The sequence below is a fragment of the Notamacropus eugenii genome, chromosome 5 (assembly GCF_028372415.1).
Source record: "Notamacropus eugenii isolate mMacEug1 chromosome 5, mMacEug1.pri_v2, whole genome shotgun sequence".
Classification (NCBI taxonomy): domain Eukaryota; kingdom Metazoa; phylum Chordata; class Mammalia; order Diprotodontia; family Macropodidae; genus Notamacropus; species Notamacropus eugenii.
Genome location: NC_092876.1, coordinates 408,420,318 through 408,492,406, shown reverse-complemented (window position 1 = coordinate 408,492,406; position 72,089 = coordinate 408,420,318). Strand labels below are relative to the sequence as shown.

General features: G+C 37.8%; 1 protein-coding gene and 1 long non-coding RNA gene across 3 annotated transcripts; both read right to left on the bottom strand.

The window, feature by feature from the left end:
- Positions 1-32,680: 32,680 nt before the first annotated feature.
- Positions 32,681-35,419, bottom strand: LOC140506951 (uncharacterized). The gene is made up of 2 exons (XR_011968167.1): positions 35,340-35,419; positions 32,681-33,215 (listed from the first exon to the last, which is right to left on the bottom strand). It is a non-coding gene; the product is annotated as an uncharacterized lncRNA (long non-coding RNA).
- Positions 35,420-52,788: 17,369 nt separating this feature from the next.
- On the bottom strand, positions 52,789-67,924 carry PDCL3 (phosducin like 3). Of its 2 annotated transcripts, XM_072614674.1 has the most exons (7): positions 67,690-67,891; positions 62,717-62,849; positions 61,055-61,124; positions 59,352-59,442; positions 58,296-58,439; positions 57,067-57,275; positions 52,789-53,176 (listed from the first exon to the last, which is right to left on the bottom strand). In XM_072614674.1, coding segments are annotated over exons 3-7 (588 nt in total). In that variant the 5' UTR covers positions 61,056-61,124; positions 62,717-62,849; positions 67,690-67,891; the 3' UTR covers positions 52,789-53,033. The 2 variants fall into 2 exon arrangements, with proteins under 2 accessions (XP_072470775.1, XP_072470774.1); XM_072614673.1 differs by lacking the exon at positions 61,055-61,124 and having other exon boundaries at positions 67,690-67,924.
- Positions 67,925-72,089: the final 4,165 nt, after the last annotated feature.

Below are 72,089 nucleotides of genomic sequence, written 5' to 3'. Positions count from 1 at the left end.
TATCATGTTGTTAGGGTAGGTAGATGGCTCAGCGTATAAAGTACCAGGCCTGAAATCAGGAAGACCTGAGTTCAAATCTGACCTCAGACACTTACTAGCTCTGTGTGTTTGAGCAAGTCACTTAACCTTGTTTACCTTAATTTTCTCATCTGTAAAATGAGCTAGAGAAAGAAATGGCAAAACACTCCAGTATCTTTGCCAAGAGAACCCCCAAAAAGGTCACAAAGACTCAGACATGACTGAAAAACAACTGAACAGCAATAGGTCACATTATTGACTCATATTGACCTGGCATTCCACAAAATCTTGCTGGTCATTTTAATACAAACTGCTTTCTAACAATGCCTCCCCTATCATGGACTTGTAAAGCTGAATTTTTGGACCCAAATGTAACACTTTACATTTATCCCTATTAAATTTAAACTTGTTAGATTAAGCCTAATGTTCTAGCCTGTAAAGATATTTTTGGATCCTGACTATCATCCAATGTGTCATATATTCCTGCTTTTTGTCATTTGCAAATTTGATGAGCCTGCCTCCTCTGCTTTACTTAAATCATTGATAAAAATGGTAAATAGCTCAGGTTCCTTGGGCGTTCCACTGAGACTTCCCACCACCAAGTTGACATCAAACCATTCACAACTATTCTTTGAGTTTAGCTTTTCATCCAGTTCTGAATCTTTCTAGTAATAATATCATATAGTTCATATCTTCCCCATAAAACTAGTATAACAACCTTTATCAAACACTTTGCTAAAATCTAAGTAAACAATATTTACAGTATTTCCCTGATCTACCAATTAGTAACCTTATCAAAAAAAAAAAAAAGAAATAAGTTTAGCCAGTCTTAACATGCTCCTGATGAAGCTAGGTTGACTTTTTGTAACTACTATTTCATTTTTTAGATTTTTACCAACAGTATTTTTTTCATGATCTACTCTAGAATTTTGCCAGAAATTGAAGCAAAGCTTCCTGAACTAGAGTATTGACAGTGAAGTGTGTCCAAACTTCTTGGAAGAAGAGACTATGGCTGAGTCTTCCTGACTCCAGGCGTAGCACTCTATCCATTGTGCCATCTAGCTCCCCTCATGGATGCAGAATGGGTATGCTTAATCTGAAATGTCCATGTTGATTTCTTCTGCTTATTTCTAATACAGAAGGGTTCTCCTGGATAGTGGTAGGAGAATATCACTAGGAAGTAGCAACAATGTAAAAAGAAAAAAAGAGCATAAATAAAACATTTATTTAAAATGTTTAAAAATAGTGGACCTCATTATTATCAAAGTCAATGGAGAAAACATCAGTAACTAACAATTTATATAATTAATTTCCAATCTATGCAAAATCTTTGAGAATAAACTATACACACATTGAGAATGTCTTTGATAATGCAATGAAAAGAGACTAGGCAGGCTTTTAAAAATAATATTCTATAGTAGGCTACATCTTTGTAACTAGCTGATTGGCTGAAAGGTTCAAAAATTACAAGATCCCACTGTGGTCATTGTTATGTCTTAAAAAGCGTTTGACTTGGTAGAACAAAATGCTTTCTTAAAGGCTCTCCTTCCACAAACTGTCTCCCAAATCATTTGCCAAAGTCATACAGGCTGACTTGAAAGATGTAACAACAGGATAATTTTATTCAGTGGCCCTTTGATTAATACCCAACAAGGTATAAAGCAAAGAGTGTGTTCACCAAAAGTGTTGGCCATCATCATAGGAACATCTAGTACAGAGTCCAAACAGAACAAAGATCTATAGATAATGAGATACTTCAGATGATCCTGTTTACAGATGATATTTGTGATTGCACTGAAATCATGTAGAGAGCCTCCTAAATTAGATGCATGATCAATGAAGACTTTAGCCTAACAACTTGCACATGAAAAAAACCAAACAGATCAAAAGTGCCTCTAATCTCTTCTCAAACAAGAGCTGAATTAGCCTAGTGTTGTGCCAGCATTCATGAGCAGTGTCTACTTCATCATCTGACCAGATGAACCAGCTACAGAGTTCCTTTCTGCTATTTATGGAGACCAATAGGTAAGGTTAGGATTAGAAATTAGGGTTAGGACTTCGCATTTTCCTAGAAATGCAAACAAGCCCCCACATCAGACAATTAATTAACATTTATAAAAAGCCTACTATATTGCCTGGAGAGGCAGCTAGATGGTTAATTGGATACAGCACTGTGCCTGAGGTCAGGAAGATGTGATCCAGCTTCAAACACTTACTAGCTGTGTGACCCTGGGCAAGTCACTTAACTTATTTGCCTGGAGAAGAAAATGGCAAATCACTCCAGTATCTTTGCCAAGAAAACCCATGAACAGTATGGTCGGTAGAATCACAAAGAATGAGTCAGATCTGAGCAACTGAGCCACAAGAACTATGTGCCAGGAACTATGCTAAGGACTGAGGTTCAAAGAAAGGCAAGATAGTCCTATTTCAAGAAACTTACAATCAAATGAGAGAATCAACATGCAAGCTATTTACAAACAAGGATATATTGAATAATCAACAGGGGTAAGGCACTAATATTAACAGGGAATGCTAATGATAAGGCATCTTGCAGAAAGTGAGACCAGAAGGAAGTCATAGAAGCTAGGGAGTAAAGAAAAGGAGGGGAGTTCTATTGGGGGATTGTATCAGCAAACACCCCAACATACATAGGAGGGCTGCTATCACAGGTTCTTAGATCTATGCCTCTAAAAGAAAAGGCAACTTTTGAGGGGTTATCAATCACTTTAATTAAACACATGTATCATTCCTGTAACCAAGCACATATACCATTCACTTATTTCAAAGGAGTCAGTACCCTGAACTTCAAAGAAAACACAGAGAAATCAGAGAAATCAGATATCAAGATATCAAGATATTCCTCTTCCAGACCACCAACAGACAGGTACAACTGTCTGACCATAGTTATCAGAGAGGGAAGCACCATCTCTGGGTTTTCCAAGCAGGGTAGGAGGGGTTGGGGGGGAGTTCCTTAGCTGCTTCCCAGAATCCTCATCTGGACAAACAAATACTTCCAATAAGTCCCAAAGTAAAACCTCACCCTCAGAGTATTTGTATCTTTTTTAGAGTCAGAGGTCATCCCAACCCTTGAGAACCTGTGCCTCATTAACAAAAGGTGTGGACCCTCCTACAAATCTTCCCTAATCAAACTTCCCTTAATGGGCAGACCCATTAGTGGGTGGGGAAGATCTTTAATGCATTAACAATTCAAATACATATACTGTTTCTAGTTAAAGAAACTCTTGTTTCTGTACTTTACTCCTAGTAAAGGCTCTTGATTGATAAAGGCAAGATTCAATCAGAGGCATTTGATTATACTAAAACAAAAACAGCAAAAGATCCCACTTTACTTGCTAGCACAGGCATGACCAGTGAAAAGTCAGAGTTGGGAAAGAGACTGAGTGACCTGAACAGGCAGATTCCAAAAGATATCTTCTAAACTACATAGCTGTATAACAGATAACATCTCAATAACGCAAGTGAGTTAGTTAGAAGCCCAATAATGATCATGTACTTCCATGAGGATCAGCAAACAACCAGATTTTCTCACCAGAGTGAATGATCGCTACAGGTGTTTTATTTTAACTAGGTTGTTGTTGTTGTTGTTTAGTTGTGTCCAATGCTCCATGATCCCATTTGGGGTTTTCTTGGCAAAGAAACTGGAATGGTTTTTCATTTCCTTCTCCAGCTCATTTTACAGATGAGGAAACTGAGGCAAATGAGGTTAAGTGACTTGTCCAGGGTCACATAGATAGGAAGCATCAGAGGCCAGATTTGAACTCAGGAAGATGAGTCATCCTGACTCCGGGATCAGTGCTCTATCCATTGTGCCACCTTGTTGCCCTAGGTTGACTCTTATCAATACAAAAAAGGCAACTTTTGATGGGTATGGGGACCCACATAAGTTGAAACAGCTGCTATCCAACTTCTGGTGCAGATCTATGTGTTTAGCATCAATTCCAGAATCCTTAGGATTCTTCTCTGTAGGTTCATACATTGAGAGTTAAAACGGACCACTCAGGTCATTGGATTCAACATCCTAATTTTATGGTTAATGAAACTGAGACCAGAGGGGTTGAACGAATTGCCCAAAATCACACGACTATTAAATGTCTGAGGTAGGCTTCAAACTCAGGTCTTCCAGATCTCAAGCCCAGTGTTCTATCTAGTACACCACATTTCTCCTTCTGCCATTTACATTTCTGGAGTTATTCTTTGTTGAGAGACAGTGAGAGTTGTGCCACCCTCTTATACCTTCTGCATGACATACAAGGATGGGGAACCTGTAGCCTCAAGGTCACATGTGGCCCACTGGGTCCTCAAGTGCAGCCCTTTGACTCAAATCCTTTTATTAAGGGGATTTGTTCTGTGAAGTTTGGATTGAGTCAAAGGGCTGCACTTGAGGACCTACAGGGCCATATGTGGCCTCAAGGCTGCAGGTTCCCCACCTCCAAATTCTGTTTTCCTCATCTTCAAAATGGATGTGAAAGTGAAGAATCATTAGTTAACCTGAAGCTGTTTCCTGAGATGAGCATTAGCAACCCGCCCACAGGACTGTTGAGTTGATATCTTTGGTGGTTATTTTTCACAATGGTGGAAAAGTTTATAGAAATGTGATAAATAAGTTGGGATGGTTCCTGGGTACTCTCATTGATCATACTTGTTTTTGTGTTTTTAGATTTACATCAGTTTGTCTCACAAATTTCTCAAAGTCTATCTTTGATTTCTCTGAATCTGTGTTAAAAATATCAGGCTTTTCTGCTGTGTTCTTCGCCTTTCAGACATCTCTGAAGGTGAGAGCTTTCCCAAGGAAGAGTTTGTATTTCTTTGAAAGGTATTTTAACATTCCTTTGATCCAGGACCTGGAGCCTTCAGTGATTAAAGGAAGCAGACTGAGTGCACAAAATCCACAGAATCTAAATGTCTTTCATTTTTAATGCGCCCAAGGAAGAAATATGCATTTGAAATTCAGTCATTATTATATCCTGACCTATCAATAGATCCTTTGTACTGGGTGGAGGGAGGAGAGAAAGGAAGAAGGAGAAGAACCAATGAATCCTGGGTGAACAGACTAGTGAAACCAGGCTATATAATAAATTAAACATCGGAAGCTAACTAGGATGAAGCACTTAGCATACTGCTTTGTGTTGCTGAGTCTACTGTATTCTGAATCAATCCAGTCGACATGATTCATTTGCCCCTACTTTCCTGACTAGAGTCGAGTGAAGGTGAATTATTCTGCCCCCTCCGCATTTCAAATGACTAGAAGAATGACTTGTCTAATTCATAATGCTGGCAGAGATAGCCAAAGCAGACAGGCTTCTTACCTTACCCCACTGGGGACATCAGTAAGCATTCACCACTGGAGAACTTACACAGGGTAAGCATTTACATGATCATCAGAAGAAGCAATACAAGGACACTGTAAAAGGTCCTTGGAACCTTGGAGCTGATTGTGTGATAAGGAAGGCACTGGCACAGGATGGCCCAGCATGGTGGGCCCACATCAGAGAAGGTTCTGTGCTCTATGAGCAAAGCAGAATTGAAGTAGCTCAAAAGAAATGTGAGATGTGTGAAATTAGAGAATCCACTCCAAATGTTCACATGAAGTATTTTGCCCAACCTGTGGTAGAACATTCCGAGCTTGTGCTGGTCTGAACAGTCACAGTCAAATGCATTGTAACTTGACTCTAACACGGTGATGTTATTTTGGTCCTCTTAGAGAGCAAAGGATAACAACCAACTAATCATTGTTCTAAACTTTCCAGTGACTGTGACCAGGAAAAAGTAAATACAGGGACTCTCTGTACACAGTATCTGACCCTGAATTGCATGAGTGGGTGGACTAGCTGGCACTCATTCAACTGTAAGAGTCTGAGTTAAGTGGGATACTGGGAGTTGATAGTGGGGATACTGAGGCTGATACTGGGGAAACTAGCCATGAAAAGTAAACTTCCATCCCAAGAGGCATTCCTAGGATACTATCCTATTATAGTTTCCATGAGGACATGCCCCAGAATCTTATCTGTCTTTCTCTACCCTAAATTTAATGACTTGGAATCAAGTTCCTTGAGGTTACCTCCTGCTAGTCACTTTGCTCCTCAGGCAACCAATGAGAAGAACAGATATTGATGTGGTCCTTGAATATGATGGAAGATGTGAATATGATGGAGATGAAGAGTGGGACAAAAAGAGGTTTGGAGTCTCCAAAGGGTCTCCAAGGAGTCCATTGTTGTCTTTTACCCTCTGTTCTAAAACCGTATTCTGTAGCCTGTGTCCTCTAAGCCATCTTAACCAAATATTTTGTAATATGGACATTTCCTAATTGCCATATGTCATCTATCTCCACTCAATTCACCTCAACTATCCTTAAATACAGAACTATCTTCTATCCTTTCAGACTTCCCCCCACCCAGCAATCTAGTCCAAAGGAAAATGTGCCTCAATCAAATCTTGAGTTGGGCTAAATCCAAGGTGTAAAGTGGCTTTCATCAAGAGCAAAGCATGTTTCTGAATAAAGTAACATGAAACTTCTGTTGAATCATAGACCCTCTTTCCTTACCCTAGCCCTCATAGAAGCAATAAGTTGGCATGTGGAAGAATATCCTTCCTTGTTTGTTTGCCCTTAGAGTCCTCTTGTATGATGACAGCAATCCTCCACTGTCCCTTGAGATTGGGTCAGCAATCTCTGGTATTTCTAGCAGATAAACTCCATTCCCAAATATCCCTTCAAAAATTAGTAATTGCTAATGCTTTAAGGTTTACAAAGTGATTTACCAGCATTATCTATCCCTTTGCCTTCACGACAAGACTTTAAAGTAGCTGCTATTAATAACCTCACTTAGATGAGGAAACAGATTTAAATAAGTTGGGTGATTTTCCCTGTGTCATACAACTAGTCAGAATCTGAGGGTAGATTCAAACCTAAATTCATTTATTTTACATATAACACATGGCCCAAGGTCATTAGTAGTCATTATTTTCCCCAGAAGTATTCTTAAACTTTCGGTTTCAAAATTTCTCAGAAGTTACCAGCTTGGATTCACCAACCCCAATACCTCCAGCACCTTTGGGGTTGATTATCATCCCTATATTATGAGAATCATTTGTTTCCATTATATCTAAGTCAGGGGGCTCTTAACATGTAGTACATAGACCCCCAAGGGATCCATTGATAGGTTTCAAGGGATCTGGGAACTTGGACAGAAAAAAATTACATCTTTATTGTCATTAACTGCTCACTGAAATTAGCATTTCATTATGACTGTATTTTTTTTCTAAGAAGGGATCCACAGGCTTCATAAACAAAGGGGTCCATGATATACACCAAAAAAAGGTCATAAGAACTCTTGACCTAGGGCAAGGCTTAATATGAAAATGAGTATGAGTTATGACCTCTCTATTCTCCTCCTACTCTGCACAGGTAATGAGATATTTCCATTTTGGTTAAGATAAACAAGCTTTCCTCATCTAGTAATCACCACAGTGAGGTTGCCATGGTAAAGGGTGGAAATGGTTCAGTCCATCAGAAATGACTGTAAGCTGACAAAATGACTAATGCTAATGCCAGAATGAGACACAGAGAAAATTATTTTGTCCTAATAGCATAATATAAGAATGGTTCACTTTATACCTACAATTATTTAACTTTTAAAATCTACTGAGTTAATGAAAACTGGTTGAGATTTGTTTCCTACCTATAGGAGAATAGAAAGTATCACAGACTCGAAGAAAGGAAATAGTGTTATTTCATCAACTAACAAAATCATTCAGTATGTGAGTGTCTACCATGTACAATTGGGCTGAAACTCTTGGAATAAAAATAGGTGTGAAGATAACATGTAGTTGTCCTATAAGATCTTACAATTGATTCAGTGGTGAATAGGGATTACACATTACATAAAGGGTATGTAATGCTGAACAGAGAGAGATCACTTTGAACTTTAATGGAAGCCTTCCCTGAGGTAGTAAAATTTAAACTAAGTCTTAAAGGTTGGGCAGGATTTAGATAGAAGAGAGAGGAAAAGGCTTTTCCATTAGGAAGAACAAAGTGAGAAAATGTTTAACAACTTAAAGCAGTTCTTTTTTCTAGTTCTGGTTCTAGAACAAAACATGCTACAAGACCTCAGTCAAGTTACCTTAAATTGTTCATACTGCGTTTCCTCATCGGAAAATGAGAGTTAATGTTTCCTCTTGCGTTTCAGGGAAGCTATGAGAAAAGAAGCAAAAATCCTTGCAAAAAATAAAAATGTATTTCTAAAACAATTAATTTTTGTGCATGACTAAGCAGTTCATGGGAGACTTGGAGATCTTAGTGACCTTGTTCAATGTGAGACAACAGTATAATTCAGTTACTTAAAAAAGTAATGCACTCTAAAGCTATCGCAATTTTTTTGAAGGTGGAGTATGGATCTGTAATTATTCAGAACTCCCACTGAAGGTACTGTCTCTACCAATACAGATCGGCCCAGCTCTGCTACTGGACTCAGAGAGTTACCTGGAACATGACCAGTTAAGTGACTTATATGGGTCAAAAGCAGCTACAAACTGAGGTCCTTTAGGCTCTGAGGGTAGTTCTCACTCAATTTCATCCCTCTGTCTCTCCAAATTATTAATAAAAATGTAATATCCAGGTACAGAGAAGCAATAGCTTATACTCCATATCAAAATAATCACATCTGTAAATAATGTGCCTACTTCTGAATACTATGTGAAGTTGACAAATTAGACCAAATCCAGGTAGTTGAGGAGTTTGGAAACAGAATCACATATTAAATTGCTGAGGATCTATAGCCTAGAGAAGGTGATAGGGCAAAATACTATTTCAATTATTTTCAATCGGCTCTTCTATGAAATCATGACTCACATTTACATGGTACTTTTCAGTTTATTGAAGTTCATTCCTCCCCTGATGGAAACTGCAAAAATTATACTGCTTCTTATCTTGTATGCTCCTCATCCATATCCTCCATCCAGAATCTAGCCATTATTATATTAAAGTTCTTTCTGGGATGCTTTAATATTAATATTTTAATTAATTAAAACAAATATTTTATAATACAACACTCTGGCAGAGCATCAGCCATGGAGTCAAAGTACCCGGGTTCAAATCCTGCCTCTGGTGCTAATTACCTCTGTGACCTTTAGAAAGCCACATAAGTTCCTTGGGCCTTGGTGTTCTAATCTGTAAAAAGATGGGAATCGTTAAACTGGATGGCTCCTAAGGTCTTTGCTGCTCTAGATCTATGATATATTAATGATCTCTCTTGCTACATGTAACTACCTTAACCAGTCATACATAGCCTGAAAATCTTTTACCTACTCTAGGGTACAAAACATCACTGGCAATATGTTTATTTACACTCATCACACATCCTTCTTTTTCTTTTCTTTCTTTCTTTTTTAGAGGCAATCAGGGTTAAGTGACTTGCCCCAGGTCACATAGGTTCACAATCTGAACTCAGGTCCTCCTGACCACAGGACCAGTGCTCTATCCAGTGCACCATCTAGCTACCTCTCCTATATATCTTTCAATTGCTATTTGAGTGACTTGCAATTTTGATTATAATGTTCCATGATTCCTAGCCATGTATCATCTCCAGAATATTAATGTCAGTGTCTTTTAAAACTGCTTTGGCAAAACTAATCAGTTTGCAATCATTTTAAGTGCTATTTAATTTCCTAAATATGATCCAGGCCACTCTCTTCCTATTTAATTCTAGGCCCAGCTCATTTCCCATGACCACTGCAATGTTTGTCCAAGACTTATGTACTAATGCACTAAATCAATAGACTGCCCATCCAATTACACATCATAATCTATACAATATACATTTTTAATCTATTTATATTTTCTTATATGGGCTGCTAAGCCAGTTTCTTGAGTGGTCCAGGTTTTCATTAAGAAGGTGCAATATTGTTCTAAGGAATGCTAGGAGGTAAAATGGATAGAGAATCAGGAAGACCAATCTCCCTGAGTTCAAATCTGGCCTCAGACACTTACTAGCTATATGACCCTGGGCAAGTCACTTTGACCTTGTTTGCCTCAGTTTCCTCATCTAAATGAGCTGGAGAAGGAAATGGCAAGCCATCCAGTATTTTTGCCAAGAGAACACCAAAACTGGGTCACCAAAGTTGGATACAACTTAAATGAATGAATTACAACAATAAAATATTATTCTAAAGCATGGATTTGTGATTTTTTTTTTTTAGTGTGTGTCATAGACCCCTCCTCTGGCAATCTGCAAACCTATGGATCGTTTTCTGAATGATGTTCTTAAATGAACAAAATAAAATGGATATTATTGTAAGGGAAACCAATTATAGTGAAATAGCTATCAAAACATTAAAAACGAAAAGTCAGTGGATCCCAGGTTAAAAACCTCAAGGATGATAACATCTCCAAACAAGAACAGCTGGAGGATTTCACCATGATCATGTGTTATCCTTATTCACTTTGGACTTTGCACAGGCCATTCATCCTCCATAGCAATGGCAAACACCTTTATTTTTTTTTCTCTTTAATTATAGCATTTTATTTGGTATTTTATTTTCCCCTAGTTACACAAAAAAACCATTTTTAACATTCATTTTTAAAACTTTTAGTTCCAAATTCTCTCCCTTCCTCTCTTTCTACCCTCCTCATTGAGAAGGCAAGCAATTCAATATAGGTTATACATGTGTAGTCATGCAAAACATCATGTGAAAACAACATAAAGCAAAACTCAAGAAAAATAAAGTTAAAAAGCCATGTTTCAATCTGTATTCAGACACCATCAGTTCTTTGTCTGGAGATGGATAGCATTTTTCATCAGAAGTCCTTCAGAGTTGTCTCAGGTCATTGAATCGGTGCGATAGCTAAGTCATTCACAGCTGGTCATCTTACAATATTGCTGTTACTGTGTACATGGTACATTTCACTTTGGATCAGCTCATGTAAGTCTTTCCAGGTTTTTCTGAGAGCACTCTGCTTCATTATTTCTTATAGGACAATAGTATTCCATCATAATCACACAGCACAATTTGTTCAGGCATTCCCTGATTGATGGGCATCCCCTCAATTTCCAGTTCTTTTCCACTAGAAAAGAGTTCCTATAAATATTTTTGTTCATGTAGTTCCTTTTCCTTTCTGTTTTTTATACAGACTTAGTGGTGGTATTGCTAAGTCAAAGGGTTATGCATGGTTTTTATACGCCTTTGAGCATAGTTCCAAATTGCTCTACAAAATGGTTGAATCAGTTCACAGCTCTACCAACAGGACATTAATGTCTCATTTTCCCCATTCCCCTCCAACACTGGTCATTTTCCTGTTCTGTCCTATTAATCGATCTAATAGGTATGAGATAGTACCTCAGAATTATTTTAATTTACATTTCTCCAAAAAATAAAGAGTTAGAGCATTTTTTTCTTATGGCTACAGACAGCTTTGGTTACTTTATCTGAAAACTGTTCATATCTTTTAATCATTTATCAGTTGGAGAATGGCTCTTAATTTTATAAGTTGATAAACATTTTTAATAGGATGATCATCTGCATCAATGAAGTCACAGATCCATTTGAGTATTGACTGTAACTTCAAATGGGGTCACAAGAAGTCATTAATGACTGAAACAATTGAACAAACAAATGACTATAACCAGCAAGTTATAAATATGGTGGGAAATTTATATTCCCTACACCTCTCAGTTCAGTTGTGGAGAGATGGTTGGTGGTAGAGAAGAGCTTATGAATGCCTGCCTGTTTTCTTCTTGTATTTTTGTCAAGGATACCCTCAACATGTACAAAGACCAGATCATTCTCTTTAAGAGGGTATAAAGATGAGAAAGTGGGTGTGTGGGTTTGGTAGTTTAAATGGATGTCTTCTTGATGGTTTTTTGTTGGTAATAAGTGCTCTTATATTGAAAGTCTGCATTGTCCTTGGCTGCCCTGTCCCTATTCAGCATGAAATCCAAGAGTTTGTCTACTGAGGCAATTTCTGGACTCTTATTTGGATGATTATATCAGATAAACTTCTCTGAGAACATTCATAATCTGAGTAAACACCTTTATTTTGATCAATTCATATGTTTCTGATTTTATTTTTTAAAATTCATTTATTTATTTTGAGTTTTCAACATTCGTTTCCACAAGATTTTGAGTTCCAAATTTTCTCCCCACCTCTCCCCTCCCCCCACTCCAAAACACCATGCATTCTGATTACTCCTTCCCCCAATCTGCCCTCCCTTCTACCATATCCCTCCCTTCCCTTATCCCCATTTTCTCTCTTTCCTTGTAAGGCAAGATAGATTTCTATATCCCATTACCTGTATTTCTTATTTCCCACTTGCATGTAAAAGCAATTCTCAATATTTGTTCCTAAAACTATGAGTTCCAACTTCTCTCCCTTCCTCTAGCCCCACCCATCCCCACCGAGAAGGCAAGGAATTCAATATAGGCTATACATGTGTAGTTTTGCAAAAGACTTCCATAATAGTCATGTTGTGAAAGAGTAACTATATTTCCCTCCATCTTATCCTGTCCCCATTTATTCTATTCTCTCTTTTGACCTTGTCCCTCCCCTAGAGTGTTTACTTCTAATTACTCCCTTCTCTTATTTGCCCTCCCTTCTATCATCCCTCCACCCCACTTATCCCTTTCTCCCCTAATTTCCTGTAGTGTAAGAAAGATTTTCATACCAAATTGAGTGTGCATGTTGTTCCCTCCTTAAGCCAAATGTGATGAGAGTAAGCTTCACCTTTTCCCTCTTACCACCCTCCTTTTCCCCTCCATTGAAAAAACTTTTTCTTGCCTCTTTTGTGAAAGATAATTTGCCCCATTCCACTTCTCCCTTTCTCCTCCCAATATATTCCTTTCTCACCCTTTAATTTTTAGATATTATCCATCCCTATTCAACTCATCCTCTGCTCTCTGTCTATATGTATGTTTATAAACCTTCCAACTACCCAAATACTGAAAAAAGTTTCAAGAGTTACAAATATTATCTTTCCATGTAGAAATGTAAACAGTTCAACTTTAGTAAGTCTCTTATGATTTCTTTTTCCTGTTTACCTTGTCATGCTTCTCTTGATTCTTGTGTTTGAAAGTCAAATTTTCTATTCAGCTTTGGTCTTTTCATCAAGAATGCTTGACAGTCCTCTATTTCATTGAATGACTATTTTTTTCCCCTGAAGTATTAGCCTCAGTTTTTCTTGGGTAGGTGATTCTTGGTTGTAATCTTAGTTCCTTTGACTTCTGGAATATCATATTCCAAACCTTTCAATCCCTTAACGTAGAAGCTGTGAGATCTTGTGTTATCCTGACTGTATTTCCACAATACTTGAATTGTTTCTGTCCAGTAGGTTCCAATATTTTCTCCTTGACCTGGGAACTCTGGAATTTGGCTACAATATTCCTAGGAGTTTTTCTTTCCAGATCTCTTTCAGGAGGTGATCAGTGGATTCTTTCAATATTTATTTTACTCTCTGGTTCTGGAATAACAGGCAGTTTTCCTTGATAATTTCATGAAAGATGATATCTATGCTTTTATTTTGATCATCTGCTTTCAGGTGATCCCATAATTTTTAAATTGTCTCTCCTGGATCTATTTTCTAGGTTAGTTGTTTTTCCAATGAGATATTTCACATTGTCTTCTATTTTTTCATTCTTTTGGTTTTGTTTCATAATTTCTTAGTTTGTCATAAAGTCATTAGCTTCCATCTACTTCATTCTAATTTTTAAAGTACTATTTTCCTCAGTGAGCTTTTGAACTTCTTTTTTCATTTGGCTAATTCTGCTTTTTTAAAGCATTCTTCTCTTCACTGGCTTTTTGGACCTCTTTTGCCATTTGAGTTAGTCTGTTTTTAAAGGTATTATTTTCTTCAGCATTTTTGGGGGGTCTCCTTTAGCAAATTGTTGACTCGCTTTTCATGATTTTCTTGCATCTCTCTCATTTCTCTTCCCAATTTCTCCTCCACCTCTCTTACTTGATTTTCAAAATCCTTTTGGAGCTCTTCCATGACCTGAGACCATTGCATATTTATTTTGGAGATTTTGAATGCAGAAGCCTTGACTTTTATGTCTTCCTCTGATGGTAAGCATTGTTCTTCCTCATCTGAAAAGATGGAAAAAAATACTTGTTCACCAAGAAAATAACCTTCTATAGTCTTATTTTTCCCCCTTTTTTGGGCATTTTCCCAGCCAGTTACTTGACTTTTGCATCCTTTGTCAAGAGGAGGGTATACTTTGGGGATCTGTAAGTTCTCAGTTCCTCCAAGGTGGCACAATAAAGGGAAATGAGTGTACTCCTCTCCTGGCCTGCACTCTGGTCTGGGAGCATCCACAAGCTTTTCTGCCCAGGCTCTACAAGTAGAATTCCCTCTCTAGGATCTCTACTAGTTCCACCAGCCAGTGCTCCTCCTCATCCCAGAACTGCCACTCAGGGCTGAGGGCCAAATCAGCAGTTCAATTCCCCCAGGGTCTTTAGGCCAAGGGCTCCACAAATAGATGCTGCTACCTGCTTGAGGCCACCTGGGTCTGGGACTAGGGTAGGACTCTGCTCCCTTCTCACCCAGGTGAAAAGGCTTTCTCACTGACTTTTGAAGCTGTATTTGGCATTTGTGGGTTGAGTAATCTGGAAATTACAGCTGCTACCTGGGATTCTGTGCCCTGAAACCTGCTCCAGTCCTGTCTGAACCAAGTCACTCGGGTCAAGGCTGAGCCACACTCCACCCTGAGCCTGGTGTGATAGACCTTTCCTGTCAGCTTTCCAGGCTGTCTTGGGCTGAAAATCTCTTTCACTCTGTAGTTTTGTGGTTTCTGCTGCTCTAGAATTTGTTTAGAGTCATTTTTTATAGGTATTTTATGGGCTATGAGGGGGAGAGCTTCTATAGGTCCATCCTTCTACTCCACATCTTGGCTCTGCCCCCCAATTCATAATTTTGAAGAGTTAGTATGACTCCAACACAGTAGTTCAGACTTGGACTGTGTTTTGTGCCTTCTAATCACTGTTTATGGATTGATGTTGACTTTGAACTAGTGCACACAATTGAACTTGACATGACTTCTACATCTGTTGTAAGTTATTTCCTCTCCAACAATAGTCAATTTCATTTTTAGTGGTATTGTTTGGTACTCACAATCACACAGTTAATATAGGTTGAAGCCAAGAGCCCTTGCAATTATCAGACCTTGGCAGGTATCATTAAGGGGACAAATTTTTATGAAGAAGAGTCTTCAGATTCCTAGTCTTCTCTTTCAGCTCAGTCAGTAGACTCCCTCTTTGTTACCTACACAGGGACCCATTATATTTCTTATGTAATGGATCCCTTTGGCAGTCTGATGAAGCTCTCTCAGAAGAACAGTTTTAAATGTTTACAGTAAAATATATAGGGATACAAAGGAAACCAAAAGTTAGTGAAAATATATAAATTTCTCCCCATCTAGGTTCATAGGCTCCTGGAAAACAGTCTGTAGATCCTAATTTAAGGACTCTTGCTATAGAAACAGAAATAGGACCAAAGGTTGGAAATTAAAAAGATACATTTTTTCAGATCAATAGAAGGAAGAATTCCCTGACTACTTAAACTGTCTCAGGAAATGGATTGTTCCACAGATCAAGGTTTAGAATCCTGAGCCCCAGAAATAATAGTGTTCCCCAGACTGCCAGTCAATCAATAAATACTTATTTTTTATTCTGCATCATTTTCAATCATGCCTTACTCTTCATGACCCCATTTGGGGTTTTCTTAGCAAAGATACTGGAGTGGTTTGACATTTCCTTTTCCAGCTCATTTTACAGATGAGGGAACTAAGGCAAACAGGGTTAAGTCATTTGCCCCAGGTCATACAGTTAGTAAATATCTGAGGCCAAATTTGAACTCAGGAAGAGGAGTCTTCCTGACTCCAAGACTGGTACTCTATCCACTTGGAAGATCAAGCAAAGTGAAATCTTTTGGTGTTTTTGTTTTACTAAAAGTGCCTCTGATTGAATAATGTGATTAAAAAAAAATCTTCCCCACACATTGATGGGCCTGCTCATTGAGGGAAGCTTGATTAGGGGATTTGTTTTGTAGGAGGGTCCCAAGTACTTTTCATTTTTTCTATCGAGGCTCTGGGTCAGAGGGTCATGCCCTCTGGCTCTGAAAAGTGTATAAATACTCTGCGAGTGAGGTTTTACTTTGGGGCTTGATTTTTGGAAGAAGGTTTGTGTGCCAGATGAGAAACTCTGGGAAGCCATTAAGCAGCCCCACAGCTTAGAAGCACCAAATGTTGGTGCTTCCCTTTGTGGTTACTATGGTCAGAGAGTTGAACCTCTCCGTTGATTTGTGATATACATATTGATTATGGTTAGGCAGAGGAAGCCATGTCTATTGATGTTTGATTTCTCTGTATTTTCTCTGAAGTTCAGGGTGCTGATATTTTTCCCCTGAACTAACTGAATGATATATGCACTTGGTTAAAGGAATGATTCATGTGCTTGATTAAAGTGATTGTTAACCCCTCAAAAGTTTAGAGAAGCAGATCAAAGAACCCATGGTAGCAGGCCCTCCTGTGTATGTTGGGGTGCCTACTGTTATACCATTGTACCACTTAGCTGTTCCAGGCATTGTGACTTAGTTCTACAGATCCCAAAAGAGCAAAAGACAGTCCCTGCCCTCAAGGAGCATACAATCTAAAGCCCTGCTTCCATCTCAGTCCTTGCTGGAATCATCATGGGGACAAACCTATGTGAATAAGAGACCCACACTAATGCCAGCTGCTAACCAACTGCCACTGATGGATACATTCATCCAAGCATCCTAGGAACAGCAACACCCTCTATTGCTTCTGCTTTCAGTCAGGTCTCCTCATCCATAGTCCTGGAAAGCAATTCTTAAGGAGGTACAACCTTGACATTTCTTCTATGGATACTGAAGATCCTACCTTTTCAGTTACTAAAGATCCAGATAAGAAAGTTCTTGCCACAAAAGTTCTTGGCACTGCCAAACAGATAAACATCAGAAACCAATATGTTTTTATTAATGGAAATGACATTTAGAAAAATGTATTACCACCTGCCTTACTGGTGCGCCCTAAGAACCATCAAGCCTTGCCAACTGAGTTGGAGCTGCATTTTTCTTATAAATTGTTTTTATTAGAATGTGAGTTGCTTGAGAGTAGGAACAGTCTTGCTTTCTTCACCCTAGCCCCAGTGCTCAGCACAATATTTTGTCCATAGGAATTACTGCACAAATGTTTTTTCAATCATTTATTGAAAAGCAGTGAGCTTCCTACCACAAATGTTCAAGCAGAAACTGGTATGAGGCCATCTGAGTAACTAAAAGTCTTTGGTCTCTTTCATTTCTCAGTCTGGAACTATGTTTTCCAGGCTCTTTTTTCCCTTCTGTCAGCAACGTTGAAGCAATTCTCAAGCTGGGTGGGAGGCTGAGTTTGATAACCTTTAAAATCTCTTCCAACTCTAAGATTCTCATTCTGCCATAAGTCAGTGTTAAATTAAGACACAAATTGTATCAGTTACCAAAATAACATTTCTGGTAGAACATGAACAAATAGGGGAGTGACTGGTGGAGGTCTTTGTCAATTGATGTGATGGTCCAGAAAATTTCCAAGAAGACCCTTTAATCTTCTCCTCTGCTGCCCCTACTTCTGGTCCATTCCTCCCCCTCCCTCACCCCATTACCTCAGGAAGCAGTGACTCAGGAAAATATCACTTCCTCTTGCCAACTACTCTTGGTTTTGAGACAGAAAGTACAAGCTCTGTCTCCTGTAAATACTCCTGAGGACATCAAGCTTGCAGAATGAGCTGCAATTAACTTCTCTAGATGTACAAGCATTGATATTTTCTGTTGAACTTATAGAAAAAAATAAAGCTTGAGATAATTAACATTAGGAAATTGAAGGTCCAAGAAGTCAATTGATTTTCCCTGAAGTCACACAGCTCAGTAAGTGATTAGGGGTGAATTTGAATTCAAGTTTTTGTATCAGGATATGATCTTAACCTTTTTCTCTCATTGTCTTTCTAAAATGGAAGAGGCACTTGGTAATTCAATTCTCATTAGAATACAGGGATGCTAAGATGCTTCATGGATTTCCGAAATGAACTGCAATTTATCTTATGTTTAAGTGATGTCTCCCCCATCACAGTGTAAGCTCCTTTTGGGAAGGGGCTCTTTTTGTCTTTATCTCCCCAGTGCTTAGCACAGTAGAGCACTTGTAGACCCTTTATAAATTCTTGTTGACTTGACTTCTTGATTTGCAAAGAAAGGAAATGTAAATCCTCAGGAACAACAAAATCTTACTTGTATGACTATCCAACTCATTTTTGATCCCACAGTAAACTATACAAAACTATTAAAAACCTTTTTATTAAGCCTAATACATAGTAAGCACTTAATAAATGCTAGTTTATTGATTCAACAAAATGCCAAACTCATGAAATATGTGGAAGTTTTGCTATTATACTGAGGAGATTTTTAAAAAAAATTGCAACAATGAAAAATAGTCCTCTGATGCCATGAGAGAAGCCAATAGTGTCTCTCAAGATTTCTGCTAATTCATAGGTTCATAGACTTGTAGCAGAAATGGACTTTAATAGCCGTCCAGTCCTTTCCCCACCCTAATGTTGTTCATTTGTGTCTGACTCTTCATGACCCTATTTGGGGTTTTCTTGGCAAAGATACTAGAGTGGTTTGCCTTCTCCAGCTCATTTTACAGATAAGGAAACTGAGGCCAAAAGGGTTAATTCACTTGCCCAGCATCACACAACTAAGAAGTATCTGAAACTGGATTTGAACTCAGGTCTTTCAGACTCCAGATCCAGTGGTCTCTCCACTGTGCCACTTAGCTACTCAACCCCATTTTACAGATGAGGAAACTGAGGCCCAAAGAAGTTCTGTGTCATGCCCAAGGTTGTTCAGGTAATAAATGGCTGATCTAGAATTTGAACTTGGGTTCTCTGACCCAGTGAAGGATCTGGAGATCCTTCACTTTTCCCACAGTGCCCCTCATTTATGGTGAAGGGGATTTGTTTGTTTGTTTTTTCTTTTCTAAACAGATTTCTGAATAGTCAACTTGCTTTAATTTGAATTTAATTTGAAAATGCTGTCTTGTGAAGCGGGCTTGCAATTATCTAGTGCCCTTAAAACAGCCTAATCTTTTCTGAGATTTCCAAAATGAAAGTGCCATGTAATTTTCCATATTTGTATCAAATTGTAGTCAGGTTCCCACTAGTTTATGATGCAGCAGCTTCATTCTCATAAACTTAAAAGTCACAAATCACAGGAGTTCCTGTCACAATGGAATCTACAGCTGTATTCAGTCAGAGGCCTCCAGCGAATTTTGTCACCACCTCAGTACTGTGTTCTTGCCCCCAAGGATAAAACAAAACCCTATTACATACAGTATGGGGACTTTGTCATGGGGAACAGTGCCCTCTTGTGCCAGCCCCAGAGAGTTCATTAAGTCAATATGATAATGATTTTTCTATAAGGCACCTAAGAAAGTATGATCTCTACTAACAAGAGGGTGGTATTTCAATAATGTTTCATGGATGTAAATTTTACTCCCAGAATTAGACATGACAGAGGATGAGTAGAGATACCTACCTGCTCATAGAGAGTCATTGATTCCTTCTCTTCTACTATGTGGCAACCAGGTGGTACAGGTGGGTAGAATATTGGATCTGGAATGAGGAGGACCTGAATTCAAATCTAGCCTCAGAAACTTATTAGCTTTGTGTACCTGGGCAAGACACTTAATTTCTGTCTGCCTTAGTTTTGTGATCTGGAAAATGAAGGTAATAATAGAACCTGCCCCCCAGAGTTGTTTTTAGGATATAATATTTGTAAAGTACTTTATAAATCTTCAAGTGCTATATAAATGTTGCCTATTCTTATGATGATGAGGATGATGATGATAATGATAATTAAGCAAAGAAAAAAAGAACCTAAACATAGACAGCTTCTTTGATGTAAAAGAAAATCTGAGTTTATATTCAGAGGAAGATAGTGAAGTTAAAAAAAAAAAAGCCACTCCTACCCCATAGAATAACAGCAAATGGTCACAGACCCAAAAAAAGTTCTTGGAAGAAATTAAAAAGGAATGAAAAATCAAGATTCAAATAAGCTCATTTAGAGAAAGAATTGATAAATAGAAATATGTACATATATAGAAAAATTTTACATGTATGTATGTGTATATGTGTGTATGTACATATATAGATATAGATATATACCTGTTTTTGTCATGGTAGCCATGGGGGGAGAAGAAAACAAAATTTGCATGATAATTTTGTTGCATATTTAATAGTAGATTTACAGTTTCATCAATAATCATCTTTTTATTGTACTGTCATGGAAATGCCTGTTTTATTCCATAAATTAAAAATAAATTTTTTTAAAAATCAGACAAGAGATAGAGAAAAAATTAGGGAAAAATGAGCATAATCCAAGAAAATTATGAAACCAATTAGAAAAAGAGATGGCAACTACTATTACTACTCCAATGGCTGCCCCTTCAGTGCCTGATGTTGTATCTTCAGTATCAACCCCTTCATTTTCCCACTTCTACCACAAAAATCTTACCGCTGAAAAATGTGGCACCTTGACCCCAGATCATCATTAAGTGCAGGTTGCCTGACTTCCACAAAGAACCTCACAACACACTTCAGATAAAAATACTTATCAAGGTATATCTGTATTGCAAATTACAGTAAAATTCAGTTTCTGTGAATCAATCAACAAATATCCCCTCACTGAGCACCTACTCAGCACCCTACTAGGAGGGGTGGGGTTGTCTACAGAACATGGAAGTCTAAGGCATAGGTCTCGTCTTCACAGAGATTACCACGCAGTTGGGGTTTGCAAGACAAAAGCACCTTTGAAATAGGGACTAACAGTGAAGTAAGAATACAGTAAATGCCAAATTTTACAGCAGATTATAAGCGCTATTAGTTCAGAAGAGATCAATGGGGACTTTTGTGGTCAGAGAAGATTCCATAGAGGAGTTGGGACATGAGCTAGCTCTTGAAGTATTTGGATCTAGACAGAAGCGAGACGAAGGTTGGGAGAGAAAAACACCTAATTTCTTCACAGTGCCTAATATATAATGGGAGCTCAATAAACATGAACTGATTTCCCCTGTTTCCCTATTAAGCATTTCAAGACTCTCATCTCCCCTATCCTTAGTCTCACGCTGCACCTCCTTATTTTAAGCTATCCCATGAATTAATCTCTCTGAATTCAGTTGGTTCTCACTCATCAGGGAACTGATTATTTCATTTGTGTATTATTTAGGTACTTGACTTCTCCTCCCACTGCTGGCTAACTTTTAACCCTTCCTCTATCTGTCTGCAAATAAGGGGAAAAAAAGAGATAGAAATCAATCCATTCCAACTTACTCATTTTCATAAAGATGACAAAGGCTACAGCTAATTGCTGAAATGAGATTTTTAAAAATTTTTTCCATGTTTCTTTTTAGGTGGTTACTTCAGAGACATGGATGAGTTGCTTAATCTTTGTAAAACATCAATTTAATGAGTCCATCTCTGATTTTAGGAAAGGAAACTAGGTATTACAGTATTTTATTATTGAATTTAAACTGAACCTAGAAGTATTTATGTAATTTTGTGGAGGGGGGAGAGTGGTATTATTTTTTGGACAACCACAAATGCAAACATGGCAAATTTAGTGTTGATCACAACACTTTGAGGTTTCTAAGTATTCTTTAAAGTAAGAAACTAATTTGCCTAAAATGACTTGGAAGGATCAATGAAAAGAGCATTGAAAGAAAATGGAGAGAGTACTGGTTTGGAATCAGGAAGACTCATCTTCTGAGTTCAAATCTGGCTTTAGACACTTACTGTGTGACCCTGGGCAAGTCACTTAACCCTATTTGCCTCAATTTCCTCATCTGTAAAATGAGCTAGAGAAGGAAATGGCAAACCACTCTATTATCTTTGCCAAGAAAACCCCAAATAGAGTGACTGAGTCAGACACAACTGTAAAATGACTACCAAACAACAACAAAGATATTTAATGTGTAAAGGACAACTAATGAGCATCTGGTATACTTCTTAGCTCCACCATCACAAGAAAAAGAACAAATGTTTTTGTCTCTAGAATAAATGAATTTTTAAAAAGTATTTATTAAACAGCATTTATTAAAATGCATTTATTCTATGAGAAGCAGCATCACTAAGTGATGGTACAAACAGAAAAAACAAAACAGTCCCTGCCTTCAAAGAGTTGTCTGATTGGAGAAGACAACACATGACAGACAAACATACAGACAGACAGACAAGCAGGCAGGCAGGCAGATAGACAGATATATAGAAAGATAGATAGATGGAAAGATAGATAGATAAATAGATAGATAGATAGATAGATAGATAGAAAGTTAGATAGATAGAAAGATAGATAGATGATAGATAGATAGATAGATAGATAGAAAGTTAGATAGATAGAAAGATAGATAGATGATAGATAGATAGATAGAAAGTTAGATAGATAGATGATAGATAGATAGATAGAGTTAGATAGATATAGATAGATGATAAGTAGACATAGATATAGCATGTATTAAGCATGGACTCTGTAGTGCTAGGTAATATAATAAGTAATGGAGACACAGATACAAGACAAGCAAGACAGTCCTAGCTAGCCCATAGGATGTTTCAGTTTTAATGGAAGATGACAATGCATTCAGGGGAGAAAGAAGGGAGTAGGGGATGGAGAAGAAAGGTACCCAAGCTAAGGCCAGGTGACTGGTGAGAAGGAAGAAGTCTGCAGCAGGAGGTGAAACTTTGTTGGGGCTTCTCCTGAAACAGTGGCTTGGGAAGGCAGCAAATCAATCAGGATTGAGTGGGGCTGGGAGAAGGGGGGACAAGGAAGTTGGTAAGGAAAAGGAGGCAAAAAAGAAATCCTCTAAAGAATGTTCAACTGTAGGGACAATGCAAAGGCATGAGTCAGTTGGAAGGGTCCAGGGACAATGCCTGTCCTCTTAGGAAACCTCTATGAGTATACTCTCATGGCAGACAATTGGACCTAAAATAAGACTATTTAACACCAGCCAACTATTTTTTTAGTTTGTCTAGAACCCAAACGATATTAATTATTCAGTGCCTGCATAATAATCACACTATTAATGAGCGATTTTAAACATTCTGAATTTTTTAACTGAGATTTTATCAGATATATACAAAATGTTTTAAAAGGCTTAGAAAATTTGAAATTATCACAGTACTCAAGGAATTACTTATATATTGCTGCAATTACTAATTGTTGTGATTGGGCAGCTAGGTGGTACAATGGATAGAGCACCATGCCTGGATTCCAGGACAACTCATCTTCCTCAGTTCAAATCTAGCCTCAGACACTTCCTAGCTATGTGACCCTGGACAGGTGACTTAATTCTGTTTGCCTCAGTTTCCTCATCTGTAAAATGAACTGGAGAATGAAATGGCAAAACCACTCCAGAATCTTTGCCAAGAAAACCCCAAATGGAGTCATGATTGAAAAATGACTGAGCAGCAACTGTGATTAGTGAGTGTGAATGAAAGCAGCTCTGTTGGAAGCACTTGGAGAAAAGAATACCTCACAACAAACTAGTCCCTGCTGATTCTCATGCTTCAGTAGTGGATAACATCACTGACTAAGGCCAACCTCTGGCATTTGCCATATTTGTCACTACAGGAAAGTCGTTTAAACTCTCAGATGTTTAGTTCTTCATCTGTAAAATGGGAATAACACAATTTGCTATGAGGATCAAAATAGATTGTGCCTATAAAAACACTTTGGAAAATTATAAAGCATGATGTGAAATAAGTTACTATCATTCCCCCCAGAATAGACAGCTGGTTTTCGCCTTTCTTTGAATGTCAATGTTTATCATAGCATCTGGCTTGCCTTCAGTTGTGTCCAACAGTTCCTGACCCCAGTTGGAGTTTTCCTCGGAAAAATACTAGAGTGGTCCATCATTTGTTCTTCCAGAACATTTTACATATGAGGAAATCAAGGCAGACAGTGTGAGTTGCCCAGGGTCACACCTGTCTGAGGCCAGATTTGAACTGAGGTCTTCCTGACTCCAAGGCTAGAGCCCTATCCACAGAGCCACTTAGCTACCTACCTGGCACAGAGCATGTGCTTAATAAATGCCTGTCAACTGGCTCGTAGTTCAATCAATTGCACAGAAGAGCAATATTTTTTCTGCCAAGAGGATGAAAGGAAATTCACTGTTAATTCATTTTTTCCAAAAGTAGTTCACTAAAAGATATCTGACAGAATTTGTCATGCTCAGTAGACTACAAAGGTAATCAAAGGCTTAAGACTGAGCCATAGGGAACATGAAAAGGAAAAGGAGGGAACAGGGAGGCAAAGAAAGATTAGTCAAGAAGAGAAAAGAATGAGGATGGCTCAATTTTACATGGGCCAAGGGACACAGCCCTTAGAAGTCAGAGGTGTTCAGTGGTGTTGAACACACCACAGAAATCAAAGAGAATGAACTTACAGAGGAATACTGCATTTGAGGATCACATCATTGAGATAGCTAGAGCATTGGACTTGGAGTCAGAAAGACCTGAGTTCAAATCCTGCCCCAGATACTTACTAGCAATGTGACCCTGGACAAATCACGAAGCCTCAGTTTTCTCAACTGTAACATGGGAAGAATAATAGCACCTACTCCTCAGGTTTGTTGTGAGAATAAAATGAGATAATGCATGTGAAGTGCTTTACAAACCTTAAATCATAACATAAAAATGGTTTTTAATTATTATTATTTAGAGACTAACCCCCAAAACATTAATATTATATGCTACTGAGCCCTAATTTTATTTAATAAATCACCAAATATTTCATAGGTTGCCAGTGTTTATATTTGAATTTATAATTAAAATAGAGATTTTAAACATTCTCCCCATTTGATATAACTTACAAAGTCACTTATTATGTCCACACACATTTCCTCTGGGTTCATGAGTAACCTTGGGCAGCAACTACAGGTTTTTTAAATTAAAAATTAGAAGGGCTTTTCAAAAAAATGACCTAATGTATGCAGGCATCTTTTTATTCCATACTTCCCTATTTACAGAATTTTCTTTCAATGTCGTTTTATGGCTATTGTGAAAATTCAGAAACTAATATATGTTTAATTATTCAAAATTTTTGTTTTCTCTCTGTTGCCTTGCTGTTACCTTTGAGTCACTGAGAAGAGGTAAAACTCAACCAGTATATTTGGCTTCTTGCTGGTGATAATAATAGTAAATCTAAAATTAAAAAGAAAAACTAGACATTCCTAGAAGCAGAACTTTGCCATGGTTCCCTAACATAATGAAATGGAAAGAAGGAAGGAAAGAAGGAAGGAAGGAAGGAAGGAAGGAAGGAAGGAAGGAAGGAAGGAAGGAAGGAAGGAAGGAAGGAAGGAAGGAAATGACATATTATATATAAAGGAAGGAAAGAAGGGAAGGAGGGAGGGAGGAAGAGAGAGAAAAGGGAAGGGAAAGGAAGAAAATGGTGAAGGAAAAGAACAAGGAAAAGGTGAAGGAAAAGGAAAGGAAGGGATTTTATTTGACTTGTCTGCACCACCTAGTGGCTAAACTCTAGAGCGTTAGCATACGGTAGCACAACCCCTGACTACTTGCTTTAAAACCATCAATTCCTGTATTCCAAGGTCAAGTCAAGATGCTGTCCTTGGCTTTCAAGTAAATTTCTGGGAAACTGAATCCTCACAATAATATCTCTGGAGGGACTGATGAATAAATAATTGCTTCCTTTACTACAACTTGAATTTTGAGACTACATTGTAACACTGGGGAGAAACAGAAGTCTATCTCTGAGTATTTGAGGAGCTATCACATGGAAGATAGCTTTAAAAACTTCCAGAAGAGGGAAGGAGGACATAAATATAAGCTTAAAGAATTAGGGGTCCCATCCCAGTCTCAGCGTCTTTGTTTTCTATCTTTTCAAATCCTGACTTTAACAATGCTTTGTGAGGGCAGCATAATTTTGAATTCAATCACAGTATATTATACAAACACCACCAATTTATGTAAACAAACAAATCAGAGTACCAACAAGTAATGAAAAACACTGAATTAAAATTCTATTTCCTAGATGAATTGTGTGGATATTATCTTTGTCTGGTATTTACATAAAGCCAAAGAATATTGGGTGGTTTTTTTTGTGATAGTATATTTTCAAATCCCAAGACAACTGGAAATTGACAATAATGTATTATGATAAAAATTCATTAAAAGTCAGAGCAAGAATAAATTGAAGATTTCTTTAAAGGCATAAAACAAACCATGGTATTATAGCACTTTATAATAAAATTGCCTGAAGGTACACACTTGAAATAAATTTAATTACATTTTAATTACATTCATTTTATTCTATCAATTTTTTTCCCATTGCTTCTATTTTTAACCAGTAGAAGAACATTTGTCCTCTAAATCATTGATGAGTTTTTAGGCTATGAGTCTGGTTTTTAATATAAAGTCTGCTAAATCATAGTTGCTTAAAATAAGAATGGACCTCCAAAAAGAAGCTAGCCCAGAGCTGAGAAAGGATTTCTGCTTTAATAACTCCCAACAATTAGTCATTTTGATGGGGATTTTATTATCTACCAACACAACCACTCTTCTTGCCCTCTCCCCCACTCCCCAAGCTTTTCTTGAAGAATCAATCAAAGTATCTTCAGTGGATATTTATTTTCACTCATTCCTATGCTAGGTACTGTGGGGAGATGGAAATAGGGTCCCTGACCTACAAGAAACTCATAGTCCAGCTGAGACAAACTAACAGAAATAGAATCATTAGAAAAATATAGGGTCACATGGTACCTAGTAGGCAACTAAAAATGCTTATTGATTGATTAGTAACATATGAGAGAGTAATAAACTGTCATCCATATTTATTAAGCTTTTACAGTGTGCAAAGCATTATTCTAGGTGCTGGTATTATAGTAAGATAGCATCTTAGCTCTCCTACAATGAAAGAACTGGAAGAGAAAGAGGACAGCATTACTATATACTGAAATCAGAGCCTGTACTTAAAACATTAGTGCACATATAGCCTCACTGTAACCAGGAACAGCAAATATAATTAATTTGTGTCAGTATGATAGAGGAAAAAGACAATTGGACTTAAACTAAAATCTTCTAGCATCAAGTCCTGGCTTCTAAACTTCCTAAAGAAATTAGTTTGTCAATTAACCTTTGATATTCAGTTTTCTCATCTAAAATTAGGATACTAATACTGATTATGATAGCTCACAGGGATTTGGCAAGAAAAGTACTCTGAACCTTCTACTGAAACAAATCACAAACTTTCTTCTCATTCTGTATGTACAATCCATGACAAAAATAAAAAAGGTGGCAGCTAGGTGATGCAGTAAATAGAGCACTGGTCCTGGAGTCAGAAGGATACGAGTTCAACTGCAGCTTCAGAGAATTACTAGCTGTGTGATCCTGGGCAAGTCACTTAACCCCAAATACCTCCAAAATAAAAAATAATAATTTAAAATATAAAAGAGTCCATAGTAAAACTCTTGTCTTTCAATACCTATACACAGATACCCACAGTTTAGGCAGCAAAACAAGAGGAACTAGATGTCCTAATGTAATTTGACCTCGTAGGTGTCTTTGAGTCTTGAAGGGATGATGATATTCTGGATGCATATATCTTACTCAAAAGAAACAGAGTAGGTAAAGGGGGAGGAAAATAGCCTAGTATATTAAGGCATTATACCTATGTGATGACAAACAAGAACCAGAGAAGGAAAACATGACAGAGAATATTTGAATAAAGGGAGAAGCTCAAATGATTTGGTTATTGGAGAATACTACAGATTACCCGGTAGATAAAAAAAAACAAACCCGATGAGGAATTTGAAAAATAGAGACTGGCACAGAGGCAAGATATAACAATAGCAGTGGGAGACTTCAATTTACCAGGCTTCTCACACTGCCACAAGCAGAGCAGCTAATAACTTCCTGATTTGCCTTAGTGATCATCTCATCCTTCAAAATGTGGAGCAGCCACAAGGGGAAATTACCTCTAGATATGATTCTCATTTACAGGGAGGAATTTGTATAATGGTTAAAGTGCTGGACACAGAATCAGGAAGACAACATTTTCAGTCCTGCCTTTGATACTTACTGTATGATCACTCTATCCTAGAATTTTTGATAGAGGAGGGGAAAGCAGAGCATAGTCGGACATGCACCCTAGATTTTGGGAAAGCAGATTTCAGAAGATTCAAAGGAATAAGATTCCATGAAGTAAAATGCCTCATGAAAAGTGAGCCCAGGAGGGATTGGAGATACAAAGAAATTCTAAAAACACAAAGGGTTTAAAAAATCTAGAGCGTGTCTAAAGTGGGGTCAACCAAGATATTGAAGAACCGTGGGTCCAATGTTGAAGGACCTGGGTATGTTTAACCTGAAAAAGACTCAGGAGAGATGTCAGGGAGGGACTAGACTCATTTTCCTTGGCCCTAAAGAGAAGAATTTAGAGTACTGGGTAGGCTCAATGTCAGGAAAAATTTCTGAACAATTAGAGCTATCTCCAAGTGGAACGAGCTGGCTTGGAGATCTTTCTGCAGAGGCTGGACAACGACTTGTCAAGTGTATTACAGCAAGGCTTCCTTCCAGTTACAGATTCGACTAGGTGATCACTGAGATCCCTTCCAACTGTGATTAATCATGTCTTTCCAAAAACTTTCATAGAAGACAGAGAAAGTATGGCATCAAACTTGGAATCAGGAAGATGATCTAGGTTCAGATCTTACCTCTGACACTTACTAGTGTGACCATTAGCAAGTTACTTAACCTCTCTAGGATGGAAAATTTCAGCTTCCTCCTCTCTAAAATGAAAGATTTGGATGAGATAGATTCTAAAGTCCCTTCTAGTTCTAAAGCTATACTACTATGATCTCCCTGATGCATTGAAGGTCTCTAACTCTTTGTGTTGTTTGCTGTTCATCCTTTGTTCTCAAACAGGACCAATGACATCAAGGGGGTGATGTCTTGACTTGTAAGTGAATTGGATTTAAGTGAGGCAGGGCTGTGCAAAGTCATCAGCCTCACTATCTCTTCTAGAGTCATCGGAGTGACATAGGTCAGAATGATGGGTAATAAACTCAGGATACAGTGGGGGACCCTGATCTTTTTAAGCTAAGGTCTTTCCCAGGTTTCAGTTTATCTGAGGCAATACCCATTCAATGATTAAGACTAAGTAAGAAATGAGGAAAGAAAATGACTTAATTTTCCTTTGCAAAAGAATCAGTCTAGGAGGGGAAGACTCTCAGAGTTTCTGGCCAGAACAGAATCAATTGCTATTTACACTCACTCTGAGCCATCAAAACCCAAACAATGAGAAAATGAGGCTTGGGCTATGAATATTAGCAAAACACTCTGGTTGTCCATCTGTATCCCTTGTTATTTTTTTTAGTTATCTCTTAATCTTGCTACCTGACTGACCTTCCTCCTTTTCCAAACATACATATCCAAGATTCTCTTTCTTGTCTGTAAGTCATCACTGATAATATACCACAGGCCACCCACTATGCATCTCTTCATTCCCCCATAATTTTGATTCCTTGGAGATTGTGACATTTCATCATTTCCAGGTATTATGATGGCCTTGTGTATTAGGGAGCATCTTAGGATCACTGAAAGTGTTGCACAATTTGTTCAATTCAATCCAACCTGCTCTTTGCCTGTTAGATTTGAGGCCCCGCTCATAATCTCTTTTCTGTCTCTATCCAATATAAGTATCATACGATCACAAGACTTAGATTGGGAAGAGAGTATAAAGAATCAAGACCAGTCTCTTCATTTTACAAATTAGAAAACAGACCTAGAGTGCTTGTGATTTGCTCAGGGTTACAGTTATTAAGTAGAAGAACCAAGAGTTGAACTGGAGTCCACTAAAATCAGTGTTCTTTTCATTAAACCCTATTGACTTTCATATACATGTTCATAGGCAAAGTCAATAGGTTGCTCATCACATTCCATGTCATAACCTAGGCAAAATGCATTCATCATGCACTTAGATTTTCCAATGTGAACTGCTAAGCTGATCCTTTTGGAATGGCCATGGATTTCAAAATTTTGCAGAATCTCAAGAGTTGGAGCAGGCCTTGGAAGTCATCTAGTCCAACATAAACATCTTTATGATGTCCTCTCTAAATTTTTAAGAAGTAATCACTCATACCCAGCTTTAAATTTTCTGAAGAAGATGAACCCATTGTGCTGACCCCTTCCAAAACCACCTCAAACTTCCGTGGTCTTCCATTCCATTGTTGTAAAGTACTAGTTGTTATAATGAGAGATTTTCCCTCTATCAATACTAAATCTGTCTGTGACTTCTACCCATTGTTCTAGATCTGTTCTATGAAGCGAAGCAGAATAAATGTAATCCTTCTTTGGTAAGAAAGCATTGCAAATGTTGTTCAGTCGTGTTCAGTCATATCTGACTCTTCACAACCCCATCTGGAATTTTGTTGGCAGAGATACTGGAGTAGTTTACCATTTCCTTCTCCAGTCTATTTCACAGATGAGGAAACTGAAGCAAAAAGGGTTAAGTGTCTAGGCCAGATTGGAACTCAAGAAGATGAGTCTTTCTGGCTCCAGGCCCAGCACTCTATCCACTACACCACCTAGATGCGCTGCACTTCAAATACCTGAAGACAACAATTACATCCCCGTTCTGCCTCTCCCCACCCCACCATACACAATCCTTCCCTAAACTAAACATTCTCAGTTTCTTCAACCTATCCTGATGTAATAGTATGATTTCAAGTTCCCTACCATCTTGGTCATCCTGCTCTAGTTATGATCTGGCTTGTCAATGTTGACACTAAAACATGGCACCCAGAACTTCATTGAAGAGTCTCTATGATGTTCTAGGGCTTGGTACAAGCCCTCTTTCATATGGACTCTATACAGGTTGTTGCTTACTATTTGTCCTTCATTCTCAAAGAGGACCATGACATCAGTAGGGTGATTACCGCTATGAGACACCCTTCATGACACTGGTAAACATCTTTGGTGAGCAAATGTTTTCATTTTATCCCTTGCTTGATACTGTTAGAATAGATTATTAAAACAATGTAATTTTATAGTTGCAACTATCAAGCTTTCTTACATAAACTTAACATATACTTGGGAAATACGATACCTTGTGAAAGAACATTTAAGACTACATTTGCTTTGCTAAGCCAAATTCCTTTGGATTCAACACTGTTTTTGTATGCTCTATGCCTCAGTTAATTGTGTGGTTACAAAGATAGCTGTGAAAATAGTCTATGAAAGGCTCTTTCCTATTCACATTTTTATCAAGAGGATCCTCAGTATGTGCTCTCAAAGATTTTAATGATTCATTCATTAATAAATAAATAAATTAAATTAATTAATAAATAAATTCATTCATTGATAAATGTAATCATCCCCCCATCCACCTTCTTTTTGGGACATTTAAGAGTAGATACTAATATATCCACTGTGATCTGTGATCTCCTTGAGAGCAGGGATTGACCTTTGCCTTTTCTCCAGGGTTTAGCACAGTACCTAGTATATGGTAGGTATTTAATCAGTGCTGATTGATGACTTAGATCTGTAGTCATTGATCTTCTCAGTCATCTTTTCTTCTTTTTGTTTGGGAATGCCATTCATAATCTTTACCATTCTTTGGGATTTTTTCCTTTTGACTCTTTAAATTTGCCATCTCTATCACAGACTTCTTCCAATCATGGATTAGATCAGATACAATTGCTCTTCTCTTCTGGGGTATCAGTTTCAATTACTCTTTTGGTATACTGGCTGCTGAAGTAATAATGCAATTATTGATGAGAGATTTGGGTTCTTTTAATAATGACATTACAGTACTAAAAAATGTTGGCACATCCACTTCATGTCATGTCTGACTGTTGTCCTGCTTTCATCTCTAATGTTCTTGAAAATGAACTGGCTTAGTTGGATCTTAGTACAAACTCTCTGCAGGCTTGTTTTTGGTCAACTGCCTTTTGGTGTTTTTTGTAATTACGTTATTCATTATCTTCCATCATCTTCACCCATGAGATCTGAGAAATGTGCTGTAAACTCATTATTCTTGACCGCTACTTTTTTTAAAATTTTATTTTATTTTTAATTTGTGGAATAAAAAAAATTTCCATAACATGTATAATTTTTAAAATATGATTGCACATGATACTGTATTTCTACTATAGATAATTGCTATTCCTTTTAAATATACAACAAAGTTATCATGTAAATTTCTGTTTTTTTCCTTCCACATCTCTCCCCAACCTAGAGATGCCCACCATTAGCACAAATAGGAACATATATGTAAAATTATTCTATACATACTTCTATTTATCAGATCTTTCTCTGGATTCAGATAATGTCTTTCTTCATATGTCCTTTATAATGAACTTGGGTATTTATAATCACTCTAAGCCATCCATTAAGTGGAACTTGGACATTAAAAATGAAAAGCATTTTCACTAGAGGCCCCTCCATGGACTCTGCCTGAAACTGAGGCTAAAAGTATCTGCTGAACATTGTACGTGCATCCACAAATGTCCAAGGACAAAAAGTGAGAAGTCCTTCAGAGACCTTAGAGTCCAAACCCTTTATGTGGTTCAAACGTGAAATGGACGGACTGAGACAAGCACAGGCAAGAGACAATTGAGAATTTGGGAGCATCTTTATAAGCCGGCAGCTGTCCTCAGAGGAGGCAGCCCCGAACAAAGGTGTTTGTGCCTTTTAAGCATCTTAGCACTTCCTGGTACAGCCTTGCGGTTCCAATAGCACACATTTTTCACAGAACAGTTTTGACGGGGATTCCTAGGTGCTGCTAGGCAAGGGGGCACAAAAGAGAGTGGTTACTAGGCCCAAAACTGCCTAGAAACTCAACAGACATTTCTCAACCCAGGGGCTGGGGGGGGGGGGGGGGGGCACGGAAATAATGTCCACTTCACTCCTTCCTTTTCATGTAACTAATTTAAATGAGGGACTCATCAGAGTCCAAAGGGGTATAACTGGCTTGATGTGTGAATGATGTATCCATGCCTTGCATCTTGCGACCTTAACCGCTGATGAATTTGACAGGATCACTTGAAAAGGTCTGGTCCACTGAGGTTCAAGCGAGGATCCCCGGAGTAGTTGTTTCTTGATATAAAGGTTTGAGAGCACTCTGGACCTCACGCAGAGCCTGTAAGGACTTAAGGAGGGCAACATTAGAAAAGTCGGGAAGCCAACACCCAGAATTAACAACTCAAGGAACAACCGGGGGGCTACTCTGAATATGATTTCAAAGGGGGACAGAGAGAGAGAGAGAGCCACAGGATTGGGGGTACACCTAGCCTGAAGCAGGGCAAAAGGAAGGAGACTCACCCAGGTCTCATCAGTTTCAACCTTAAGCTTAGCAATATGCTCCTTCAGGGTCCTATTCATCCTTTCTACCTGGCCTGAACTCTGGGTCCCAAGTATATGAACTCAAGCACCCCACCCTGTCCCCTTTTAAGCAGATGGGACCCAACATATTTTGAGATAAGGGATGAAGGTCTCGGCTTCTGAAACTGCTTCCTGCTGAGACTGGACGTAGAGCTGACCCTGCCTCACAGGGTCCCAACATTGGAGAGGTTGGGTCTTTAACAAGTAGGAGGAACTTGACGATTCAGAGGGTGATAGGTGATATTACAATTCTCGAGAAAGGGACATCTCTCCACCTGGTGGAGGGAGGCAACTTACAAAAACTGAAGCACAATTTTTATACCCTAACGCAGAGAATCTAACTTAATTGCTTATGTGGCTTTAGAAAAGAGGGGAGGGGGAGAAGCAAGACAACAGTACAACAAACAATGGGGAGATTTGAGTAACTTCCAAGTTTCAGCTACAGCCCACAGAACTTTCACAAAGAAAGCTAGTAGCTGGTAAGGGGAGTGGGGGGAACCAACCAACCGTCCACAAGCCCTGGATACCTGAAACTCAGGTATCCAAGGAAAAAGGCCTTATGGAAAATTAAATACAATCCTCACATTCTTTCCTCTATACATTCTTTCCTTCATCTACCCCCTTTATTTACAAGGGGACTATCCCATGTTATAAGTACAGATACAGAGATTTAAGATACAAAGGTAGATCAATGAATTATCCATTCAGAGGTTCTATCTCATCTGGGAAGGGACATCATCTGATGCAGTTTTCTGATCTGCTCCTTCAGTCCATCTTCAGCACAGCACCTCTGCACATTCTTTATCTTCTTGTAGAAATTTGGATGTCCACTCTCCTACAATACTGACCTTAATACCATTTCAGATGACCATTCTTAAGCTTTATACCTTTATCACTCTACAAAATCAAAATTGGGACTTTGGCCAATTGTCATATTTAAGAAATCCACATTAGAACCCAGTATTTACATCTTACACTCAGATCTAAAGTCCTAAACCTGATAGCTTTATTTTAGACTTAACCTCAGATGTTCCCCTACCAACAATCTATTATTTCATAAATCTGATATTAAACTTACAAACCTTTTGACTATAGGAAATTGCTACTAAGAATAGGGACATTGCAGGGAAACAACATCTCCCTAACTTCATGTCAGTTCCAGGCAGGAGCAGATTGTCAGCTGGCATTCAGTCAGGCTTAAAGTCTGCCAGGTATCAGTGGGGAAATTGAGTCAGGAGAATCCTACCTCAGCCCAGGCTGAACAGCTGCTCTCCCAACTTTACCATCACAGGCTTACTGACATCATGGATCAGAGGCTCAGACCACCTTTCTTGCTATCCACACCTGGAGTTAGACTCAGAAGAACAGTCAGTTAATAGTCCCATAGAATCTTAAAATAGCAAGTTCCAATAATCAGGTTTCAGATATGACTATAATTTCACATTGGATAAGGAATATCTTTGACTGTTTGAATTCAGATAGGAGTGAAATTTTCCAATCATGCAGTATCTGTATTATAGCCAGACTCAGGAACCATCAGGTGGGAGACATTCCTTTATAAAAGGACACAGTGGGGAAACTAACCAGGAGGATCCCATCCTAGATGGAGTCTAGAATTGTCCCCTCAGTGTTTCCTCTCCAGATACAAATTTCACCTGATAACAGTACAGGATGCAGGATTACAGTCCCTCTGAGTAACCTGTGGCATATTCTTTCAGATACTGATTTAATGCAGACAACTATACCCAAATTCAAACTTAAACAAAAATATTTATGGTCCCAAATGCTTTTACCTTAAACAGTAAATTTCACTAATCCCAATTTAAAGCCAAATACAGTTATTTGTATTCCCATGGTGTTGAAATAAGCAATGAAGATTAACAGGACTCACATACGTAAGAGATTTCATTTCAGAGCCTTCCTTCTCAAATTTAAACTTGTCCTGATATAAAAGCCAATAGTTAAAAATCCTTTCTATATAAGCCAAACAATTTTCTTAGGACTGATGACCGTGTCCACATGAAAGGGGCCTTGGCAGGGGGGCCCAGGCAGCTGCTAGGCGAAGGGGCACAACAGAGAGTGGCTACTAGGCCCAACCCTGCCTAGAAACTCAACAGACTTTTCTCAACCCAGGGGCTCCCGGGCTGGGGGGGAGGGAGGGGGGGCGGGGAATAATGTCTACTTCAAAAAGGAATCTGAATCCTAGAAAGCTGGATAGCTCAGTGTAAGATCATTAATCTTAAGTGAGATCTGAGGATTAAAAATGTCAAAGATTCCAAGAACTTTTGAGCCAGATCCCCTACTATGAACATAGGAGAAACAGAGGCCTAGGGAGCTTCAGGGACCTGTGATTATCAATAGTAACAGTTTTTCTTTCCCTCCCAGCTTCATTTAGTTATTTATTTTTTATTTTTTGCTCATGAAAAGGGCCATTCCCTCACTACTTCTTAAAGAGGTCTGTTCATTCTTTGGATGTTACCTCCCTCTAAGTGAATACCTGAAAAGATCAAGGTCACCCACTGCAACCTGGGTGGTCTCCAGTCATCCTGATGAATATCTGGCCACTGGATTCAGATGGCTTAGGAGGAGAAAGTGAGGCTGGTGACCTTGCACAGCTCTCCCCCACTCAAAACAAAGTCCAGTGTAAGTCATGCTATCGTTTCGCTCATGTCATGGTCTACTTTGAAAGTGAAGGACAACCACAACAACAGGGTATTTATAATAGTCAAAATAACTTTTTCACTCAAAATCCTTCTTAAAACAATATCGTTGTTACTGCATACAATATTCTCTTGGTTCTACTAATTTCATTCTCCATTATTTCATGCAAGTCTATCCACATTTTTCTAAAATCATTGAGCTCACCATTTCTTATAGCATAGTAGTATTTCATCACAATCATGGTATACCATAACTTGTTCATCTATTTCCCAATTGATGGACATCCCTGAAATTTCCAGTTCTTTGCCACCACAGAGAGATCCTATAAATATTTTAGAACATATAGGTTCTTTCCCTTTTTCTCTAATCATTTCTGGAAATAGTCCTAGTAGAGGTATTGCTGGGTCAATAGGTATAGGCAGTTTAATAACTCTTTGGGCATAATTCCAGCTTTCTCTCCAAAATGATTGGATCAGTTCACAATGCCAACGAATTAGTGTCCCAATTTTTCCATATCACTTAAAATGCTTTTTCACTTTTGTCTTCAATCATTTTACCCAGTCTGGCAGGTGTAAAATGATATTTTAAGTTGTTTTAATCTGTGTTTTTCTAATCAATAATGATTTAAAGCATTTTTTTCCACAAGATTATAAATTATTTTGATTTCTTCACTGCAAAACTGCCTGTTCGTATCTGTTGGCCATTTTTTTCAATTGGGGAATGACTTGTATTCTTACAAATTTGACAAAGTTCTTTATATATTTTAGATATGAAACCTTTACCTGAGAAACTATAACTTTTTCCCTCAGTTTTCTACTTATTTTGTCTTTTCTTTTCCTTCTTATAACAATATGTTGTTCACAAGAAACACATTTAAGAAGGAGAGATACACACAGAGTTAAAAAGGAGTAGAATTTATTATGCTTCAGCTGATGCAAAAAAAGGCAGGGGCAGGAATTATGATCTTAAACAAAGTAATGACTAAAATAGATTTAATTAAAAGAGATAAACAGGGTAACTATATTTTGATAAAAGGTACCATAGACAATGAAACAATATCAATACTGAAGCTACATGCACAAAATGCCATAGTTTCTAAATTTTTAAAAGGAAAGTTAAATGAATCACAGGTGGACATAGATAATAATACTATAACAGTAGGGGACTTTAATATTCCCTTCTCAGAACTAGATAAATCTAACCAAAAAAAAGAAAAAGAAAAAGAAAGAAGTTAAGAAAGAAAACAGATTTTTCGATAAACTAGATATGATAGCTATCTGGAGAGAATTGAATGGAAATAGAAATGAATACACTTTTTCCTCAGCAGTTCATGGTACTTTTACAAAGACTGAACACATATTGTACATAAATTTTATATAGTTAAAAGCAGAAAAGCAGAAATATTCAAAATATTCTTTTCAGATCACAATGCAATAAAAAATATTTTAACAAAAGACCATGGAAACATAGATTTTAAAAATTTTGGCTATTAAACCTAATTTTAAAGAATGAGTGAAAGAACAAATCAGAAAAAAACAATAATTTCATTAAAGAGAATGACAATAATGAGACAACATATCAAAACCTATGTGATACAGCAAAAGCAATGATTACAAAAAATATATATGTCTAAATGCTTACATCAACAAAACAGAGAAAGAGCAGACTAATGAATTAGGTATGCAACTTCAAAAAAAAAACTAGAAAGAGAACAAATTAAAAATCCCCAATTAAACACTAAATTGGAAATCCTAAAAACTAAAGATGAGGTTAGTAAAATTGAAAGTAAACATTGAATTAATAAACAAAACTAGAAGTTGGTTTTATGAAAAAAATAAACAATTGGTTAATTTGATTTTTTAAAAAGAGAAGGAAACCAAATGAAAAGGGGGACTAAAGAAAATGAAATTAAGGCAATTATAAGAAGCTATTTTACCCAATTATATGCCAAGAAGTTTAACAGTTTAAATGAAATGGAAGAAATATTTACAAGTTATAAATTTCCTAGATTAGCAGAAGAGGAAATAAAATATCTAAATAAGTCTATTTTAGAAAAAGAAATTGAACAGTCCATAAATGAGCTTCCTAAGAGAAAAGCATCAGGACCAGATGGATTTACAAGTGAATTCCATCAAACATTTAAAGATCAACTAGTTCCAATAGTAAATAAATTATTTGGAATTAAATAGGTAAGGAAGGGAACCTACCAAGCTCCTTTTATGAAACAAATATGATACTAACATCTAAACAAGGAAGAGTAAAAACAGAGAAAGAACATTATAGACCAATTTCATTAGTGAATATGGATGGAAAAATCCTTAATGAAATACTAATTAAAAGATTACAACAAAATATTACAAAAAGTGTATATTATGATGAAGTGGGATTTATACCAGGAATGCAGGAATGGTTTTAACATATGGAAAACTATTAACGTAACTGGCTACATCAATAATAAAAGTTTAAAAAATCATATTATTATATCACTAGATGCAGAAAAAGCTTTTGATATAGTTCAACACTCATTTCTATTAAAAAGACTTGAAGCATTAGCATACATGGATTTTTTCCTTAAATTGATAACAAGCATTTATCTAAAACCATCAGCAAGCATTATTTAAATGGAGATAAACTAGAAATGCTCCCAGTAAGATCAAGTGTGAAACAAGGATGCCTGCTGTCACCAATGTTACTCAATATTTTACTGGAAATCCTAGTAATAGCAATAAGAGAAGAAAAAGAAATAGAGAGAAGCAAAATAGGAAATGAGGTAATAAGACAGCTAAAAAGAAATTTTAATTTGGTAATGAGAACAAGGGTTTTTGCTGACTAAGGTCATTTTGTGCAGAGAAATATCAAGCTGTAGCAAGACTCCACAAAATTACTTGACCCTAATTCATTTCTTGCTTCATCTAAGCCATCTATGTTTGACTTTGTCACTGTTAACTCAAACTTAACATTTCCAAAACTGAATTTACATATCAGCCTATAAAATCTGCTCCTTCTTACAAATTTGCCATTTGCCACCATTCTCCCAGTCAATCAGGTTCAGTGCCTTGGAATCTATTTCGGTTCCCTTTACCCACTATCATGATGCTGTACTAATACCTCAAAATGAATCTTATGCCATTACTTCCTCACTATTCCTGTTTCTAGTACTTTAGTCTATGTCTCTGCCACATCACATATGGATTATTATGGTACCTTCCAGACTAGTTTCCTTGACTTTCATCTCTCCCCACTTCTAATTTATCCTAAGTGTTTTATGACTCAAAATTTTCCTAAAACATTTTTATTCATGTCTCCTAATTAGCTGTCCACTGTCTGTGCATCGAGTCTTTCCTTCTCTGGCCAAATCACTCTTTCCCCATACTTTCCCCACTTCCCTATCATCACCATGCCTTACATATAATAAGTATTCATTAATGCCTCCAGATGACCAGTTTTGTGCTTTTACTTACCCTGTTTTACTCTGCTCAAATTTCTCCAAGTAATTACTATTAGATTCAAAATCTTTATTTTTATTCATTTCCCATTTGGTTCAGAATTAACCTATTTTAATTGACTGGGTTAGAACTATTGCAACTATATGCAACATCTTTGTCTTTTCTTCTAATTTGTTGTACATTTTAACCCTTCCTCTAACCAAGTGATTTTACTGCACAGTCAATTCATGATTCCAACATTTATTACCAATTATTTCATGCCTTAAAATATAGCTAATCTAATTTCTATGACATTGATTGTACTGGTCTCATTCAACAACTTTCAACTTTCTTTTAGAAAGTAGTAGTCATGATGTACAGATTTAGCCTTCTGAGTCATGTACAAACTTCAACTCATTTTTTAATCATATTTTCCAACCCATTTTTCACTATCTTACCCCGTACTCATCTTTGCACTGAAGTAACCAAGTATAACCAAGTAACCAAGTACATGTTTGACTAGGCAGGAGTTCTTAACCTGGGGTCTACAAATAGATTTCAAGGGCTCCTGGATGGGGGAAAAAATACCTCTAACTAAAATTTAGCATTTCCTTTAAAATTAAAAAAAAATATTCTGAGAGGAGGTCCATGGGCCTACTGCCAAAGAGGCCTGTGACACAAAAAAAAACTGTTAAGAGTCTGTGGTTTACAGCATTTTGTCAAGATTTATGCTTCATCTCTGGGCAGAAATTGGCTCAGCTTCCAAGTATTTTTATGGTGGTCATTTATTTTAAACACTGCAAGACAAGATGACTAAGTGCTCAGGAAATGATGGCGCTCGTTTCCTTCTGGCACAAATAAAACCAATTTCGTGTACTTCTTTATTTGCTTCTCTGAGCACAGACTGAGAGCCATTTTTCCATTTGACTACAACTTCAGCCTTCATCTATTAACAACTATGTTGTCTGTAAAATGAGCTGGAGAAGGAAATGGCAAACCATTCCAGTATCTCTGCCAAGAAAACCCCAAATGGGGTCATGAAGAGTCAGACACAACTGAACAACAATATTAAGGTATTTTAGATCAGTTGCATGATTTTCCTTTAGCTCTAACCTGGTTTCTATCAGGACCTCGGAAAGTGATAGCATTCATAAAACATCAAACAATATTTTTAGTCATTACTACAAGAAAGGAACTTAGAAAACATTTAGTCCAATCTTCTGTTTTGATACAAGTTGTATCCTAGATAAATGACTTGCCAAGGTCCCATAGCCTGTAAACAATGGAACCCAAATTAAAACCCAAGTCTCCTGACTCTTAAGCTAATGTCCTTTCCATGTATATCACATTGCCAATTACAAATTCTTATCTATCAGCTGTCTATTTTAGGTACACACTGAGTTTTCTGTGAATTTATTCAGTTGGTCTTAACATAGGGCACTATGATGTTTTAGGACAGGAGAGGACCTGAAAATTCCTTTGATTCTCCTTGGTAGCTTTAGTTGGTGTCTCTAAATAGAATATATAAGCATGAAAAATACATACACACACACACACACACACACACACACACACACACACACACACACACACACACACATGATGAGGTTCCGACTCTGGGAACTTCCTTGAGCTCCCCTGGAATCTCCTCACTTAACCTGGCTTTTCATACTCAAATTGAGCTCTCCCTGTATCTCCCCACTTAATCTGGCCTTTCTTACTCAAATCTAATCTTCCCATTTGTTCCAGTCTCAGGAAGCCCATGGGCTTTTCATTATCATTTCAGGTCTCTTGCACTCCCCACCCTGGATCCCATCAAAACCCCATGCCCCAGGCTGCTGACCACTCCCATCAAGATCTGTATCCATTTCCATACTGCCCCTATCAAGATCTCTGGATTGCCCCACCTGCTTCCCACCTAGGCACCCCCTAGTCTGCCTCCTACTCTTGTCTCCTGATAGCCTCCAGGTGTTTCCAGCCTTTGACCCTCCTTGGACTTCTCCTTAAGACCCTTCCTAAACCCCTCCTCCCATCACCCTGGACTACCAGATCACCCCACCCCCCAGACCCCTCTCACACGCTTTTCTGTATTTAAGTCCCACCTTGCCTCCATGAAGGTGCTCACATTCAATCCAGCTCAGACTCTGTCTAGCTGGGATTCTATCTGGCCTGCTTGTGAATACAAGCGTTATAAATGCTTAGGTTCCTTAAGAGGCAACCCAATTTGGCGAATCTTTAATAAACTTTGTTTTCTTTGGCTTTAAGAAGGCTTGAGTTGAATTCATTCGAGCATGACCCGGACTATCGGTATTTTGGGGTTCCCCATCACCCTTAACCTCTTCATACACACACAAACAACATTCTACCAACAAACCCTGGTCTAAAAACTGATTTTGTAGAAAGATAATGCAGTGAATAGAGCACTGGACCTGCAGTCAGAAAGACTTGAGTTCAAATCCAGCCTCAAACACTTCTTAAGTCTGTGACCGTGGGCAAATGACTTAACCTTGTTTGCCTCAGTTTCCCCATCTGTAAAATAAACTGAAGAAGGAAATGGCAAACCACTCTAGTACTTTTGCCAAGAAACCCCCAAATGAAGGGTTGGATAGGACTAAAACAAACAAAAATATTACAAGCTTACCTTCAACAAACTCCCTCTTTATGTTTAGTCTCAGAAAAGTGAAACATAATCCCCTAAAAATCCCCAAACTAATTGTATGTGATTGATCTGGGCACCATTGTGTTAAGCATTTCACCCAGAAGAATCTCCTACTAACTTGGGTAAGGAAATAAAAACAATTTAGTGTTAACCAAATTTTTTCCATTGTCATTATAATACAAACAAAAACCTTAAATGAAACAAGCCTAATTTAAAATTCACTTCCTGTATCAACCATCAAAGGCCATTCAACTAGCTTTCTAGAAAATGACAAATGGTCAGAACTGTTACACTCTTGTTGATTTCATTAAAATACATATTCATAGACATACATATGCATGTATGTATGCATGTATGTATGTATTAGACAATGGGGAGTACATAAATATGGAAGCTGGTGAATAGAAGCCAATACTGGGAAAACTATAGGAGGAATTAGGCTGGTCTGGTATAAGCTAAATAACTCTAAAATCATTAGGAGCAGATTGTACATGAGTCAGAACTCACTTTCAATGCAGATTTTCCCCTGAGTCATTTGTTTACTGTTTCGAGAACATAAAAATGTATTCACCAATTCCAAAAGTTCATTCTCATAAGGTTTTTAGTTGCCAAGAATATAACTCAGAAGAATATAACCAGGCTGTGCTGAGACAAATTAAGAAAATATTCAAAAGGAAATCCAAAAGGGCACCATTCTCTCAAGTTCAGAAGACTTAATCTACTGTTTTCCTTTTACCATCTGATAGCATTTTTTTCTCTCTCATGATCATCCAAACATAACAATAGGCAGAACATATTTTGTACCTGATGATATGTGTCTTCCTGTTCCTGACTGTGAATATTTTCATCTCATCCCTTGAGCCTTCTAAAAAGTAGATTTTAAAAAAAAATTTGAACTCTCAATGCTGTTAGACAATCCAACTGACTATTCCATGTTGGTACATCTTTTTTTTATTTCCTAATGTAATCTATTGTTTGTAATTTAGATTATGGACCAATAAATTAAGACTTGTAGTGAAATTTGATCTTATAGCACCGAAACACTGAATATTCACTATTAACTTTGCAATTATTAGGGGGATAGAGACTGGGATTGAACCTGTGATTTCACTGGAATAGGAACTCCCAAGTCTTTGAGAATTGCCTAGAGGACAGGCTGCCAAGTTAAATGATGGTAGGAATTCAATCCCTCTTTTCTGGTTTCAAGACTGGCTCATTATCCACTATCCCACATAGCCTGTATGGTCTAGTGAGTAGAACACTGGACTCAGAAACATCAATTAATATGAGTTATTTAATTAATCAGGAAAACTTAATATAAAATTATACATAACTTTTTGTGGAAGTTAGAAAAGAGATTGACAATAAATCTATGAGAACATCCAATTCACAAGTAGGACTTTTTGAAAGGTTTCCATGATAAGTAACTAGTAAAGTACAAGACAATGAGCTAGACAATGAAATACTTCTTTTTTTAAAATTTATTAATCTTTATTTATTTATTCTTTATTCTTTATTTATTTATTAATCTTTAACATTCTTTAATTTTTCAATTTTGAGTTCTAGCTTCTCTCCCTCCCTTTATCCTATCCCTTCCCCACCCATTATGATATCAATTATACATATGAAAAATGCTATATTTCTTAATGTCTTTAAGTGTGAAGCAACTAAGAAAGGATAAAGGAGAAAAAGTATATATCAGAATGTAAATATGAAAATCCTAATTTCATGAACTTATTCAAAATAATAAGCTTAATAATTTTAATATAAAAATCAGTACTTTTAATGTTACACACATCAAATCATAATAAAGGCAATTATAAACAGGCTGCTATTCTTCTGTTTCATTAGCAACATATTTCTTCTCACTTACTTTTTTTTGATGCTATTTTGAAGATATTCTTCCTGGTTGTTGGTTTTTTTAAGTGATGCAACACTTCCCAAAAATCTGACAAGATTCACTTACCAAAATCTTACCTTTTCAATCCTGGACCAGGTAGGTGAATAGAACACAGGATCCTCAGAGGACGTCTGGTCTAACCTGTTTCATTTCAAGATGGAGAAACTGAGGTCCACAAGGATTTAAGTGACTTGTTTGAAATCAAGCAGATCTTACTCTAATCTGTGAATGGATCTGAGTTCAGGGTTTTCTGACTCTGGAAACTTCTTCCATTGTATCAAGTTTCAAGAATTTGTACCATGCAATTTATTACAAACGGAAGTATATAGCAGAATGCCAGAGGTCCATTCCTTCCCAATTAGGGTGTTGAAACTCAAGAGTACTAACAAAATCCACATTCAGATTAAAAACTTCTCTAGTCACAGGATTGTAGAGTTGGAAGGGATTCCAAAAGGCATCTAGGAAAAAGACCAGAAGAAAAAGACCCTATAACATCCCTCACAAATAGTCATACAAATTTCATTTGAAGATCTCCAGTAATGGGAGACTCACCACCACTCTTTAAGAAGTAGGCTCCCTAGAGGAGACAGTCAATAAGATTTGGGTTTTTTAAGGAGAATGCAAGCTCATTATAAGTCAACAATGGGACTCAGCAGACAGGAAAGATGCTATCTACCTGACTTAAGAAACAGAAGGTCACATTAAAAGTAAATTATATGAGCAAGAAATGACCTTTATAATCTATGGAGAGGAGAGGAGTTTGTAACCCAACAAGGGACAGAGAATCAAAGGAGATAAAATAAACAATTTTGATCATATGAAATTTAAAAGGATTTGTGCAAACAAAACCTAGGGGGGGAAACACAGTCAGTTTATTGTACAGAGCTGGAGGAAAGTATAGGAACAGAATGATGGAAAAGTACTGAATTCTAGTTAGACGTGTGGAAAAGGCAGGGTATATCTGGAGCTTCCAAGACCAGGGCAAAAATCCAGATACATTCTAAAGGGAATGAGGTAATGAGGGAATCATTTTGAAAATAGTGAGTGTTCTATTGTCTCCTTTCCATCAAATAGATAGAAAATACCAGTTGCCAACTATAATATTGCCAAGGGTAAGGGGTAGTGAAGGAAAAGAACTGAGAGGTTTCATCGCATTGCCTTTATAAATATATATCTACTCTTATATATAGACACAGAGGCTGTACAGTGGACCTGGAGTCCGGAAGATCTGAGTTCAAATCTAGTTTCAGATACTTACTAGCTATGTGACCCTGGTCAAGTCACTTAACCTCTCTGTCTACCTCAGGTTCCGCATCTATTATATAAAGATAATAATAGCACCTACCTCTCAGGATTGTTGCAAAGATTAAATGAGATATGTGCAAAATACTTAGAACATGCCTGACACGTAGTAGGTGCTTAATGTTTGTTTCCTTGTCATATATATATATATGTATATGTATATTTATGTGTATGTATATATGTATATAATGTTTGTTTCCTTCTGTCATTTTATATATATATATACATACACACACACACTCACACACACATATGGAGGGAGACAGAGACAGAGAGAGACAAACAGAGGGGGAGACACGGAGACATACACACGCAGAGACAGAGAGAGAGATTGAGAATGTACCCCTATACAAGAAGTAGGGGTCTTGTTTTTCAGACCTCTTCTCTTGCTCACCAGGAAATGGGATGTCTAATTGCCTCATGTTCAAATATGTCCAACCAGGCCTAGGAGGGGTGATGTGGAGCCATCTTCTTTCCTGGAATAATAGGGGGCTTTATATATTTAGGATTATGGTTAAGACTCCTGTTTTCATTATAGGAGTAATTTTTGAAAGATTTTTTTATTTAATGCTTTATATCTCTAATATTTAACCCCCTAAGTGAAGCACAAAGCCTCAAACTAGGCACCAAGGCTGAGTAGTACTGTTCTCTGGGGGTTGGTTTAAGGATGTCATAAAAGAAACCCCAACTTCAGGGTATAGCATGGTTTAAATAAAATATTTAATGAAGGTGAGGAAGGGAAAAAACATTTATTAAGCTCCTACTACATGCCAGGAACTCTTCTAAGTGCCTTATACACATTATCTCATTTGATCCTCATAAAAAAACCCTGGGAAGGAGGTGTTATTATTCCCATTTTACTGTTGAGAAAACTGAGGCAGAGGCAACCTTATATGGGGGTAGGTCTGTAGTCACATTGGGTACCACATATTTATTTTTAAAAATGCTGGTATTGTCCAAAACATCTGCAGATCTAGATTTGCCTTTAGACTCAGTTAATGAATTGCATAAGAAACCTAGTCTTATTCCTTCATATACATCTTTTTTTTGATAAAAATGGAATTGTTCAGCTTGATCATCCAATCTTGTTCACCTTACTTGGGGACTTCAAGTTGTTTCCAAAAATCAAATATATCCTGAAAGGATGAAGATTTTCTACCATTTAGAATATTCAAAACAATGCGCTACAAAGCCCAAAGACAATGTTCATAGAAAAATTCTTAAACTATTCTAAGCAAGGGCAGTACCAGCAGAAAAAATGTGCTATACCAAAGCAAAGACCAACATGAAATATTGGACGGGGGACTGGTCTTGGGCAAGAAGACCATCCTCCCCCTGACCCACACTGGCTGTGTGACCCTGGGCATGGCATAAACTCTCAGTGCCTCAGGCAGCTATATGTAGATCTCTCAGTCCTGGTATAACATCCACAATTTCAGTCATATACTATACACTAAAAGCTCATAATACATGTTTCAGGGCCCACCACCTGGCGCTATTTGCTTTAACAGGTGGTCCTTTTGATGCTTTAGTAATAAAGCTCTCTTTGATCTACTTTTTTTCCATTAATTTTACTAAATTTCATTGCATAAGGAGGGTTTACTGAAGAAGTAATTTGTGACTTTTTAAAAGAACAAAATATATAATTAGACATGTCTTAAAACCACCTCCACTAGAGTATGTGCTTAAGGGACAATCTGCCATAGATTGTAAATCAAGAACTCATGTTGATGGTCAGAAAGGTCATTACTTTTCTGTGTAACAGATAATCCTCTTTAGCAGTCCAAAACTACTTTGCAAGAAAAATATTTCCAAAGTAAGGCCTACAATTCACATATAATTAGACTGGTTTACTTACAAAGTACTTTAAAAAAAATGAGATTATGTAAGTGAATTAGAGATAGAGACTGGCCCTGTGATTTCACAGATAGAGATCATTTCATCATGAGGGAACTCACTCTATGTAGGTTGACACCTTCTCTGAAACTTATGTAGTCTTAAAGAACACTACCTAGATTGCTTAGAGGTTAAATGACTTGCCCAGAGCCACGCTGCCAGTATATGTCAGAAGCAGTCCTTGAACTCAGGTATTCCTGGTTCTGCGGGCAGTTCTCTATCTGCTATGAATGAAGAAATGTTCATTTAAAGTTGTTAAATTATAAGTTCAACCACTTATTAAAAACCATGACTTGTTTTTAGAAATAACCTTTCTTCCTTTACTTTTTCCATGACCTTTTATGTCTAGAACTACTGCTCTAAAATTCTTCCTGCTGGGACAGTTCTGTTTGCATTGCATCCTCTGTGGCTAGTAGCAGAACTGGGATTTGAAGGACAGTGAATTCTAATTTAGTTGCAACTCTGTTGGAATTTAGAAACTTTTTAATGGCTCCTCTATAAAATAAGAAGGTCAAAACTGAGTCTCATAGGATTGTTGTAAGAAATTCAGGATAAAAGTAAATTTCAAATATAAAAAGATTTAAAATCTTTCCCACTTATCTCCATTTCCAATGGTTTGAACCAAACCTTCCTATTAACTTCATAATCATCTCCCTCACCTTTTCTATTAAACCCTTTCCACAGACCACCAGAAGACAGCCTAAAAGTAATACTGAACGTTACTATGTACTTCCCTGTCACTTCAAAATAACTTCTGACAGGCATTTGTTGAGTTAGATGGTGGGCTTAATGGGTAGGAATCAATTCTCTGAGCATTATGAGGGTATAATATGCTATAATGTTAAACAGAAATAATGTAAATGGTAAAGAATATTAAAGAGCGATGCTCTTGGTAGAGGATGAAGCTACAGGAAGTGATCTAAAGCATGTATTTTTATAAGACAGAAACGTGACATCTGAATGAGCTATTTTAAGTTTAAAAGTAGTATCAGTAAGTGGCTGAATTACTCAATCCCCTTAATGAAACAATGCATGAATTCCAATATTCTATTTGGTCAAACTGATCTTACTGATCAAAGACCTATTGGGACCTGATTTTTTACTAGAGCCTTCAGATATTCAGGGTAATTGGCAAGAAAGGCAATAGAAGGGAGACTGAGATGCAGTTTTCACACTTATCTAAATTCTAAGGAGCATAGCAAGCAGTAAGAATTATACTCTGTGGGTTCCAAGAGCACAATGCAGCCAATCGTTTCTATCCCTGTGGATGCCGTTCCCCCTTCAGACTGCAGCCCACTCTTTTCTTTGAAGTAAAATTTAATTATAGCACTCAAACAAAATAGGATTCAAACTTTTCACCTTCCTTCTTCCCACAGCGTTCCTTTTAAATGTCATCTACTAAAAGACAAACCAAAAAAAGAAACCCTTTATCTCAGCTGATAAGCTAGGAATATAAGAAATAATACAATGTTCATTTTAATCCATGATTAAGATCTCATGGGAAAAAAAAGCCTTTAAAAGGTACTTCAATACTTCAAGGACTTTCTGATCTTCTGAATAGGTCACTACTCTCCTCAAAGATAAAAATCACAACCCCATCCATGTCTTGTCTTGTCCACACCCTCCTAGAAATTTTTCAGAGAGTCTATTCAACATGCAAAGTTTTTCCTCCAATTCAGCTGACAATACTCAGAGAAAGACAGCAAGTAGACGGTCCACTAGTTCTCCAGCTGTCACATTAACTGCCCTAATTTCTTTTCCAAATATATTCTCTGATAACATCCCTGATGCTTCTTCTCTTGCACAGTTCTTAACTGCTAATGTGTCCTTGCACAAAAGTATAGTGATACAGAAGAATGAGCTCTAGATTTGAAGTCAGGTGACTTGAGCTTGAATCTTGGCTTGGCCACCCACCCCACCCATGTGGTGACTTTCCCCTCTCTGTACCTATGTTATCTGTAAAAAAAGGGGTGGCATGAAAGGTGTGATGGGTCGGGATCTTCTAGTTTTAAATCTATTATGCTATAAAAACGTATACATTTGTGAAATGTGTATTTGTTCATATAAAAATATACGAATACTTCTCTCGCTGACATATAATCTTACAAAGAAAATGAGTCATAACTGCTTGTAACACTTCTAATGAAATATTACTCATTTAAGTGAAAATAAAGTCAACTTTTTGATGTAAACAGGAAAAACTTCAGGCCCATTACTTGATTTCATTCATATTTTAAGGTTCAAACTAGTAATAAGAGTAATACTTTCAAGGGCTGAATGAAAAAGGAATTGTTTTTCTAATCTTTAGTTACCAAGGGTATACCATATACTGTAAAAACCCCCTTGTTCAATTTCCTGTTTCCATTTAATTCTGTTAAATGCTGAGGAGAGCATCAGTTCAGTGAGTATCTAGAGATTAAAACAAAAAATCCCAACAATATTGTTCTGAGCACATATAAGTGAGAGCACGGACGGCCATGCAGACAGAAAACCATATTTAACCAATGTCTGGAAACAATACTGCCACAAGAAGCTGCAAATATAAAGTTTTTAGATCAAAGACCTCAATCTGGAAGAACCATATATTCTTACAGAGGTTAAATCTTTGAGGTAACTTGCTACAAATAATAAAAGTAATAACTAGGAGGCAGAGCCAAGTTGGCAAAGTAGAAGCAGGGATTTCAAGAGCTCTCCCCCCAAACCCAGCCAAATGCCTGTAAAAAATGACTCTAAACAAATTCTGGAGCTGCTGGAACTGCAGAACCCACAGAATGAAGGACTGGAGCAAATCTCTAGCCCAAGACAGACTGGAAGGTCAATGGGAGCAGAGCACAACAGTCCAGCATAGGTCACACCAGCACAGACAGGACCTGAGCAGGCCTCGGTTTCCAGATTTCACAACTCCCAAAATGCCAAGGACAAATTGGAAGTTCAGTGGGAAAAAACTGTGGGACCTGTGTGAGAGAGTAGAGTGGTCTGGGCCCTGACCCCAAACCAGCCCCTGGGAGGCAGAGGGCGTGGAGGAGACTGCAACAGCTGCAGTAGCAGCTGGGGCAGAGGCAGTAGCTGGGGCAGAGGCAGTAGCAGCAGCTGAGGCAGAGGCAGCAGCTAGGGCAGAGGCAGTAGCAGCAGCTGAGGCAGAGGCAGCAGCAGCAGCTGTTTCTGGAGCTCCAGACCAACAGATTGTGGGGAGATCAAGCAGCTGACAGTATATTCCCCCACCATCACTGGATGCAGAGAACTACCTTGACAAAAAGCTCAAAAGTGAAGTAATTGGCTGGGGAAAGGAGCAAAAACCAGAAAAAGAATCAGATTACAGAATCTTAATTTGGTGACAAGGAAGATCAAAATACACAAACAGAAGACAACAAAGTCAAAGCTCCTCGATCCAAAGCCTCCAAGAAAAATAGGAATTCGTATCAGGCCATGGCAGAGCTCAAAAAGAACTTTGAAAATCAAGTAAGAGAAATACATCAAAAATTGGGAAGAGAAATGAGAATGATGCAAGAAAATCATGAAAAATGAGTCAAATGCTTGTTAAAGGGGACTCAAAAAATGCTGAAGAAATAGCACCTTAAAAAATAAACTAACTCAAATGGCAAAAGAGATCCAAAACGCCAATAAAAAGAATGCCCTAAAAAGCAGAATTGGCCAGATGGAAAAGGAGGTCCAAAAGCTCACTGAAGAAAATAAGTCCTTAAAGACTAGAATGGAGCAGATGGAAGCCAATGACTTTATGAGAAATCAAGAAACTATTAAAAAAACCCCAAAGGAATGAAACAATAGCAGACTGTGAAATACCTCATTGGAAAAACAACTGACCTGGAAAATAAATTCAGGAGAGATAATTTAAAAATCACTGGGACTACTTGAAAGTCATAATCAAAAAAAGAGCTTAGAAATCATCTTTCAAGAAATTATCAAGGAAAACTGAAGTAATATTATAGAACCAGATGGTAAAATGGATACTGTAAGAATTGATGATTGCCTCCTGAAAGAGATCCCAAAAAGGAAAACTCCTAGGAATATTGTAGTCAAATTCCAGAGCTCCCAAGTCAAGGAGAAAATATTGCAAGCTGTCAGAAAGAAACAATTTGAGTATTGTGGAAACATAATCAGGGTAATACAAGATTTAACAGCTTCTACATTAAGAGATTGAAGGGCTTGGAATATGATATCCCAAAGGTCAAAGAAACTAGGATTAAAACCAAGAATCACCTACGCAGCAAAACTGAGTATAATACTTCAGGGGGAAAAAGGTAATTCAATAAAATAGAGGACTTTCAAGCATTCTTTATGAAAAAACAAGAGCTCAACAGAAAATTTCACTTTCAAACACAAGAATCAAAAGAATGAAAAGGTAAACAGGAAAGAGAAATCATAAGGAACATACTATAGTTGAACAGTTTACACTCCTACAGGCAAGATATTTGTAACTCTTGAGACTTTTCTCAGTATTAGGGTATTTGGAGGGATTATATACATACAGACAGAGAGCAAAGGGTGAGTTGAATATGAAAGGATAATATCTAAAAACATAATATTAAGGGGTGAGGGAGGAATATATTGGGAGGAGAAAGGAAGAAATAGTATGGGGTAAATTATCTCTCACATAAAAGAGGTCAGAAAAAGCTTTTTCAATGGAGGGGAAGAACGGGGAGGTGAGAGGGAAAGAGTGAACCATACTCTCAACAGATGTGGCTTAAGGAGGGAACAACATGCACACTCAACTTGGTATGAAAAATCTATCTTACACTACAGGATGGTAGGGGAGAAGGGGATAAGCAGGGGGTTGTGGGGGAAGGAATGATAGAAGGGAAGGCAAATGGGAGGAAGGGATAATTAGAAGTAAATACTTTTGAGGTAGGACAGGGTCAAAAGAGAGAGTAGAATAAATGGGGGACAGGATAGGATGGAGGGAAATATAATTAGTCTTTTACACCATGACTGTTATAAAAGTGTTTTTCATGGCTATGTATGTATAACCTACATGAGATTACATGCTTTCTCAGTGGGGATGGGTGGGGAGGGAAGAAGGGAGAGAAGTTGGAACTCAGTTTTAAAAACGAATGTTAAAAATTGTTTTTAAATGCAACTGGAAAATCTGAGGAACAGAATTCTATCTTGCCTACAGGAAAAAAGAGGGGCAGGGGATGAGAGAAGGGAGAGGTGTGATAGAAGGGAGACTGAGGAAAGGAGTAATTGGAATGCATAATGTCTTGGAGTGGGTGGAGGGGAGGGAAGGGGAAAAATTTGCAACCCAAAATCTTGTGGAAGAGAACGTTGAAAACTAAAAATAAATAAATAAATGATTTTTAAAAAAAAATCCCACAATGTGTTCACAAAATCCAGTTGAAAAAATGTTCTGTGTATTTTACTCACAAAGAGAAAAAGAACTCTCCAAATTAATTTTATAGCATAGTTACATGGAAATAAATGCATACTTAGTTATACTTGCTATAAAATATGAGAAATAAACTGAAATTATTTGCCATGATATATTAATTTGTCATTTATTTTTTAAAAACCTCCGGTACTATGTGTCATTGTTCTTAAAGATATAATAAGATATCCAGCATCCATTATTTCTAAGGCATGATAAATTTTGAGTTTAATTTTTAAAAGGTTAAAAAACATTTTTTTCTAATAAAAAGATTTTATTTCTGTTTTTCAAGTTTAAAAAATTCTAGAGAAGTTCACCATTCCAAGAATGTTCGGTAAAGGAATAAAAAAATAAGGAAATTAGTCATCTTCTGAATCACTTTCTTCCTTTGTTGGAAGAGAGCACCTGACTGAGGACATCAATTTATCTTCAATCTGTTTCTTGGGATTTTCCTCTAGATCAGTTTTGATGGCTCCAGATTCAGAAAGTTTCCACTCCAGTTCTGTAAGATAAAAGGGGGGAAAAGCAAATGAATTTATTTTCTTGCTGAGATAGTTCATTCAAATTTGTAAAACATTTCCCACATGGAAACCACAGCTAGCTTAAGCTGAAAAGCACTATTAAAAAAAAATCACAACTGTTAATAAGGAAAAGATAATAATACCAAATCTACATGAAAATAAGAAGATAAAATTATTTTTCTCTAGGCTCAACAGTTTCTTAGATTGAACAACTAACTTCTCAGAGAAAAACAGACAGTAATTCTACACAACAAAAGAATGTTTCCTCTATCTTGCTGGCAATGTTTAAATCTAATTCCAGTTAGAAAAAAATTATCAAACTTGCTATTTTCTTGTTTTCAAGTAATTCACTGAACTTAGCATCAAAGGGAAACAGAAAAATTTGTCATAAAGATGACTGAATTTCACGATTACCAGCCTGAATCAATACATACGTCCTAGTGACTGAAAAACTCAATTAAGAAATGGAAAAACTGGTTGCTGAAGCTATCGTTACTATTTTCTCTCTGAGATTTACAATCAGAGTGAGCTCTCCATGCGGTGGTGGGCCCTCCTGAAGCAAAACTAAATGATTTATTTCTGTACTGTAGAAGGAAAAATTCAGAGAGAATCTATTCTGTGTTTCTGCATGTATAATTGGAACAAAATAGTGTTGTTAGTCTTTAAATTGAATTCATACGGTGATGCACTAATAAAGCACCATGAATGAAATCTGACACTGTATAACTGAATTCATTTTTCAATCTCTACAGAATGCTTTAGTCAATATTTTCAGTTGTAGGTACCTAGGTGATTATGGAAGTTCAACTCAGATCCCTGAGAATAAAATGGTGTCATACTACACAAAGCTTCATTTAAAATCTGTGACTCTTTAACCACTAGTTTTTATGAAAGATTTCATAAAAGGCTACTACAGGTATTAATTTTGTATGTAGCTGAAAGATCTGCACTGGACTCAACAGTTTTTTGGCAGAACAGATGCCTTGCTACGTCATACCTATTTTAATTAGAAACAGTAGGAAAGGTTAACCATGTCTATAAAATGCCAAAGAAGTCTTCTCCCATTCAAGAAATCTCACCTACTAAAATTGAGCAACTCCCACATTCTACCACATTTGAGACCTTAAATACTATCACAATTCTGCTCTTCATGCTAAAAACTTAGGAAAAATAAAAAGCATATGTAGTCTTCAATCTTTATAAATAAATAATAGTCTGTAAAAAGCCAGTCTACCATAGTGGATAGAGAACTGACTTCAAAGCCAGGGGTCCTGGGTTCAAACCCTGCCTCTAATATATACCAGCTGTGTGACGTGGCACAAGAAACACTTTCAGTATTCAAGGCAACTCTTTAAGACTGTAAGTTGCAAAGAAGCAGCTAACTTTATTAAAGTAGGGGTAGAGGGAATTTTCCTCAAGGAAGTATTCTCCATACCAATGAAATCATAGGTCCAATACCTATCTCAGTCTGTATATATGTAAAAATATAATGTGTTCAGTAAAATTTCATATGATTGTTAGCATTAAGAATAACATCTAGCAGGATTTTGTCAGGAATTACAATGTGACAAAAGTTTAGTATGCCTATCTCAGTCTCTCCTCACTTCTCTCAACTTCCTTTTTTTCTTTCTTTGGTCTCCCCAAAAAGTGAACTTATCATCTATGACACAGCCTCAAGGCCACATGTGGCCCTCTAGGTCCTCCAGTACAGCCCTTGGAATCCAAGCTATGAAGTTTTGGTCAAAGGGCCCACATTTGAGGACCTAGAGAGCTATGTGTGGTCTCGAGGTCACAGGTTCCCCACCCGTGCTCTATGCCGATGACACCCACACTGATATATCCAGCCCTAGCCTCTCCTGAGCATCAGTTCTGTAATTAACTTCCTACTGGAATTTGAAACCAGTTGTCCTACTGGCATGTCAAACTCAACAAATCCAAACCAGAACTCATTTTTCCCCATGCCCTTCCCCAATCCTCTTCTTAATTTCTCTATTTCTATTAAAGGAACCACCATTCTTTTAGTCATTCACTCCACATAGCTTATCAGTGGCCAAATCTCATTTCTAATTTCCTAACCTCTTTCATCTCTATCCCCTTCTTTCCATTCACAGTCACCATCTCAGCATCAGTACTTGTTTCTTCCAGCCTGAACTATTACAATAATTGAGGGACAGCTAGGTGGTGCAGTGGATAGAGCACCACTGCAGCAGTCAGGAGGACCTGAGTTCAAATCTCACCTCAGACACTTGACATTCACTAGCTGTGTGACCTTGGGCAAGTCACTTAACCCCAACTGCCTCATCCTGGCTCATCTCCAGTCATCCTGATGAATATGGTCACTGGATTCAGATGGCTCTGGAGGAGAAGTGAGCCTGGTGACCTGCACAGCTCTCCCTCACTCAAAACAAAGTCAAGTGCAAATCAAGTCATCATTTCTCTGATGGCATGGTCTTCTTCAGCAACGAAGGACGAACACACACACACACACACACACACACACACACACACACACACACACACACACACTAGTCTAACTGGTCTCCTTGCCTCAATCCTCTCCACACTATATCCCATTCTCCAGACAGCCACCAAGGTGATTTTTCTAAAGCAAAGGTCTGAGCCAAGTCATTTCCCTGATCAAGCAACTCTAGTGCCTTCCTATTGTCTAAAGAATCAAACATAAGCTCCTCTCTTTCACAATTAAAGCCAAAGAGCTAGGTGGTAGTTAGGTGGCAAATGAGCTGTGGGACCCTGAGGAAATCATCTAACTTCTTTCTACCTCAGTTTCCTCATTTGTAAAATGGACATAATAATAGCAACTACCTCCCATGATTGTTATGAAGACCAAATGAAATAACTTGTGTAATAATACTTTGCAAACCTTAAAGTACTAAAATGCTAACTATTATCACTTATCACTTCACAATCTGGCCTCATCCTACCTTTCTAGCCTTATTATACATTATTCTCCCCCATAGACTCTGTGGTCTAACCACACTAGTGTCCTTGCTGTCCACACATGACACTCCACCTCCCATCTCTATGCCTAGAATGCTCACCCTCATCATCTCTGCCTCTTAGAATTCCCAATTTCCTTCAAAGCTCAGACAGCACAAGCCCCTTCTGTATATGAGTCCTTTCCTGATTCTCCCAGTTTATGGTGTCTACTTCTCCAAAATTACACTGCATCTCTTTATGTGTGTGTATGTGTATGTATGTATATGTATGTGTGTGTATGTGTGTGTGTGTATGTATGTGTGTATGTGTGTGTGTGTGTGTATGTGTGTGTGTGTGTGTGTGTGTGTGTGTGTTTATTTATGTGCACTGTCTCCCCTGACAGAACTGCAAGCTCCTTGAACGCAGGAACAGTTTCCCTCTGTCTCTATAGCTAGGCAATTTTCTGAGATTCTAAGTTGCAGATAAGGTTCAACCATCAACGGCGGACAGAGATTCCTCACCTGTGAAGTCCCTCTACCAATGAAATCACAGGTCTAGGCCCTATCGCTAATATAGCGCCTAGCTCAGCAGGCCCTTAATAAATTCTTGTTGATTATCTATCACTAAAAATTCTTATGTAAACAAATAAAAAAAAGCAATGGCTTGATGGTGGCATTTTTTAGCAATGTAGCCTTTAAAAAACCACAACTACCGTAGGTTAATGGCTGACCAAAGACAAACAAAATACATCACCCATTAATGGGAAAGTATTTTTTTTCTCATCACTGATCGAAACACTACATGTGTTTCTTGCCTCTCAAAAATGTGTTAAAACAAATATGAACTGAGCTACACTACTGTATCATAACTGTGGGACCCAAAATCTTGAAGGTTTTGTGTGGAATTTCTCTCCTTTCAGATTATAACTACTTACCATCCCTTGTCAGGTTCATGCCACCAAATACTAGAGGACCAATAAACTGGGCCTTGATATCACCCTCAAGGTAGACAAATATTGTGGGTAGATTCCTATCAGGATAGTTGGGTATGCAAGTTGTTGAAATAGACTTGATAAATTTCATATCAGGAAACTTTCTTGCAAGTCCACTAAAGTGCTGGTTTATAAGTGTACATAGAGGGATTCTGTAAAATAGAAAATCAACAAAAGAAACCAATACTATGATGTGAACAAAGTGAATAAAGTATTTTCATTCTCCCAATTCAGTAGCTTGAGTTCTATGTTGGCTAAGGTCAATTTAAAATTATTTTACTTCTCACAATTCAGTTTTTAAGATTGCTTCTCCTACCTGCTACATATTTTCCAAGAAGCAGATTTAATAGATTAATACAGAAAAGTAAAAAGAAGCTCTTGCAAAAAAAAAAACCCGCATACTGAAATACTATGCTAGGAAAGGAGTTTATACACAAGATCCAATTTTATTTTATGTGATAAATAACATAATTAACATAATTTTAATGTAAAAGGTACTTATCCTTTCCTTTTTAAATGAAACCTGCTAAAATCTTCAGAATCTAGAATTTATGTGGTCGGACCATCTAGAGGTATAGAAAATGGCAAAAATAGTTGAAAATTACTATGTCAGTTACTACATAACTACAGCAGGAGCCAAGGGATTCACAAAAATGACTAATTAGCTGATTCTTGAATTCTATCGGATCTCTCAGTTTCTCAACATAAGCAAATATATCAGGAATCAAATTTTTCAATAAAAGGAAAGTTCTTGATTTTAGAGAGTAGGAGAAAAATTGCTAAGCCATAAATATAATAAATATGAAATCTATTCTAAAGTAAACATGTAGTTCAAAAAGAACTTCATATTTTTCATAACCTAATGGTTCACAAAATTCACATGGGTAGTAAAACAGGAGTGAATAGGATAGCACAGGCCTGCACAAGCTGTGCTAAAATATTCTCTACATTTTTTTTGTGGGCTGCCCAAAATCCTTTGGCATGCCACAAGCAGTCCATGGACTGCAGGTTGCGTAGGCCTGGGTTAGTATTAATAAGTCTTAAAATCTCAAGACTATTTACAAAAAAAAAAAAAAAATCTTAGCTAAGCTACTGATCAATGAAATCTAAAATGCCTACTCAAAGCCTCAAAAGCAAAGAAATACCTTTAAGAAAGCATAAGATTGACTTACCCTGGTTTGTAAAGGTGCAAGATTACCCACAAGCCTTTGCCAGCTTTGGTAACTTCCTCAACATAATCTTTCCCTGATATCTCCAAAACTTCTCCAAATTTGTTCTTTAGTTGAGTTGCTTTCCATTCTGCAAGTCTTTGTTGCCTGTAACATAGAAGGGTAGAGACAAAAACATGTGAAATTCACCAAACTCAAATTTTTAACTTACTCAAATTCAATTATATATGCTCAGTAAAAAAAACAAAAAACTCCAATGATTTGAACAGTACAAATGTCCACCATTCAAGGTGGCAAGAGTCCATCTTAAATAGGGCAGAGTACCCCCCACTCCACTCGTTGAGCAGGCACTCCACAGTGACTAAGATGGGAGACATAACTCTATCCAAAGTCAAGACCCTCCAGTGGACCCCAGTGTCCCTTTCTACCATTCCTAAGGTAGAACAAGAGAAATCCCCTCCAGCCCTGCCTTAGGCCCATCTCCCTTAACCCAGGCCTCCTGCAATTCTTATCTTGAAGACATGGCTCCAGATTGCCAACTTCCCTTAGCTACTGTACTTCACAGTCAATTTCAGGGATTCTATGCTCAGGGTAATTCTGACTACACAAAATTTTCACTACTGGTAATTTCTTAACCTGCAGCCTCGAGGCCACATATAGTCTTCTATATCCTGAAGTATGGCCCTTTGGTTGAATCCAAACTTCACAGAACAAATCCTTTTGTTCTGTTTGGGTTCAAAGGGCTGCCCTTAAGAACCTAGAGGGCCACATGTGGCCACGAGGCTGCAGGTTCTCCACCCTTTTTAGACCTGGCTTCCATGTAAGACGTGACTCTACTGTATGTATAACAAAATAATCTTATTTTGGAACTGGTTTTGTACGTACACTTTCATTAATTATGTTCAAGGAGTATGGTTTTATTTGTCTCACAAAAAAGAGAGCAAACTGTAGAGTAATTTATAATTCCTTCCAAATGTTATCTCATCTGGCAAATTACTTTCTCTAAGGACATATGCTTCATCATTATACAAAAGACCAAATAGTTCCCACAGATCTAACCTGTACATTTCAATAGCACGCTCATCTTCTTCATTAAATTCATCTTCGTTTTCTTCTAGTTCTTCCAACGTCATGTCTTCATATGTCTTCACTGAAATGAATCATATTAGCAATAGATAAAATTATCTGCAGCAAAGAATGGAAAACCAGTGTTACTTTGCAATATACTTTTATTTTCCCCTTCTTCCTCAAAGCAATGCACTCGCTCACTTTTATCAACCTCTGACTATTCCCCTTCTCCCCTAAAAAGCCAAAAATTAAATTAAATAATTGTGAACTTGAAAACACCGAGCAGAGCTGAAATGATTTATTCCCAAAGACACTGATGATCCTGTCTTACCAAATGCTTGCAGAACATCTCCACCTGGATGTTCCACGGGCATCCTGAATATCTAAAAACAGAAATCCTATCCCACTCCACTTGCCTGACCCAAATTTCCTATTTCTGTTGTGGGCACCAATCACTCAGATTCATAACCTTAAAGGTATCTTTGAGTATTCCCTCTCTCTCAACCCCCAATCAGTTGCCAGGTATTGCCAATAATCACTCAATCACATCTCCTGCATCTACCCATGCCTTTTCTCCCCTTAAGCAGCTTCTATTAGAGTTCAGGTCAGGACCTAAGTACATTTGGCCAAGACGACTGCAAAAGCTTTCTATCTGGTCTGCATGTCTCCACTTTCTCCCTTCCCATGCCCTCCACGTAGCTGCCAAACTGATATTCCTAAAACACAGACTTGACCTGGCTATGCCCCACCCTAAGCTTCTTCAATGTGTCCCTGCTTAAATAACCTGTACTTTTGACACTGCTGTCATTTAGGGATACAGACTTCATCACCCACCTACCCCCGTCATTATCAAATGAGCCTTCTCTTCTAATAAAGAAAAACAATTAAGCAAAACCAACTGACCCTATCAAACAGGATAAGTCCCATTCCATATCCACTCATTCACCCAGGGAATGTACTTTTTCATCTTTTCTCTGAGGCTATGATGGGTAATTATGACTGCTCACTATTAAACTCTTTAATGGCTCCCTATAGTTTCTAGAATAAAATTCCAAATCCCTAGTCTGATATTTAGACCATTCCATCCATCCACTTCTATAATGATATTTCGTCTATTCAGGTCAAACTGGTCTGCCAGATATTCCCCATACGTGAATTCTATATGAACTCCTTTGAATAGGTACCCCCACATCAGCAATGTATTGCTTCTTCAACTATACTTGACAGAATCTCTAGTTTCCTTCAAATACAGCCCAGGTTCCTTCTCTTACACCATGCTCTCCCTCATCCCTCCAGTTATGAGAACTGTCTTCTTCCTGAAATTACTTACTTTACGGTATTTGTATTTACTTATTCATGTAGATGTTTGCTTTTCGATCCCCAGGGCCTTACCCTGAGCCTTGAACATAAGAGACACTCTATATGTTTGGTGAATTAGACTTAATAAAGCTTCAAGACATTAGTAAGGAGTGCCCAGAATGAAATTTAGTCTTCCTGATTCAATTTCAAAAAAATCTAGGAATAAGGAGCCTCAAATTAAAAGTTACATATCTATAAGGAGTCTAAGAAATCATCTGGTGATTTACACAAGAGTGGGCAACCAATTTTCAAAAGTATAGTTATCTTAAAAGAGGAAGCATGACACAGTGGTCAGAGGGTTGGACTTGGGTTTCATTCTTGACTGTGATACTTACTAGCTTTGGGACCTTGTTCATGGCATTTATCTTTCTGAGCTTCAATCGAGACTGATCAACAATCAAATGGCTGATAAACACCAAAAGCAAATGCATTAGAAGTTCTTCCATCAAAAAATGCCAATGAAACACTTAAGTAAAAGCAAACAAACTTAGACTGACTGTTTTTAAAATCACCATCTAAAGTCATAGGATCCATCAACATCTCCATCTTCATAAGGAGCCAAGGAATCAAAGATGTGAGGGAGTTAAGGGGGTGTGGAAAGAGAATGTACTGTTGGCTGCACTGGTCCAACATTCTGGAAAGCAATTTGAAACTGTGCTCAAAAAGTCACTAAATGGTACATTCCTATGCCCAGCAATATTTCTACAACAATAACTAGCATTTATATATTTCACTAAGATTTGCAAAATGCATTACAAAAATTATAAAATATAAATATAAAATTAATTTTATCCTAATAATAACCCTGGGAAGCAGGTGATACTATCTGCATTTTATAGATGAGGAAACTGAGGCAGGCAGATTGTATATAGGACTGTGCATAGGATTACACAGCTAGTTAATATCTGAGGCTGCATTTAAACATGGGTCTTTCTGACCCCAAGGCAGCATTCCATCCACTGCTCTTTTCACCTTTTCACCTGCTACCTACCACTGCCAGGCCTATCCCCAAGAGAGAAAAGAAAGAAAGGAAAAGGGCTCACATATGTAAAAAATATTCTTAGTAACACCTTTTGTTATAGCATCAACTGGGAAATGGTTTACAAATTATACTATATGAATATAACAGAGTATCACTAAACCATAAGAAATGACAAAAGGGATGGAGTCAAAGAAACCAGAGGAGACTTTTGTGAAATGAAAGAGAGAAATGAATAGAAGCTGGAGAATAATGTATATGATGATTACAATATTATGAAGAAAAACAACTCTGAAAAACCCCAGAACTCTTGCCAATGTAATGATCAATAATGATTCCAAAGCAGGAACAATATTCACCTCCTGAAAGAACAGTAATGGACCAGAGATGCAGAATGGGACATGCGTGTCTGGACATGGACAAAAATGGGTCTGTTTTCTTGACTGCGGCTTAGTTGTATGAGGGAGGGTGTTTTTTTTGATGTTGTTTTTTTAACTGGGAGTACTGGGTTAGTGATAGTGAGGTCAAAATGTAAAATAATAAAAAGAAGAATGTCATTGATTTTCTTTTTAATGCACAGAAGAAAAGGAAGTTCAGAAAGAAATATGAAAGCAGGATAATTTACAAGAACTTACTATAGACTTTAAAAATGTACAAGTCATCTATAATAAAAATTCAGAGTTCTATGTAGAATCTTTTTTCTCTCCTTCTTGGTATACAGAAATGTTTGTCAAGTTCATAATAATAATTTTTTTCAACGTAAGTGGTATTAGAAATTACTTAGTGCAACCAATTCCCATCCCCACAAGTTTACAAATGAGCAAACCAAGGTCCAGAGAGGTCAATATGAACCATTCATAGCCACAGAGCTGATCTGAGGCAGAACCAGTACTAGAACCAAAGCCTCATGTCTACTTTAATCTAAGACTTTTTCCACCATAACAAGTGCTTGAATTTAAAAAAAAAACAAACCAACCTAGATAAATAAAGAATAATCAAGGTAATGAGCTGAACCCACCTATTGATTGCTGAAGGATGTGTTCCTCTTCTTCTTCTTCCCTCTTCTTTTCCAGATCTTTCAAACTTTCCTTTGGGGGCAATATGCCCTTCTTGCGCAGGATGTCATTCCACTCGGTGTCTGCATTGGGGTCCTAAAACAGTAAGATCAAGGATGACTTTAGGGACATCAGGTTTAACAATAGTCCAGTGATGTAATTGCCAAAGTAGGGGCCAGGAGGCAGAAGTGGCTTACAACAGGGGGTATAGACAGACAACCGATTTTTCTTGGTTCAGCTTTCATTCTACTTTCCATACTCCTGGGCGAGTATGTATGTAACTCCTCTCAGGAATTCTGCTCCCAAGCCTTCTCTTGTTTTGCTGTCACTCTCTTTTCCTCTCCAAACATCTCCTAACATTTACTTAGTAAATGGTAAATAGTAGCTAGTCATGGAAGAGCATGATCTAGCCTGGTGGGACTGTGGAAGAATCACTTCATATGATTCTCTAACTCAATTCTGATCTTCAGTTTAAGATTAAAGAATCAAAATTTTAATTCAAGTATATACACATGGAAGCCTCGAAGTGATATGAGAGTAAAGACGTACCAATAGCCAGAAAATCTAGGTTTTAAAGAGATCCCCAATCATGAGACGCAAGCAGGTATGATTCTCTCAGGAAGTCCAAAGGATACCATGTCAAGGTATGTCAAAGATGCCCGAGGACAGGTACTGATTTACAATCTAACTCTACGCTCTTTGTAAAAATGCTTATAAGGTTGCATCTTTAGGAAGATCATGTAAAATTGTCTCAATTTATAGGGTGCCTTTTAATACCTTTGAATTTTGGTTAGAAATTTAGCTAGAAATGTCTCTGGAAGTTCATGTAATTTTTAAAAATTCTTTTTAACATTATTCTGACAAACATTCTAAACTTCTCTCTGCTCCCCCTGTGCATTTTTTAAATGTTCCATTAGTTTTTTTCTCTCTTCTTTCTTTCTTTTTGGGGGGGTCATCAGGAATATTAAGTAATCATGAATAATACCTCTCTTCACACAAAAACCCATCCTCAAATTCAAAGTCAGTACTCAAAATTCAGAAAAATGCCCAAAGTGACCTCAAGATAGAAAAAGTCTGAGGGTAATCAGCAAAGAGCTATGCACATTTATTCAATCAATCGACCAGCATTTATTAAGTATAAACTATGTGCTAAGCACTGTGCTAAGTGCTAGGGATAAAGATACAAAGACAGAAAAAGAACAGTCCCTCCTCTCAAGGATCTTACAAGGTACTGTAAACATAAAAACATGATGGAACATGTGAATAAATGAGTATACAAAATAAAAATACTAAAAAATTCCTTAAAGGAGAAGGCATTCAGGTCACTGGTGGAGGAGGGGGACACAGTAAAAAAGATGGCACTTGAGCTGAGTTTTAAAGGAAAGTAGAGATTCTAAGAGGCTGAGGTGAACAGGGAACACATTCCACTAGGGGGACCACCCAGGAAAAGGCACAGAGAGAGGTGATATGATATTGTGTATAAGAGGAACTATGTATAAAAGGCTATAAAAGTGAGCTAGAAGGGCTTTAAATGCCCAGTTTGTGAACGACTACAAAGGCTAAACAGAAATTTATTTCTGACCCTAAAAAGGAGGCAACAGAGTTTACCGTATAGGGGTATGATCTGATCTTGAGGAATATCACTTGGGTACCTGGCAGCTGGGTGGCTCAGTAGATAGAGCACTGGGCTTGGACTCAGGAAGGCTCATCTTTCTGATTTCAAATCCTACCTCAAACACTTACTAGCTGTGTGAACCTGGGCAAATCACTTATCCCTGTTTGCCTGAGTTTCCTCATCTCTAAAATAAGCTGGAGAAGGAAATGGCGAACCACTCCAGTAACTATGACAAGAAAACCTCAAATGCAGTCGTGAAAATGATTGAACTGACCTGAATCTCCTGAATATCAGTCCAAACTTACCAACTGCCCACAGGACATCTACACCTGGATGCCTCATAGTGAACACAAACTCACTTCCCCACTCCCATCCTCCAAAACCTGTACACTCCTCCTCCAAAATTCTCCATTTCTGTTAAGGTATCACCTTACTTCCAAAGCCCAGGTTCACAATCTTGGAATCATCCTTGACTTTTCCCTCTTCCTCAACCCCCATATCCAGTCCTTCCTATCCCAACAATTTTCCACATGTATGTTTTTCTTTACAATTACATAACCCCTAACTTAGTCATCACATCTGGCCCAAACTATTGTAATAGCTTCCTAATTGGTCTGTAATAGCTATTGTAATAGCTTCCTAACTGATCTGCCTCCCTACCTTCCCTCCAAGTTATCTCCTACAGAACAGCTAAATTTATATTTCTAAAACAGAGCTGATTATGACACCCCATGCCCTACACACTCAAAAAAAAAATCCCTGTCTGCTGAGATAAAATAAAAACTCCTCAACCTGGCATTAAAAGCTCTCCACAATCAAGTTTCCACCTCTTTTTTCCCACACTCATTTTCTCTCCCTTTCAGTGTAAATAGCCTCCTAGATGTTCCCACTCCCATCTCTGGGCCACATAGAATGCACTCCCGCATCACATCATTTCTTAGAATCCCGATTCTTTCGAAGTATAGCACATGGGCCGTTGCATGACAGCCCCAGTTATTGGCAGTCTTTCCCTTTTACTACTATGTATTTACTTGAGTAATCTCCTTAAAAATAGAAATTGTCTGTTTTTTATATCCACATCCTTAGACCAATGGGACATAGGGGACTCTTAAATGCTTGCTCATTATGTATCCCTTCCAGTTCCTAGAACAGTTAACACTTGTGGAGTGTTTAACAAGTGTGAATCCTCCAGTAACAATAAAACAACAAAATCCCATAAAAGTTATGAGCGTGCTGTTTCTCAAGTGTGAGATAAGCTTTAAGCTAGGGAAAATTCAGCCTTATATACTCCCTTCAGTTAATAAACTGCAAGAAAAAATGGATCCTGTGGCAACCCAGGATTTGTGACTGGAGAACCTCGGTTCAAAACCTACTTCTGTCACTTTTCTCTGGGACCCCACGCAAAATCACTTAACCTCTCTAAGTATCTTTTTGGTCAGATGTAAAAAGATGATGATTAGATCTCCTCTAAAGAAATATAAGACAGGGACAGGATCTGACATGTGATTTCATGAATATCAGTAACTCCCAGAGGAGTAAACTCCTTCTACCCAGGCAGGTCAGTCTATTTTCTGCATTTTTTTAAGAGTTGGGGGGTGGGGTGGGGGGCATACTGAGAAGTAACACCCTTCAGTTGCAGAGATGGGACTTGAACCCAAGTCTCTCTGGCTCTGAGAATAGCTCTCTGTGTATGCTACCCTCTCATGATTTAAAATGATCCACTACAATTAATCTAGTTTTGCGTTTGTTTGTTTTTTCCAAATGGACAGAATAATCTCTAAGACAACCAGAGCAGCAGCTAGGTGGTGCAATAGAGTTGGCCTCAGACACTAGTATAGTAGTAAGACACTGGGCAAGTCACTTAACCACAGCCTGCCTCCATTTCCTCATCTGTAAAATGGAGATAATAAAAGAACCTATCTCCCAGGGTGGCTGTGAGAATGAGACATCTGTAAAGTGCTTTGCAAACCTTAAGGCTTCTTTCAAAGCGCAGCTCAGGGGCTATTTCTTACAAGAAGCTTTTCTGGATGGCCCCAGTTATTGGCGTTCTACCTGTCTTATTACTTCATATTTACTTGAATAACCTCCACTAGAACAGGGGTTGTTTGCAAAGCTACTCTGCAAGCTTTGCAATTGTTGCAAATGCTAGCTGCTATTATTACTAATATTATCATTAACTGCTCTTTATTGTTTCCAACTTTCGATTTGTTTATGGTCAACAGCGTTACAGTTTCTCCAAATGGGGAACAGATAATAAAATGTATGACATTTGGGGTGGGGAATCTGCAGCCTCAAAGTCACAGGTGGCCTTTTGATGGAGTCCAAGTTTTACAGAACAAATCCTTTCATGAAGAGGATTTGTTCTGGGAAGTGTAGGGCTGGGAGGGCCACATGTGGTTTCCAGGTCACAGGTGACCCACCTCTGGTTTGAGGGGAAAAATTTTTAAATCCAAATGATACGTTTTTGTGATTTCAATCTTATAAGTGAGAAAATTACCTCTGCTAATTCTGGTCAGCACCTTCGCTGCGACTTAAAAGGTTTTTTTCACCTTTTTATATGTCATGGACCCTTTAATCAGTATGGCAAATCTCAGAATATTTTAAAATATTTTATTATAAATTATATATTTTAAAATATTCAGAGAAATACAAATAAAATCAATTCTTTTGAAATAAAACGTTACAAGCTAATAGGTTTTTTAAATGAAACCAATTATAATGAAATGATTATAAAAAAATTTTTTTAACTTCTTGAACCTCAAATAGAGAACCAGACTTTGAGGTTAAATGACTCGGTCAGGGTCACACACACAAAAAACTGGAACTCAGCTTTTTTTTTTTTTTTTTTAAATCATCGTTGGATAATGACTAGCGAACACTTCCACTGCGCTTTAAAGCTTTGCTTTACAATTATCCGCATCTTATTTTTTCATGTAATTCAGGAAAAAGTTAATTTTAAAACATGATCCCCATTTTACAGATGGGGAGCCTGAGGCGGAGATGAAGTGATTTACCCAGGATCTAATAAGTACTGGAGGCTGGATTTGAATTGCCGTATCCCTGGCCCTAGGTCTAGCGGTCCACACCTCCAGAAAGCGACAAATAATAGCGCTGATAATAACAGTATTAAAAGCCGAGTTGCCAGCAGTAGCAGCGGCCACACACTCCCCCACTGCGCCTGCGCCACGCCCCGCGGCGGTCTCGAGGCCGCACCCACAGCCGCGTGTCCCGCGGGCATCCGGGCCAAACCTCGGCCCCGGGGGAATCCGGGGTCGGGGGTCGTCTGCTCCTCTTCCTCCCTTCCTCCCTCCCTCCCCTCACCTGCATGTCGTCGCCAAAGCCCTCAGGTAGGCCAGAGCGCTCTGTTCCTCAATCCCAGTTTGCCCTCAGCCCTCAGTTGTCACCGCGCAGGCGCAAGGCCAACCCATCCCATTCCCGGCCTAGGACCACGCCCCCAACAGCTGCACTCCCTAAACTAGGCAGCCTCGGTTTGGCCAGTCCGGGAAGGACCTCGGGAGTATGCGCACAGGGCGCCGGAGAGGCGCTTTTTTTTTTTTTTTTAGGTCATGCGCAGAATATCCTGTACGTCTGAGTCAGCATCTGTGTCATGCGCAGAATTCCTAGAGGGCGTGGTTTCGTATTTAGGTTATGCGCACAACGCCCCGGTTTCCGCTTAGACTTCGCGAGTTGGTTGCCCTGCCCCCAAGCTGCGAGATTTCCTTATAAGGGCCGAAGCGCCCGCCGAAGAACCCTGGGGTCACCTGAGTAGGCGGGGAGGCCCTTATGCCCTCCTCCCTCCTCACCCAGCTCGTTGTGTAACCTATCCAATTCTTAATGATTCAAGTATAAAAATCAGGATCCCCAAGAATCGCGCCGCTCCTTGGAGAGTCCAGCAGGGGGCACCATGTCTGCGCATTTCTGTGCCAGACTCCACCCTCCATGCGGGCAGCCGCGTGGTCCTCCCGGCGTCTGGGTGAAGCCTGGTGTTCTGCGCAGAGCGGGGTGCGCAGTACGTGTTGGCTAAATGAATGAAGCGCAGTGCCCCGCTGGGAAAAGCGCTGGCTTTGGAGTTAGGAGACGTGGGTTTGAATACAGACCTTAACTAGCACATAACTAGTGTTTTTCTTTCTTTAAGCTTGAGGTTTCCTCGTGTGTAAAATAAAGGAGTTGTAAGAAATTATTTGTAGGATCCTTGCTAGCTTTAAATTCTCCAAAAGCGCCAGGTACCCAAAGGCTCCTGCATTCATTTGTAAAAGAAATATTTACTAAGGTGCTACCTTTGGCTATGGATACAAAGATGATAATGACAGTCTACAAGCTAGGGAGGTGATACTTGCACATACAGATAATGCAGTTAAGGATACAATGTATCGTTGCATACATAATTTATACTTGTGTAGCAGATTGTGCAATTCAGAGAAGCCCTACCCTAGAGGGGTTTTCAATGAAATGAGGAAGGTTAGAGGGAAAGGTGACCACTTGACACTGGTAAAAGATAATACTGTTACCCACTTTCTACGATTTGGTAAGGTCAGTATTTATAGCTAGCATTTATATAGTGTTTTAAGGTTTGTAAAGTGCTTTACAACTATCTCATTTAATCATAACAACCCTAGAATCTAGGTTCTATTATTATTCTCCGTTTTACAGAAGAAGAAATTGAGATTGAAAGTTTAAGTGGCTTGCTCAGGAACACACAATAAGCCTCTGAATTTCTGACTCCAAGTTCAGCACTTTATCCACTGCACCACCTAACTGCCAGGTATTTTGAGTGCTTTTTCCATTCTCTTCCGTGGAGGACTTCTTTGTGGCTAGTTGGTTTAGTGGGAAAAACAAAATGAAACAAAATTAAGGGAAGGGACTCTATGCTGGGGCTTAGTGCCACTAACTCAATTTAACAAATATATATTGACCCTACTATTTGTAAGGCACCCTGCTAGATGGCAGAGATAAAAGGAATTTGTGATTTTAAGTAACTTGCATTTTACTGGGGTGATACACTATACAAAGCATATTCATATCTAAGGATCTGTGATGCCATAGCTTTAGTTCACTGGCAACAGTACAGTTTGCAGCCCAGCCATGGCTGCCATCCTCTTGTCCTCTTATAGAATCTCTGCAACGGGTCCACCTCTATAGGAATCATTCTTCCTTAATTTCTCCTAACATCTCTAAGATACAACTGGAACGCACATAGATAGATAGATAGATAGATAGATAGATAGATAGATAGATAGATAGATAGATAGATAGATAGATAGATGATAGATAATTTTCAAGTTTGAGTTGCAAGTTCTCTCCTTGTCTCCCTTCCCCTATTCCTGAACTGGTAAGCAATCTGATATAGGTTATACATGTGCTATCATGTACCACACAACCAGGTCTTTCTGACTCCAGACCTAGTGCTCTATCCACTAAGTCATCTTTAGCTGCTGGTACCTTGTAGGAAAAGAGCCTTTAATGTAACATTTTGATCTACTAAATCACATGCTATTTCATAATCAACAATCTTTAAACACAATGAGATTGTATATTCTCTACATCTTTCAGTTAATTATAAAGTGATAAAGGAGAGGTCCGTTGCTGAATATAACTTGTAAAAATCTACTTGCTCTCTACTAATACCCTCAATATGGATACTTTTGATTTCTGTAATATATATACAATATATATATGTTTGTGTATGTATGTATGTGTGTATGCATATGTGTAAGTATATATGTATGTATGTGTGTATATGTATATGGAGAAAGAGAGAGATAGAGAGAGAAAGAGCATAGCAGTTTGTTTTTTAATTTCTCTCAGTGATCTTTTTTTTCAGTGTTAATAAGGAATTTTTGGCATGCTTTCGATATCTTCCCCTCTTTCAGATTCTTTATATTGAGAATCCCTCAATTATTCCCACACTTGTGTCCCCTCCAGCACCACTTGGTCCAATATGTCAGCTTTCCCAGTGTTTGTCCACTTTAGGGCCACTTCTCCTTCCCCTATAAACACATCTAGGACTGTAGGTTTAGGGTTGAAGTATAGTGGGTCTGTTGTTCTTGATGAAAAAAAAACCAATTGATTGCTATAAATTTTGCAAATCTTTTTAATTTTAGCCCTTAGGATGGCTTTGCTAAGTTGAACGACTTACCAAGTTTTCTTTGAATTCTTTTCTCCAGTTCTTTTCTCATCCCATGCTTTCCTGCAAATAATCATCCATCATCCTTCTTTGTAAGATTTTACAGACATTAGTCTTCTAATCTGATGTTGCCTTTGGCAGCCATCTCTCTCCATCTGGCAAGTTAAGTCAGATGTTTGCTGACTGTGATGCTTTGTGGGTTTTTTGGGTCTTCATGTGGTGACAATTCATTTATATTCGTTAAACTTCTTTATAAAAGTACTACAATGAGTCATAATAATTATTATGTTATATATGTCGTCCATTTTCCATTTCTGACTATCAGTTTCCTGTTTAAATGGTTCACAATTGATACAATGTCGTTTCTTTCTTTACCATTCTTTCTCTCTCTTTTACTACTTCCAATTTTCGTCCTGACTAGTTTGGTGGTTTGACTCTACACAGATTGCAGTTTAGAAATAACTCCCACACCAATGACAAGTTTAGTCTGTCCAGACAGAATCTATTTTAGTTATTTTGATGTTATTTGGTGTTCACCATGTGCAGGACCTAACAATTCTTTTCTTAAAGAAAATGACCATGGTGTAAAGGCATGAGGCTTTGTTTTAATCTACAAATCTTTGTTCTATCTTATTTTGTCTTCTTGAACTATGTTTTGTAAGTAAAAAATATGTGCAAAGTCATTTCAGAAAGGAGATAATTAGAGGGTTGATCAAGAAAGGCTTTATGTAAGAGATGGCCCCTGAATTTTGTTTTAAAAGAAGCTAGGGATTCTGGTAAAAGGAGATGAAAAGGGGGTAGCTTTTTGGTTTGTTTGTTTTTTGCCTTTCTTTGTATCCCTATAACTTAGCAAATTACTGGAACACAGTAGGGGCTTAATAAGTGCTTATTATTTATCAATAGTATTATTAACTAATATTAATAATATAACAACACAGTAACTATTTAACTGCTACGAAATGCCCCATTTGATCTTACTTTAGTCTTACCCATTTGGTTTATACCCCCAATTGTAAGATTATATGATTGCACTGGCAGTTATTTAGCCTGGGCATGTGGTCTCTGATACTAGAACAGAAGAAAGTTACCTTTACCCATAGGGATAAAACTGAAGACCTTGGCTTCTAACGCCCTAAAATAACTCTAGCTCTCACCACATTGATAATTCCTTCCCAATATCTAGTTTTGGCCGTCGAGGCAGCCTAATCAAGAAACCCTCACATTTTGTGAGGGTGACCCTGGAGAGTCCTTTAATAAGAAAACCCACCTTTTAGAACTTTCTGTAGTGATACTGCAACTCAATATCAGTGTTGCAGCCACATTGTATAGTGTGAGCACTGATGGAGCCCTGGTCAAGGGCAAGTAGAAGGAAGCAAGAATGCTAGGATATGCTTCATAATGAGGAAGTCCAAGATACTTAGAACAAAATCATTTATTTGCAGCATCTATGTGTGTTCATCCTTCGCTGCTGAAGAAGACCATGCCATCAGAGAAATAATGACATGACTTGCACTTGACTTTGTTTTGAGTGAGGTAGGGCTGTGCAGGTCACCAGCCTCACTTCTCCTCCAGAGCCATCTGAATCCAGTGACAAGAT

Coding starts and splice junctions, on each gene's coding strand:
- PDCL3 (XM_072614673.1), bottom strand. Junction 59,443..62,716: donor CATCCTTCAGCAATCAATAG/GTGGGTTCAGCT, acceptor GATTCATTTCAG/TGAAGACATATGAAGACATG. Junction 58,440..59,351: donor CGTGCTATTGAAATGTACAG/GTTAGATCTGTG, acceptor TCTATGTTACAG/GCAACAAAGACTTGCAGAAT.